Here is a 72089-nt window from a genome sequence, read left to right as displayed (position 1 = left end):
CAGTTTTCAGAACCTTGAAACCAAAAAAAGGATTTGCTGGGAAATGTGCCATCGAATCTAATGTGCACCTTAATTTTCACAACATGATTTGGTCAAAAAGAGAGAGGTGAGTATTAGTAAAGGTAAAGGGACCCCTGACTATTAGGTCCAGTCGTGACCAACTCTGGGGTTGCGGTGCTCATCTCACTTTATTGGCCGAGGGAGCCGGCGTACAGCTTCCGGGTCATGTGGCCAGCATGACTAAGCCGCTTCTGGCGAACCAGAGCAGCGCACAGAAGCGCCGTTTACCTTCCCGCTGAAGCGGTACCTATTTATCTACTTGCACTTTGACGTGCTTTTGAACTACTAGGTTGGCAGGAGCAGGGACTGAGCAACGGGAGCTCACCCCGTCATGGGGATTCGAACCGCTGACCTTCTGATTGGCAAGTCCTAGGCTTTGTGGTTTAACCCACAGCGCCACCCATAGTTCATTATCTCCTTGACATCTGAAGGGAGGGTGTTCCACAGGGAGGGTGCCACTACTGAGAAGGCCTTCTTCATTTGTTCATTTGTTATAAAGTGTCAACAGGAGAGAAGATTCACAATGAGATGAAGCAGTGAGAATACATGCAAACTCATGGCTTTAAGAGTAGTCAGCTCCCCACCCCACCCCACCCCCCGCCTTTGCTTTGCTTACCATCTAGCCTGTTGAAGAGTTTCGGAAAACCCAAAAGCTTGCACACTTATCTCGCAATATGTTGGCCTAACAAAGGTTTATTCTTTATCCAGAATGAAACTCATTTTTGAATGCTCCCCACCTCAATCTAAAAATAAAAATAAAAAATCACACTCTGCTGAACATCTTCTGAACACCTTTCAGATCTGACATACACAGAAGCCCAGTCAAGCAGATCAGCTTTTTAAAAAAGGCAATTTGAGTTGCAGATCTGTTTCTCCACAATAGACTGTTTACTAAGCCCAATCAATCTGGGTTGCAGTAATTTGCACTCCAGTTAATTGCATGCTTTATTTAAAAGCAAGACCCATTGATTCCAGCAGCACTCTTCCAATAATTAAGGCGCTCACTGCAGAAGAACAGTTCACTCTGGCCAGTGGAAATATGTTAGTTCCCACATGATCATGTAAAGCAGGGATGGGCATTCTGTGACCTTTCAGGCATTTTTGAACTACAATTCTCATCACCCAAGACTATTGCCCATGCTGGCTGGGGCTGACAGGAGATGAAAGTCCAACAACATCAGTCATGAGTCCCATGAAAGTGTAACAAAGGGAGTGGCACCATCCTGAGGAAGAATGAGAGAAGCTCAGAGAGCTGGAGCAGGAGAAGATCCTAATAGGATGGAGGAAGTGTTGGTGGACCCTTAAGAAATGTCAGAGTCCTTGGAAGGTGCTGTCAGCTTGGAGGATGGGGAGCTAGAATCGAGTTTCAAGAAAGGAACCATGCGTTTTCCACTGATGACACTGAGCAGCCCTAGTTATAGCCCTCCTCCCTTGCCGACAAAGGTCTATATAGTTAAAGCTTTGGTTTTCCCAGTAGTGATATATGGAAGTGAGAGCTGGACCATAAAGAAGGCTGATCACCAAAGAATTGATGCTTTTGAATTATGGTGCTGGAGGAGACTCTTGAGAGTCCCATGGACTGCAAGAAGATCAAACCGATCCATTCTGAAGGAAATCAGCCCTGAGTGCTCACTGGAAGGACAGATCGTGAAGCTGAGGCTCCAATACTTTGGCCACCTCATGAGAAGAGAAGACTCCCTGGAAAAGACCCTGATGTTGGGAAAGATGGAGGGCACAAGGAGAAGGGGATGACAGAGGATGAGATGGTTGGACAGTGTTCTCGAAGCTACCAGCATGAGTTTGACCAAACTGCAGGAGGCAGTGGAAGACAGGAGTGCCTTGCATGCTCCGGTCCATGGGGTCACAAAGAGTTGGACACGACTAAACAACTAAACAACAACAACAACCATGGAGCACCTCTCACTGTCAGTGAAGGGCCTCCAGAGAAGGAGGCTATTCAGAGTAAACTGGATGCTATGCTAGCACTGCCTCTACCTCCTAGCCTGGCCTCCTTGACTGAGGTATGTATGTTTTAATCCAGCTTTTAAAAACAGAATTGTCTTTTAGATTTTTCCTTGTTTTCTTTTATTCCAATGTTTGTGAATATATTAAAAGTTTCACAAGGCAATTCAATTTATTGAATATAGCCAAAGGCCTTCACAGGGAACCACAGAGGGCAAAAGCAAGGCTTTCCTCTAAAATCACACAACCTAAGTCTATAAAAGTCTTCAGTGTAAAATTTTAAAATTCCAATGCATTAACATTGCTGGAACAAAGCCACCAGAGCAAATTTGACTACCACATGTGTAGTATTTATCAGCTAAGAGTTCAACTATCACTTCCTGGGGCGATCGATCTGAGAACGAATAAGGAATAGGAGATGCAAAAAAGTTCTTCGGGCACTGTATACAAAGGGCAAATCAACAAATAGTGCATTATATCCTCAACCTGATTACATCCATAAATGCATTCCCATGCCATATGAACTATTCTCCCTTCTGAGTATGCTGTTGAAACCTAAGTTCAACAAAGGCTCTACATAAATGTTGAAAAGTCAGTGTTTTAAAGTAGTGAGACCTTGAATTTCAGGGTACCAAACAGAGTGACGGTCCGCAGTAATGGAAGCTCTGTCTTGGATGGTGTCATGGTCAAAGATCTAATTTCTAAACTCACATGAATTAAGGGATAAATACTTTTCCATTTGGAGATTATAAACCACCCAGAGTAGCTGGGGATACCCAGCCAGATGGGTGGGGTATAAATAATTAAAAAAAAAATATTAAACAACCCTAATTTTGTATTGACATTTTTGTCCCCAATCTCTTGTCTTTAGTTGCTCCAACCAGCAGAGCTTGGTGGGAATTGTCTACTCCTGTATCTAAGATAGTCTAGATCAGAGGTTTTCAACCTTTCTGAGTCCACAGCTCCCTTGACCAACTACATTTTTTCTGTGGCACCTCTGTGGGACTCAGGAGCCCAGTTATGTAATCCTTTCCCACAGAGCTGGCAGCCTCTCACCCTTTTTTCAAACACCCTTCCTTGTGGAGTGTTCCCTCAGCCTCCTCTCTTCCCCTCTCCCCTCTCCTTGGGAGCCCTCTGGGCAGCCACAGCTGCCGCCCCTAGTCTCTGTGTTGCCCCCCCCCTGCCCTCCAAAGAGGTGCCTCCTCACACTGCTCCACAGGGGCCTGGGAAGCACTCTCTGGCCAGCCCAAGAGGCACCATTCACCTGGGGAGCTTGTAGCCAGGGCCGCTGCAACAGACAGTTGTGCAAGCCTTTGGAAGGCAGAGACACAAGAGGACATCAGAGGTGGAAGGGAAGGAATCATAGAATCATAGAATCATAGAATCATAGAGTTGGAAGAGACCACAAGGGCCATCGAGTCCAACCTCTTGCCAAGCAGGAAACACCATCAGAGCACTCCTGACATATGGTTGTCAAGCCTCTGCTTAAAGACCTCCAAGGAAAGAAGGACAGAGGCCAGGATCGCCTGCGGGATCCCTAACCATCATTCAAAGCACCCCAGGGTGTCATGGCAGATTGGTTGAAAACCACTGCCATAGGTAATTAAAACCCAAAGGCCTGGCAAAAAAAAATTATTATTATTTTCATCTGGTGTATAAGGATGTATAACGCTGGGGCAAGGTGAGCCTCCCACCACAGAAAAGGACCATCCTTGTGTTTCTTCCCTCCAGACCTCCCATCGAGGAGGCACATGAAGAAGGGGGCCACAGGTGATGACTGCAGGATACAATTCAGTTCATATGGGGAAAGATGGTCAATAAGGTTAAGGGGTCCTGAGCTTCTGGCGGTTCCCTCGCTGCGAGAAGCCACGTTACAGGGAACCAGGCAGAGGGCCTTCTCGGTAGTGGCGCCCGCCCTGTGGAACACCCTCCCATCAGATGTCAAAGAGAAAAACAACTACCAGACTTTCAGAAGACATTTGAAGGCAGCCCTGTTTAGGGAAGCTTTTAATGTTTGATGGACAATTGTATTTTAATATTTTGTTGGAAGCCGCCCAGAGTGGCTGGGGAAACCCATTCAGATGGGCGGGGTATAAATAATAAATTCTTCTTCTTCTTCTTCTTCTTCTTCTTCTTCTTCTTCTTCTTCTTCTTCTTCTTCTTCTTCTTCTCCTCCTCCTCCTCCTCCTCCTCCTCCTCCTCCTCCTCCTCCTCCTCCTTAGTGTCCCTCCCCTATTTCTTTCTACACTGCTCAGTATTGATGTTGGGATCCACAAAGTTGCCTAGATTTGCAGTGCAATCCCATGCCCATTCACCTGCAAGCAAGTGCATTTGCATTTAATGGTGCTGAAGCCTGTGGCCTCCCATCATCATGGCTGATGATCAAGGATGATGGGAATTGTAGTTTAACAGTGTCAGGCTCAGCACAAGGTAAATTATATCATGGAACACATTTTCTCCCAGCTTGAGAAACTCAAAACATCTCTCTCTATGTGCGTGTGCATCCCATAATGATATGGATTTAATTTCCCAGACTTAGAAACACTTTAGAAGCTCTTCAGCCTGTCAGGTGTGATTTTCAACAGAGGCATTGGCTGTGTTTTATTGAATAATGATGCCCTTATAAGCTTTCCGCTCACATACATTCGAATCAGCTAATTTTTAGCCATAGATGCTGCAAGATTTAAATGGCAAGGCACGGTTTTATCTTCTGGCCATAAATATGCAAGGTCCTTCTTACTCTTGCTCATTTGCTGTTCTTCCACATGTGTATCCCCATTGCTCGCCTCCCTTCATTTCGTAGCTATTTGGCATTGTTCAAAGCACTTACCATTTTTATGGGACTTGTCTTAACTAGCACTGGAATCGGCCGAAGCCTGAAGCCTGCACTGAATTGGGTTAAGACAGCTCCTGATCTACCCAGGTCAGTTAAGCCCACCAGAAGCAACCAGGACTGTACAATGGCAGGGAGGGGGACAGCAGGGAGAGTTAGACAGCCTCTGCAAGGAGTAATGTGGTGCTGTTTGCAAGAGGACTTTCAAACAGCCCCACATTGCAATTTGACTGTACGAGACTTTCCACAACAGGGGGGATGCATTTGTAGAACAGGACTGAACCATGTGGTGAGCAAACATTTTAATCTTGCTCTCTGCAGTGCAGTAGGGAGGGATGGGAGGAGAGGTAGCGTCACCTCCCCCCCTCCCAACTGCATGTTTAATGTTTAAATCAGATCAGAGCCCAGATCTAGATTAGGTCAACCTCAGATTGCTCTAGGTTTGAGCAAATCTGCAGTCCCAAATCAAGCCCTGAATTGGATGGTGGGGGATGGTTTCCCAGCCATACTAAACCATATTTGACACCTGGGTGCTCAGGAAAATGCCCAGAAGTGTCATTTCCTTCTGGGGTGCATGAGATCTGTAGAGTCCTATGCCTTCCAATTCAATGAATTGGGCCAGACGGCAGAGAAAACAACATCCCATGCACCATGGCAGGATGTTATGTCATTGAGCCTGCTTATTACTGTTCAGTTCTTAAGCAAAGAACCTGAAAGGCTTTCTCTGGGCTTACAATATAAGGCTTACATTGTTAGTAAGGAGCAGGTTTCTCTCAGGCAAGTTTCCTTGAGAAGGGGAGGGACTAGTAGAGACGGATGGCAGGGGGAAGTCAGGCATGATTTCTGTTGTTGTTGTTGGGCATCAGTTGTAGTGGTTTTTTGGTTTTTGGTTTTTGGTTTTCAAGAGGAGAAAATACAGATTTTCTCTCTCTCTCTCTCTCTCTCTCTCTCTGCCTGAGAGATCTTGGGAAGCCCAAATTAGCTATGAATTGAGCCAGGGGGGATTTACTGATTGCTGTTCATTTGGAAAATGTCCTATCAATAGATCATATGTTTGTTTTTTGATTGGTTGGTTGATACATAAACAAGTCATTAGCTATGGGCTATCCAAGGCACCAACCTTTCCATATAAGGAAGTGTGTGTCTTCTCCCATGTCCCTGTGCTCTATAGGTGTTTGGAGAAGCTTTGGATGGTGCTAGCATGACTTCTGTCCTTGTGAAAAGCTAGGACATATAGAGTGAATCCTGCGAATAGTGAATAAAATTTTCAACACACCAGTTCATAGAATTAGATCAGATCAGACCAAGTAAGGAACCACTATATTTTCAATCTTTAGCAAATTCCCCAACAGCCACCAACACATGAATTTCATATCCAGGATCTATTGGTCTGTAAGTATAAGACAATGGAGATTGTGTCTTGCTGCATCACATGGTGAAATCACTGAATTGCAGGTGGAAGCTTCTCAGTAAGTACCATCAGATTCCAGCTACTCAAGTTGGCCATTGGCTTCCTCAAGAGCAAGAAAGGGTATAAGGGGATTCCTTTACCATCCGAGCCTGCTTGAGCTGTAAGGTCTACCTGAACTCAGGTGCATTCCTGCATCCTTGAATGGCTTTCATTCTTGACTTTTGGTTCACTTCTTAACTTACTCTCCTTATTTGTTCTTTGGGTCTCACTTTCTCTCCTGACATCTGGCTTGGAGCTTGGCTCCTGGTTCACAGCCCTTGGCTCACCATGGACTACTATCCAAAGTTCGGTCCTGATAAAAGGTAAAGGTAAAGGTACCCCTGCCCGTACGGGCCAGTCTTGACAGACTCTGGGGTTGTGCGCCCATCTCACTTAAGAGGCCAGGGGCCAGCGCTGTCCGGAGACACTTCCGGGTCACGTGGCCAGCGTGACATCGCTGCTCTGGCGAGCCAGAGTCGCACACAGAAACGCCGTTTACCTTCCCGCTGGTAAGCGGTCCCTATTTATCTACTTGCACCCGGAGGTGCTTTCGAACTGCTAGGTTGGCAGGCACTGGGACCGAGCAGCGGGAGCGCACCCCGCCGCAGGGATTCGAACCGCCGACCTTTCGATCGGCAAGTCCTAGGCGCTGAGGCTTTAACCCACAGTGCCACCTGCGTCCTGATAGTGCCCTTTATTTGTACCCAGTATTTATGCTCGCAACAGTCTTCATCCCAGCAATATATTTTCAAATGAACACAAAGCGCTTCCACTGGCTTCTTAGAGCAATTGCTGTTGAATTTGCCGAAATATTCAATTAGTTCCATCCCAAGAACTTCTAATCAATATGGCATTGTTGCTGTGGAGTAACATAATCACAGCAATTATTAGGATAATTCTATCCTCAAGTTGTTGACATTCACAGCTGGCAGCATATATTTAATTAATACTTGAAATATTATTCCAATACTTGTTATTCTGCTTTCCCATTTATTTTATCTCTGTGTTGTTTTCATGGCATACATAAAGAAATAAACAGGTCTGACCAGTATTGCTTTGGATTTCGTCAAAGCACACACCTGCATTGGTCACTCACACTGGTATCAGGGCTACAAAAAAGAGGCAAAGAAATGGAAGGAGGTGTAATCTGCTTCAGTCTACCTGTGCCTCAAATTCCAGACATTATCCTTGTTAAACTAGGAATTCAGGAGGAAAGGAAGACAGTTCTAAAACCATGGAATGGGAAAGAAACAGAACTGGAAGAGTGAGCTCATATTTAATTGAAGCTCTGGAATTAAAACATTTTCTAGGTCTGAAATGCGTTGACTTCAGGCTCAGATTAAGACCTAAACACATCCTTTTATGTGTGCCCTAGAATGCAACACCCTCTTCTTTCTCTTCCTTGTGAATTACATGCCCTTCCCTGTTTGTGGATGCATATTAATTTTGCAAACCCCCCCCTTCCATATAAGTTCAATGCTTTGTTTTTCAGAGGGGCTGTGCTGTTCAGATCTACAGCCAGAAGCTCTTAGGCCCTAATTAACATTGTAAACCTAACAAGCGAGCAATTATTAACTTGCTGTCTTGATTCTGACGTTGTGTGTCTTTGTGGATAGAAAACAGAGGCACTAAATTGGCACATCAGGACTTTAGAATGAGGGGTATGCTTTTTCCTGGAATGGAGAACCTGAAGGTCTCCAATTGTTGTATGTTGCGGAGCTCTTACTGTCATCAACCTCAGACTGCATGGTCTAGGTTTGTGGGAGCTATAGGCAAATGAAAACTGGGTGGTCCTTGTTCCTCACCACTGACTTTTATATGATCCCAATAGCCACAAGTTTCTTGTAACTACATCTGGGGATATCAGAGAATTCTGACAAAAACAGAATCAGGAGTTCATTCATCTGCCTCCTGTCTGGAATGAAAATCAATCCAGCAAATGCAACTGGCATTCACTGTTCTTGTTGATTTCAGTCCACAAACAATGTGTAAATGGTTACTTTCCCACACCTTTGTGCTGTGTTTCCTTTGCACTGAAATGAATGGGATGGAATTACGTTATTGCAGTGCAGTTTACGTACTGAATTACGTAAAGGGCAGGACGGGAAGGTTAATAACATAGCTTTTTGGTGGAAGATTAACCACAGAAGAATGGAAACATTTCCACATGCGGTGAACATAGGGCGGAATGGCAAGTAATTCCTGCTTGTATCCCATGATAATTATTTGGGTAATTGCATTGAAAATCCCTGAAAGGATATGGGGACAGGGACAGACCAGACACAGTTCTAGCAGGTCTGTAGAAAAATGCATTCCCCCCCCCCACAACTCTCTGTCCTTCTTTTCCTTTGCCCTTGTTCTCCCCTGAAGGGGCTCCCCTCCTTGCTGTCACCCTTGCTGGTAGCAGGCCTGCCCCCACAACAGCCCAAATTTAAATCCACCAACCCAGCTAAATGGTGCGATTCAGCTAGGGAGTGGAGTGGCAGGTGTTGCTAGGAGCACTGGCGGAGGAATGGGGGGAGCACACCGCCTCGGCACCATCGGGGAGGGGGTACCATTGCAGCCACCCCCCTGGACACGCACCGCACACCTCCTCACTGCACCAGGCACCACACCCCCGCAGATGGCACACCACACCCCCAGGGCGCACGCTGGCCATGCCCCCACCCGCTCTCCGCCCCCAGTGCCGGAGCATGTAGCTTCGCCACTGGCTGGAAGCTGCTGAATCCAGGCCTCAGGGCTTCTGTTCTGTGAGAATGCATGCAAGCTGAGGAGCCCCACTGGGAAGCCAGCAGCTGGTGGTCTTGGTCTGTTCCTGGGATCCCCCCTCTCTCACATAAGGGTACCATGCAATGAGACACCACCAGTCCTTTCCCATGCCAGCAACACTGTTTGGGATGGGATTCCAAACAGGACCAAAGACGGAGAGATGCTGGATTTTCAGACTCATGTGCAGGGCTTTTAGAGGCCCTAAGCACTTAAACTGTTTTAGTGCCCCCATATATATCTAATTCAAAATATAAACAATAAGAAACCATATATCATTCATCTTTATTATTACTATTTTTTTATTGCTGTGTTATTAGTATTGTATGCATATGTATGTGACCCCCCCCCCATTTATTGTGGGAGCCTTTTTTGTGGAACCTGGTTCAGTTGCACCATATGGTCCATGGTAAATCCATCAGTGGAAAATTTCTGTGTTGTTCCCCTTCCTTTGATGCACATGCCTATTTTCTTAATCCAGCCTTGCTCATGTGCCATGAAAACTTGGCCTGGGGTACTGTGAACCTCGACTTGAGGAAAGGAGGGCATGATTTGCTTCTCTGCCTCAGACAACAAAAGTGGTGTTCCAGGGGGCTCTGAGCAGGTCTTTTTGTTGTTGTTGTTGAAAATGGCTAAACCTCCACCATTTATCAGTTTTTAAAATAAACATTGTTGCACATTATTCCTTTAATCGTCTACAGATGCACATGAACACTTCAATAGGGATATTCCCTTTACGCTTTTTGAATTTCTCTCTCAATAGCCCAATTAGCTCAAATGGGACTGAAGCTCATTCCAGCTGTGGCTCCTAGGAGGATGTTAGCAAATGCAGGCTAGATTTCAAGATGGAAATTGACAAATGCATCATGCGAAATGTTAACACAATCTTCTTGTAAACTCCTTGAGTAAGAAGATTATCTCCCAGAAACTCGGAAGAAGCCAGCCTCCCTGACGGCTGATGCTAAGACATGTATGCTGTTAAAAAAGAAAAAGAAAACGAGAAAAAAGACTGCCTAGCTGGCAGGAAAAAAGAATGTTGTTGCCATGGTGTTCAGCACTGTCGTCATTCCATAAGCTTTCCCAGCTGTGTATTTGGGAACGTGTGAAGAGGAACACATATTGAGAAAGCCACTTCCGACATAAGGAGGAGGTGGAGTTACGGGCTCACGCCCCCACAACTGTGCGGGGCTGCCTTCAGCCCTGCACGACCTGGGGAATCCTTGGGCCGTGTCAGCCCCAGGGCCAGCCAATCGGCTGGCCTCGGGGGCATGGCCTGGGTCACTTAAGGTCGGCGTGGCCCCGGAATCTCCCCTTTTCGTCCTCACTGCAGCTGCGGTTTCCCACCCACCCTCTAGGTTTTCCCTCTGACCTTGCTATGGACCTCGGTTGGTTGTCGAAAGGGGCCTGGTAAGAATTTTTCCACTTGGCAAATTGGCACTGGCCATTTGGTTTTTTCACCTACCTCATAGCAAATCGTCACAACGTCCTTGGTTTGGTGGTTAGGCATTGGTAGGGGTATTATTATGCAGATGAGTTGGGGGGGAGAAGCGCCATCACCTCCCCCAAATATTTAAGGGTAGTCTGGTAAAGGATTCCGGGGGGCATTGCCTCATCCAAAACCTATGGAGGCCAGGGCCTAAAGTGCGCCCCTGAGCGGTGACCCCTCGGGGAGTGCCTAGGGATGTGCATCTCAGGGGCTCCCCCTGCTGGTGTTAACCCTTTCCGGTTTCATGCCGGATAGTCTGATAGGACCAATGCCTAAAGCCAATACCGCTCTTACCTGTAACCAATAAAGTTGTGTCCATTTTTTGCCCATTAACTTAAAATAACGGTGTCCTGTGTCTTCATTTATTCCAACTGGTGGGAGGAGGGAATCACCACGCAAAGGGCCATAACTCAGAGGAAGAGCATGTGTCTTGCATACAGAAGGTCCCAAGTTCAATCCTTGAAAATTTCCTGCCTCAAATCCCACAGAGCTGCTGCCACTCAGTGTAGACAATACTGAACTAAATGCACCAATTGTTTGGCTCAGTATAAGGTAGCTTCCAATAGTGAATAGGACTGGGCTGCTCACTCTGCCACACACTGCACACAGAGCCTGTGCAAATATTATTTCTATGTAGTGCCTTAACATCAGGGCTTTTTTTTCCAGCCAGAAGTCACTGAAACTCAGTTCTGGCACCTCTCAGAACTAGACATATTTGACTGGATCTGAGACCTTATTCATGCAAAGGATATGCTCTACCACTAATCCACTGACCTTCCCTATGGAAAACCAACATGTACAGCCTTTACTGAGAGTGTGTTAACACACATTGTAAACTACTGTAAATGTTCAAAAGACTACTCATGATGCTGGACCACTCACCTAGACGCCAACCACCTGAGCAATGGAACTCTTCAAAAGGAGGCATTTGAACTTGAGACCTACTTTTTCTTGCAATTGTTCCAAGCCTTCATATTTAAACCTAGGACCGTTCTGTACCGCTTTATTAATTTTCCATTAAATTCGTTTCCATCGGAATCTATTAGTCACTGTTAAGTCCGAGCTACTGCACTCCTATAGGCACATTAACCTCCACAAAATAATTAAGGGCTGGATTTTCAGCTGGAGACCTTCTGTGTCACCTCTCAGGAACCTAATATGTCTTTCAATGGCATGGAATATAATGAGATGTTCAAATATAGAAAATTGAGTTACTGCTTGTTTCAGTTATGACATTTATCCAGTCAGTGCCGTCCAACTTCTTGACTGCATTACTTATAATTTACTTTTGACCTTGGGTAGCCAAGATCAATCTTTAAGGGAGCTATCCTTTTAATCTGCTTTATTTTATTAGTCTTTAATGACTGCAGCACATTTTCAGATGTGCAAATTATATATTAGGTTTGTAACCCCCCAATTTTTTTTTGTCCTTCTCTGTGAAGTTACAAAGGAGGAGAATATGTTTGAAACTGAGCTCAAATGAATTTGCTTCAAACGGACAAAGAAAACCTCTTGTACAACCTATTAGGGGAATATTCTCCAAACAAGAAGAGCCTCACCAGTGGGCAAAAGTAGTGGTCTCAGACAGCAGATGCTGAAGGAACATAAGAGCGCAGCTAGTGGCCCAACTAATCCAATATCCTGCTCTCACAGTGGACAATGAGATGCCTGTGGGAATAGGGGCTGGGCCCTTTTAGAGCCCTCCTATATTTTGGGGGGAGGCCCCCCAATGTCCCAAACGCATGGAGCCAAAGCACGGAGACTAGCGTGGCATGGCTCTGGTGGCTGGCTCCTTCTCCTCCTGGAGAAGGAGGGGGAAGGAGGGCCAAAGCAGTCTCCTGCTGGTGGCAGCTTCAAGAGGAGGAGCTGCAGGCCATTGAGTCACATGGCCGCCACATTTGGCTCCACCCCGAGGCTCTTCCCAACGTCCTAACGTCATGTGCATCATGTTGGGACATCATGTGCAGGATGTCCTGACATGTGTTTGATGCCCTTGCAAGCTGGTGCCTCTTTTGGGGAAAGCTACAAGCAGGACCTGAGTACAACAGCACTCGCCCCTCCTGTGCTTCTCTGACTGCGGAGGTAGAACATGGCCATATGGATTAGTAGCCTTATCCATGAATTTAGGTAATGGTTTTCTGAGGAGATTTGGTGGCCATCACTGCCTCTTGTGGAAGCAAATGTCATAGTTTAACTATGCACCGTTCAAAGAAGTGCTTTCTTTGGAATCTTCCAACATTCAGCTTCCGACATTCAGTTCTAGTGTTATAAGAGGAGAAAAACTTCCCTCCACCTGCTTTCTCCACACCACACATAGGAAATGGGGTGGCAGGTCCCACTTCCTGGGTTGTTTCCTTCTGTATGCACCATGTGGCCTGTCCTGTGCCTTCTAAACTAGCCTGCTGTTGTCACATGCAACGATGCTGTCCAGTCATCACTGTTGAAGAAAGATTCTGCAACCAGACCAGCTGAATTCTCTACATGGAATGGGGCGTGCTGCCAACTTGCCCTTTGAGTTAGGTAACAAAATGGCCTGGGCCATTCCTTTCTCCAGCTGTGATTGAAATTCAAGAATATTTGTTGGATATAACATATATTATTTCATATTCCCAATGTAGGCCCCAAAGCAGCTCACTGCATAAATTGAAACAAATACAACTAATGGCGCACAATAAATATGAATCTTTTAAAAATGGCACTGAAATATCACTGAAAACGCTTAAAAGGACATACAAAAAGCCTTACCACGTCAGTCAGTTAGTGTTCAAAGACCTGTTGGAATAAAATTATTTGCCTGCTGGTGAGAGGAAAGCCAGAAGGGGACCACTCTGACCACCCATGGGAGGGAGTTCCACAATCTAGGAGCAGCCACCAGGAAGATCTTCTGTCATGACCTCACCCAATGTCCCTGTGAAGGTCCAAGAGAAATGCTCCTCAGAAGATTTCAAAGCCCAGTCCAGCTCACGTAAGGAGATACAATTCTTCTGATAGCCTGGACCCAAGCTGTATAGGCCTTTGAATTGTGCCCTATAATTTCCCTGTTACATATATATGGTGGATATGCAAGGAGGTGGTCATTTTTCCTTCCCATCCCATTTTGGAGGGCTACAATTGGTACTTAACTCTGAGGTTGCCCACTACATTTCTAAGGGTTATGTCCAAGCACTTCTGTAAGATTAGATAACCTTCTTACTGTCTGTACTTGTTTGCAGATGGGATGATTCTACCGTAACTAAGATGAAGTTTGGTGCTAATGTAAATCTGATCCCATTTTGCTAATCAAGCAGATTTCACTATACATCTGTTGGAAAGCAAGAGAATCACATTAGGAATTATTTCATTTCCAGTCATGCTTCTTAATGGGTGCTTAGTTTTGGCCAAGTCCTATTACATCTATCCTAATGAGAGGGAGAGCTAAACTCCTTCACATAAATGATGTCAAGCAATCACTGTAACAATATATACAATGAAAGTGCATTATTAAAATGAAATGTTTTATGCAACACGTAAAGTCTCTGTTACAGATCCAAGGTGTTTAGGTTTTGTGGGGCTGGGTTTTTTATTGCATACATTCAGCACCTCTGGGTACTGTTATGAGTTTGTGTGGGCCAGACCTTTTTAACCCCTGGACACAGCAAATGTTGAAATATAAGCCAGGCTAGCTCTCTGATAAGGTAACTGCCTGGGGTGATGGACCATTAAGAGATGGGACTCTATGCCAGACAGCAAATGGGTGGGGCCCCTCCTCCAACTCTCAAATACAGTCATACCTTGGTTTGCGAACAGCTTAGTTGTCAAACAAATCAGCTCCTGAATGCTGAAAACCCAGAAGTAAGTGTTCCAATTTCCAAACGTTTTTCAGAAGCCAAACATCCGACGTGGCTTCCGTTTGAGTGCAGGAAGCTCCTGCAGCCAATCGGAAGCCGTGCCTTGGTTTTCGAATGTTTCAGGAGTCAAACGAACTCCTAGAATGAATTAAGTTCAAGAGTCAAGGTACCACTGTACGTAGAAAGATAAAGCCTGAGCTTGAAGTGTGGAATTTTGTGAGCTAAAAGCAAAACAGCAAGCAGAAGGTCAGAGAGCAATGTTTGATATCTCTTTGAATTCAAGGCTGGGCTATGGGAGAAGCAAGACCCCTCCATCGTAGGCTCAGGTTGTATATATGTGTAAAGAAACCAATAAAGATACCACACAAACACAGACACTGGGTAAGTGCCTGGAACCCCTGTAATCTCACACTACTCAAAGATTGGATCATGAATAACATGGTTCATAAATAAAATGGATTTATGTGGCTTGGCATGTCAATTGCCAGGTTAGTAAAGAGTGAGATGGTGAGTTGCTACAAATTAATGTACAGGCTACCCACACTTACACTGACTGGACCAATAGCTTAAACCCTTCCAATGGTAGTGCCAGGAAGAGATGGAGGGTGGAGAGTTTATTGTATGTGGAGTGTGTGTGTGTGTGCTAGGGCAGCAGAAGGGCTACAATGGAAACCTAGATGTACTAGGAAGAAGCTTGAATGGAAATGGCATTGTGAGGATACAAAGACAGTGAGATTGGGGAAATAGAAAAGGTAGACATTGTGGTGAGAGATCAGACAGTAGCTGCCTGTCCTGAAGAAAACAGAATAGAAGGAAATGGTTCTCTGAGTTTCCCTATGAACTGCAAGGGCAAGGTAGAAGGTGTTTGGTGGGACTTTGATGACTGGTCTGTTCCATGGCAGAGAGGCATCCAACAAGCTTGCATTCTGTTAGCCAATCTGTTTCCTTAAAAAAAAGGGGGGAACTCCCTTGTGGCTTCCTACAAGGGCCATGACTAGCCCAAAACAAAATAACAAGCATGGCTGAGAGACAGGGAGATGAGACAAGGAGAAGAGATCTTGGGAAGAGTAGAGGAGATGCGTTGATTTTTTCAGCTTTCAAAAATGAGGGGTTCTAAAACGTTGCAACATGACTTGGGAATTCAAAATACTTCACCCCCTAAAATGACATGCCCTGATGTAGCAGCCTTCTGGGGTATCCATAAAAAGTGGAATTTTTTTGAGTCTGAGGGATGTCCATTTGCAGTGGTTCTCAACCTGTGGGTCCCCAGATGTTGTTGGACTACACCTCCCATCATTCCTGACCAGTGGTAATGGTGTCTAGGAATGATGGGAGTTGTAGTCCAACAACATCTGGGGACCCACAGGTTGAGAAACATTGATTTATAGGAAAGAGAGTTCACAATGTGTGGTGTGCCATAAGCAAAAGGTGATTATATTTAGGAGTTTATTGGACAAAGAGGAGATTAAATAGTAATTAACTCAAGTACTATGCAGAACAATATAGGTTTCCCACTGCAGAGTTTACAGGATAGTCATGACAGGTTTTTGGCCAATCAGAGGCAACAACCAATTCACAAAGGTGTCCCACTTGGGGAAAGGCAATGGTCCTTTCCCAGGAAATGCAAATTAAGATTCCATCTAATTACTTTTCTTGCTGAAAGGAAACCTTCAGGATATATTAATGGCAAAAAATGGAGATGTGCCTTCATTAGATATGGAGAAGTTTCTGGGAACAAATTAGGTTTCTGCATATTTTGTCACCAAAGCTATTGCTCAAACTAGCCTAGAGACATCAGCCAGCTTAAGCCAGTGTTTGCTGTCTCTGTTCCTTTGCAATGGCACCACACTCCTTCCACAGAGAAAAGCCAAATCGCCAGCTGATCTGAGCTTCCCAGTAATAAATAGGCTTTTGGTCTAATCCAACAGGGCTCTTCTCACATTCTTAGTCTTAGTCATATGTCTCACAGTTTATCAGGTGTATAACTGGTTCCATCCATCATATCTGAATACCATTTGGTATAATCCAATCCTTCCTTCCTTCAAAATATTTGCAGCCTATAATCCTAAAAGTTCATAGCACATTCCTTCTTTCTCAGAGCATTATTCCTCTCCTAGAAATCACCTTGCTTGTCTCGTTGGTTCTTTGTAGCAAATTGCAAAAGCTCTCTTAATTGGTGCTGCCAGTAAAGACAGAGCCATAAGATGTTTTCCAGAAACTTCATCTGAGTCTCTCTTGTGTCTGAAATGCTGCTCAGCTTCCTCATCACCTTGGCTGTTCTGCCGCCTATCTCTACTTTTAAACTAATGTATGAATTTGTTGGTTTTTGTTTAATCACTTGACAAGTATTATCAGTAATCAACTAAATTCTGCATCAGAAATAAATATGGGTGAACATAACATTGAAATGTATGGATTTACAAACCCCTATACGGGACTGCAAAGAGAACGCACTTAAGGAAATGTGCAACCTAGCAGTCAGTTTCTTAATGGAATCGATGTGTACATACCTGTTGATATTTTGGGTTAATTAATGATACTTTTCTCAACATTCTTCAGTAAAGTGGGGGAGGACTAATTCTGTGCTGACCTTTTCAAAACACCACCAGCCAGTATGATGAATAAAGCATACATTTAGGATCTAAGGTTGCTTTCAAAGTCAGAACCTGGATGTAAAACATGACAGAAATGACAGGTGAAGCTGTTCCTCTCTGCTGTTCTCTCTGGGTTGCAGAAAATGATTTCAGATGTTATGTGCTATTGATATTTCTTTTCGAAATCCAGAACTTAATTTAGTAGAGATAGGAATGAAAAAGAACCATAAAACAGGCACAGTGGAACCCATTTAAATGAATGGGAAGGGAAGGAAATGTCTAAGGAAACAAATGCTCTCCACAGCAGAGTGTTAAGGCAGCGGGGACTTAACTGTCTCTAAAATGTAAGTGACATTATCATTTATTCCAATCTTTATAGAACAAAGAATTCTGAAGAATAGACTTGCACAATATTCCAGCTAGAGTGGAAAGAATTGTACTTTACAAAGGAACACACCAGTTGTAATCCTATCAAATCATTCACCGGTTTGATTGTATGGACTGAACAGTTTTACTGTAGTGTCATTGTGATGAAGACCTGTGAGTCTACTGTGTTACTGTTACATTAATGGGTGAAAAGGAGAAGGAGGTTTTATTGTACAGTACAAGTTTGCAAGGATTCTAGCATTATAAACACAATGTAGCTGAAATCCAGAAGTCTCCCCCATTATCAGAGCATAGAGACCTTCTGTACTTGTTGACTCCCCAGAAAAGGTGTCAGAGAATGAAAACAAAAACAGGAGGAGAAATTGCCAGTGCTTATTCATTCATATCCGAAACTGAAATCAATTCAGTGAATGTGATTGGTTTCAGTCTGCAAATGATACTAATGATGCCCCCCTTCCCACACACATCACATTGCAACAAACAGTGTGGAATAATACAAATAATGTAGTTTTGGGGACAGGCAGACTGCAGCAGCATGGAAACAGTGCTGCATGTGATGGATAGAAGACATTGCCTTCTTACATCCCTGCTTTCCAGACATCTTTGAAGGACTGTGCTAATACAAAGTTATGCTGACCAAAAACACCTCATACCTTTCATTGGGAGGAACGCATGCTATCATGAGCCAACAACTGTAGCATGTAACCAAATGTATGACGAAGTAAGCTTTCATAAGCCATTTTCTAACTGGGGTATGTTCTGAATAGGATGTTAGGAGAATACGGTGAGCATGTGTTAAGTGTTGGTTTCTCCAGGATTATGAGGACTTTAATACTGCAGCCATTTGCTCAAGTTCTGAAGACCTTGTTCATTATCTCACTGGTATAGGCAGCTATGTGCAGATTCTATGGCCACATTCACACCAGTCTACTTCTTGTTACACCTTTGCCTTCCATCTCTCTCAGAAGATTGCTGCCAGGACCATACATTTAAAGCACTCATACTACTTGGACAGTCATGGCTTTCCCCAAAACATAATGGGAACGGTAGTGCTGAGAGTTGTTAGGGGACCCAATATTCCCTTCCCAGAGCTGAAGTTTCAAGAGTTCCCTGAAAAGAGGGGTTACTTATTAAACCTCTCTGGGAATTGTAGGTCTGAGAGGGAAACAAGGGATTCCCAACGACTCCCTGCCTCTTCAAATCTTTGGGGTAATGGTGCAATTGAGTGTGGAAGTGCCTCAAAGAAAGCCCTGTTTGGATGTAGTATTCTCATTGACCATGGGACGCTGGCTGATTGTTGTGGAAGAAGATGGAAATGGGTTACAAAGGGGAATAGATAGGCTGTCCTGGGTAGGACCCTGTGCAGGATCACTCCGCATTCCAATTTTCTTTGCAAGCTGTAGGTCCCACTTATAACATTCAGCTATGCAACATCTCCTGGCTGTGACATGCCTACTAGCAATGATGGTCAATTAATGGGAAACTTCAGAACTGAAAATCACTTCAGACTAATTTGGATGATTTGTCATCCAGAATAAGTCATGCCCACCCAAGTGTGTTTGTGTACAAAGTGTGGGTGTGCACAAAGTGAAAATGGTGTGCTTATTTGGACAGAGGTCAAGCCAAGCTTCTAGCCCTCCTGGTGGGGCTTCCTGGAGGCACCTGAGCAACAGGATTTCCAACTTGATGGACCCTTGAAAGTCTGCTGACATGAGAGATGTGTCCCTGGGTAACAAACCTGCCAAATTACAGACAAGTAGGATCAGGTGAATTTTCAGTAATGCTCTTATTAATCGGATGTGGGTGAGACAAAAAGGCATCCATATTCCTCCATGTGGTTTTTGCTTATATTTATTTATCCCTCCTCCAAACCACTGTGGTTGAAAGTTAGACATGTCGGTCTCCCACTCACCCCCACATTACCCTCATGTATTTTATGTTTCACTTGTGATGGAAAACGTCATGCTGGCATTTCCCTCTTGGTTAGCAAGTAAGACAATATTGTATGCACTTTAAGCAGTGTCACAAGGCACACTGTGTGGTCCCTGATCTGTCCTGTCATAGGAGCTCCATTTCACTCTTTTGATGCCCCACCCCCCATCACTGGATGTACAGTGGCATAACAATGTTGTTGCTGTTGCAATCATAGTGTGGGAAGGAACCTAAAAGATAATGCAGTCTAAACTCTCTGTCAATCCAGGGAATCCGTTCGACTAGTTACCTAGATGGGCAGCCACCCAATCTCTGCTTTAAAACCTTTGGTTGAATGAGAGTCCACCCTTTTCTGATTGCATAGTTGCCTCTTGTTTCATGCCAGAGCTCATCAAAGGCATGCTGGTAAGAGATTGTCAGGGCTGGAGCAAGCTGGAGCTATAGTAAAGATTTCCACAAATCTGACGAAACTGAATTCAATTTTGGATTTTCCCATTTCTCTTTAGAAATTAAAATTTGAGAGACACTCCACCCAAGTTAAAAAATTAATGCAACATCACCACTGTCAAATTCTAGAATTCTACACCTTTCCTCTCTAAAATCCTTAACCCAACAAGATGCATAATTTGAAATTCAAATGAATCCTAGTTTAAAGAATATGGGTTGCATCCAATGGCTGAGTCTTATTCCAAGTAGACCCATTGATTATTATTTTTTAATGACTTAGGCCCATTAACATCAATGGGTTTCCTCTGAGTAGAATTTTGTTGGAGATAGATATCTATTCAGCCATCTCCAGTGGGAAAGCAAGAGAAATAATTGCTCCCAATTTAATTTCATTGGAAATCTTCATTAGAAATCTTGAGGAGGGAATGTCCCCATTTGAGACTGCCTAGATTACAACCTTCTAGACATGTCCTTTTCATGGAGGATAAAGACCCAGTTTTTAAAATTCATAAATAAAGGAAGAAGGCAGAGAAAACAACTCCCCCCCCCCCGAACTACTTAGCTAAAAATATTTATCAGGGTGAGTTTAAAACATAGAAAGCAAGGTGGTAACCTGCACATTTGAATTGCCAAAATTGTTATAAAAGTTATAGTTACTCTTGAGAAATACTGATAGTAGGCAGTTAGGGGGGTACAAAGGAACTGTCTGCCTCCCCCACCCCACCCCACCTCACACACATTTCCCATAATTAGCAGTGCACACAAGTGTTAAAATTTGTAGCCATTTATAGAGAAAAGGACACACAGAGGCAGAGACGCTAATGTCTTTTGCCTTGGTTTATAACCCAATTTCCATCCTTCATTGCTCGCCTTTCGTAGCACTTAGTACCCCTGAAGAGCGTCCAAGTCTCAAGAATTTGCATTCATCAGCAGACCCTGTGCAAATCTTGCCTTTTTACTGCTATAAAATTCTGGCCTTTTTAAAAAATTCATTATTAGGATCTCTCTTTTTTTTTTAATGTAGCTAGCTGGTCATATGACATCATCTGGGCAAATACTCTTTTGGAAGCCCGATAAAGTTTCTCTCTCTCAGGGCTTTGTCCACCATCATAATGTATTTATTGATCATGTTTTTCATCTCCTCTGTGAATGGGTCAAATCCCTTCTGCCTGGCTCCTGACCGCTTGAAGTTCCCATCTCGGTTGTTCTCAACACAGAGCAAGCGGTCCTCCGTCACTGTGATGTTCAGGAATCTGACCATTTCTTTCAGATTAGGGAGCAGGGCCTGTTTCAAGTCTTCGTAGTGGATGACGAGGAGACGCTTGCCATATTTGAGCCAGTCCAACACATGGGAAGCCCACCAGGAAGCATAGCTGTTTACAAAATCGGGCCACTCTGCAAAGTGAAAGACAAAATAAAGGATATTGACTTATCTGTTTTCGAACCCAGCTGTTGCCAAATAGAAAAAGGATGGCAAAGGAAGGCTGCTTTAAAATGATATCAGAAGCAGATACCCCCTTTCTGTTAGTGCTATTTGTGTGTGGCAAAATTGAGGGGAAGGTTGCTTTAAAATTATTGAGGGAGAGGAGGCAAAGAGTCTTTTTTTCTTGGAAAGCTCTCTTCTGAAAAGTATTAGTTCACTTAGGCCTAATCTGCACATTTAATGCTTAATACATTATACCACTGGGACATGGGTGGCGCTGTGGGTTGAACCACAGAGCCTAGGGCTTGCCAATCAGAAGGTCAGCGGTTCGAATCCCTGTGATGGGGTGAGCTCCCGTTGCTCGGTCCCTGCTCCTGCCCACCTAGCAGTTCAAAAGCATGTCAAAATGCAAGTAGATAAATAGGTACCGCTCCGGCGGGAAGGTAAACGGCGTTTCCGTGCGCTGCTCTGGTTTTCCAGAAGCGGCTTCGTCATGCTGGCCACATGTCCTGGAAGCTGTATGCCGGCTCCCTCGGCCAATAAAGTGAGATGAGTGCTGCAACCCCAGAGTCGGTCACGACTGGACCTAATGGTCAGGGGTCCCTTTACCTTTATCTTTACATTATACCACTATCACACCACTTTAAACAGTCATGGCTTCCCCCAAAGAATGTTGGGAACTGTAGTTCATTAAGCTCTGCCCTTCACAGAACTACAATTCCTAGTGTTTCCTGGCAAGAAGGATTGGTTAAACCATTTGGGGAATTGCAGCTCTGTCTCCTAACAACTCTCAGCAGTTCCAAAGGATTCTTTTGGGGGAAGCCATGACTCTTAGAGGGATATTGTAACACTTTAGGTGTATGGCATAGCTGTCAACTTTTCCCTTTGCTTGCGAGGAATCCTATTCGGAATAAGGGAATTTCCCTTTAAAAAAGGGAAACGTTGACAGCTATGGTGTATGGTGCAGATGGAGCCCTGATCCTTACAAGTGGTGATGCCAGAGACAGAACAAGAAACTTTTCTGCTTGAAAAAAATGGTGGTAGATGTTCCTCCAGCATGAATAAATGTTCATTTGGGACCAGGGTATCTAAAGAACCACTTCACACCATGTATCATTGCCCAGCAACTATACCTCTCACTACTGAGCATCCCACATGTGCTGAGCTTGTACTAGAAACTGAGCTTTTAGTGCAGCAGCTCCAACTCTATGGAATCAATTGCTAGCTGAAATGAAACACGCACCTGAAATCATGGTGTTTAGATACCTACTGAAGATGCTTTGGTTTAAGAATTCTTTCCCTGAGAAACCTAGTCATTTATGGAGTATCAGTTATATACCTACATAAACTGTTTTATTGTTTTTTTTAGAATTAGCGTCCTTGAAATGATGTTCCTTCCAACTCTGTACAATTCAATGACTATGTTACTGTTTGTTTGTTTTAGAACTGGGTGTTTTTTTTCTCTTATATGCTACTTTGATGGCATTGTGGGTTAAAGCCTCAGCGCCTAGGACTTGCCGATGGAAAGGTCGGCGGTTCGAATCCCTGCGGCGGGGTGCGCTCCCGCTGCTCGGTCCCAGCGCCTGCCAACCTAGCAGTTCGAAAGCACCTCCGGGTGCAAGTAGATTAATAGGGACCGCTTACCAGCGGGAAGGTAAACGGCGTTTCCGTGTGCGGCTCTGGCTCGCCAGAGCAGCGATGTCACGCTGGCCACGTGACCCGGAAGTGTCTCCGGACAGCGCTGGCCCCTGGCCTCTTAAGTGAGATGGGCGCACAACCCCCGAGTCTGTCAAGACTGGCCCGTACGGGCAGGGGTACCTTTACCTTTACCTTTATTATTTTGACAAATAAAGAAAACAGGAGTGCAACATGTTTCCTTAAATCTCTCTCTGACATGAAGTCAGAAAGTAATGGCTTAGAGTTCACTTACCTTTGCTTTTCCAGTTGCGATCTGTGGCATACCCAAGATGGCCTGCACACTTCCGGTTGAATTCTGCCACCAGCGACTTGTATGGATTCCGTATCAATAAGATGGCCGAATCAAACATTTCAATTTCTTTTTGGCCACTCTCGTGAGTTTTGACACAAATAGTTCTCCTGCTTCTCCAGTGATCCTTTTCCCCTTTAAAACCTGTGTGTATGTATATAAAGTGTGTGTTTGTGTGGATAGATAAATAGATAGATAGAAACATATAGATAGATATGATCTAAACACAATAATATATATCTTAAACACTGTAAGCAGGCCAACCATTACAGTTTTGTCATGGCCCTACCAGCAATTCCCTCTTTGGTACACTTCCACTATTTCCTTGTTTGGGACCCTTCTCTCCCCAACTTGCCCATGAGCTCCTGTCTGTCTTTTTGTATCCTTGGTACACTCCCCTCCCCCCCCTTATCCCTCACCTTCTGGTAACCTCTACACACAGAGCCAGTGTGGTGTAGTGGTTAAGAGCAGTAGACTCATAATCTAGTGAACCGAGTTCGCTCCCCACTCCTCCACATGCAGCTGCTGGGTGACCTTGGGCTAGTCACACTTCTCTGAAGTCTCTCAGCCCCACTCACCTCACAGAGTGTTTGTTGTGGGGGAGGAAGGGAAAGGAGAACATTAGCTGCTTTGAGACTCCTTTGGGTAGTGATAAAGCGGGATACCAAATCCAAACTCCTCCTCCTCCTCCTCCTCCTCCTCCTCCTCTTCTTCTTCTTCTTCCTACCCACCCCTATCATGAATCCTACTACAACATTGCTCTGATCTAATGTGGCGCACACCCCTTTCCTCCCCCTGTTCAGTGAACCCACTTTTAGACAAAAACACTCAGGGCCCAAAGCTGGCAGTGTGCTTGTTCTTAAAAACAAACAAACAAACAAACAAACAAGACAGGCACAGCTCAATAGCCTACCTTTATTATATAGGGTTCCATCAAAATAGTAGCTCCCAGTGTAGAATCCTGTAGCGTGTTCTATCAAATGACGAGCCCAGGTGTTGCCAGCTCCAGGGAAGCTTGACAATGCCACAAAAGCTTTGGATTTGGTGGGGAGAAACATCCGGTCAGTGCAGCGGGTGTCTACAACCAGATGCAGATGGCATTTCATTGTTAGCAAAGTAATCTCCCCCCACCCAACAAATACACACACAACATGACAACAATTTACAACAATTATTTTTCACATGGTTGCACTTTGATAAATTCAAGATTTAAATTCTAAAAAAGCAAGCTATATATTCTAAGATCAACTCCTGTGTGACCATTAATATCTCATACCTGACCCCTCTTTTGTTTGATTCTTGCAGATGCAGATGCTAATTTAAGTATGCATATCAGCAACAATAACTTACCCTGAAAAAGCCACAATTCCCCCCCCCCCATGGGTGGGAAATCAATTAATTGCCCCATAAGTTGAGCATAATAGCAATAACCAAGCACAACCACATACTTTACTCCACTAAACACACACACACACACACACAAGGCTAGATAATATTTCAGTTTTTACATTCTACTGCTACATCCTTGAAATTTTAGAGTAAAGCTGGCAAAAATAAAAATGAACATCTGTAAATTAGAGACACCTTCCAAGAAACGTGGACCCCTTTCTTAACTATGTTGATGGCCCAAATCAGGACCTTGTTACATCAACAACTCAATATTCTCAGTGGAGGGGTTACATCAAGTAATATGTTTGAATGTTGAAAGTATGTGTATGTCTAGCGACAGTACACTTATCTGTACTGTTGGATAAGTGTTTTATAGTTGCATTTGTATTTGTTTAAAAAACAATAAAAACTGGGGGGGGGCGTGCATGTGTGTGTGTGTGTGTAATGCAAGACTCATAGTCAAAGAGAAGTGATGAGTCACTAAGGAAAAACACACAGAGAGACATAAGGCCAGGAAGGTAGGCATATCACTCCCTCCATGCTTTGATAGCTGCATTCAACTCCTGGTATTTTACAGCAAAACACAAATAAAAACCAGTTAAGCTTGATAAACAACAGACACACTAAGCCATGGGTAGGCAAACTAAGGCCCAGGGGCCGGATCTGGTCCAACTGCCTTCTAAATGTGGCCCATGGACAGTCTGGGAATCAGCGTGTATTTACATGAGTAGTATGTGTCCTATTATTTAAAATGCATCTCTGGGTTATTTGTGGGGCATAGGAATTTGTTCATTTCCCCCCTGAAAAAATATAGTCCGGCCCCCCACAAGGTCTGAGGGAAAGTGGACCAGCCCCCTGCTGAAATTTTTTCCTGCCCCCTGCCCCAAACAAATGCAGTTTCACAGAAGCAGGAATAGAAGTTGCACTAAAGGAGAGGGGAGAACAGCAGCTATTTAGGACCAAAAGGATTCTTATCACCCAGCATCCAAAGAAATCATTTTTTAATTACAGTTCTGACTTCACTCATTGGCTAAAGACAATGAAAGGTTGGAGTAGCAGGTTGGTTTCATCTCTGAAAAGTTTGGCTTCATATCTTTTATTCTAGGAAGACTAAAAACTTGCTCGTTTTTGAAAGAGAGAAAGAGAAAGAAAGAGAGAGAGAGAGAGAGAGAGAGATTTCAGAGTACCTTTTGTACTCATCTCTTGACATTCCTGGTCAGATTGGCTTGTCACTTTTTTAGTTTTACCTTCCACTACAGTAGATAACTATTGAATTAACATATTTGCCCTGCAAGCCTTTTTTAAAAAACAACCACAACAATATATGTGGCTTGGCTCTTTTGCATTAAGTATTTTCTCTGTGAGTTTATTTTATTTTATTTAACAAAGGATCAACTATCTGCTTGGGGTGTGTTGTGGTTAAGACTGCACAGCTTGATCTATTGAGGCTGGTGGTCTTGCTTTTGGAACAGGGGGTTGGATGGCATAATAATTTCATCCCCTCCAGCCCTAGAATTCCAGCTAAGCTTTTCTATCACCATAAAACAAAGGATTTTCTGCCTACCAGCAAGATAGATTTGGACACGCTTAATGTTTGTCTCTTAATTATCTACTTAAGACTTGTCTGTGCTAGCAGTTTCTCCAGGAAAAGATCCAAATCAGACATGTTTGAATATATACTCCCTGGCGCTTATTTCTCAATGCTGGTCTTGCCTATCTGTATTGCAATTTTTTTCTCCCTTAAGGGCAGATCAATATTGCAAGTGCAGTGGATATATTCTGCATTACCACAAGATGAGAGAGAAAGAGAGAGATGGATTTCCCTGTGCCATATCATCCCAGTCAAAATCAATGTCAGTTCATTGTGAATAGTTAAGGGAAGTGTAGAACAGCTTTAATACATTTCAGTAGTCTTATTGACTCTCTTTTGGTCTCCCTTGAAATTTTTCCAATATTTCTCCTCAGGATGAGCCCCTAAGGTTCATCTACACATATGTCTCCTGATTTCTGGTCATGGTTTAAAAGTACAGGCCTCCTCAGAGGATGATCCATGGATTTTGACGGCCTGGCTCCCAAACCAGCCCCCAGAACACCTCACTGCTCCAGAACCTCTGGAACAGCAACAGCCAGCACTTTCTGGCCTGAGGAGGTTGCCTCTAGCTCTAAGGACTCCAGCCCAGAAGATCTAGTAGAACCAGTCTCCCCCATGCTGTTGTTGAAGCAGACAATGAGCCCAGGTTGTATACAATGCTAGTCCTCCTCAGAGTAGAACCATTGAAATGAATACACATGACTTAGATCCATGACTTTAATGGATCTAAGCTCGATACAACCCCCTATAAAGAGGCTTCTCCTCTCTTGAAGGGAGACTGCTAAGGTCCAGTCTGGGCTTGTAGTTGTTTAATGTACACTTTACATCAGTTTGTGCATTTTTAGAGTCTTTTTTATTGGTTTTGTATATATAGAAAAACAGTTACAAAGAAAAAGACCACTACTCAACAAATACACACAAAAACAAAGGGATTTTGCCGATTTCATTGTGCAGGAGAAAATGTAATAATACAGATGAGTGTGTGTGTGTGCGTGTGCGTGTGTTTGTGGTGTCATTCACAAGTTCCATACAGAAAGAGAAGCAGTAAGTTGTGCTGCTGCAAGTGGTTTTCATTAATACAGGGTATAAGATCCTTCCATATTGCTTCAGATTTGTCTGTCTTTGATACACCATTGATGACTGTGGCCTTCCCTGTAAATTTCTCTAATATAACAATGTTCCAGATGTCAGTCCAGCATGAGGCAAGCTGAACTTTTGGTAATAATTTTGAATTTGGTCTCTGCATTTTTCTATACAATACTTAGTTGGAGAATGGCATTGAAAAATCTGGAGAAGAGCAAATTTCAAAAGATGAGTGCATTTCAGAGAGTTCGTGTGCCATTTCAGAAAGTGAGAATTGGGTAGGTTTACCTTTAAATGCAAACTGAATTGAATTTCTTCCCCATTCCTAAATGCTAGGTGGAATCTACACACATTTAAAAAAAACGCTGTGAAAATATTTTTTTCAATATTTTTTTTTTGAAAAATACATTGACTTTTGCATAGCTCACTGTCACCATCTAGTGCCCTATTTGCATATTGCACTTTACAACACATTTAAAATGTTTTATTTGCAGCTGCTTAGCTGAGTCCGTAGACTCAGGGCACTGCCAGACACACTATCCTAGGCAATGGTGGGCGGTTGCAAGGCTGCTCACCCTCATCCAATGTCCTGGAACAGCTTGCAGTGTTCACTGCTGATTTCTCCTGTTATGCATTCATAAAATTATGGCACTACTTAACCCAACAGCAAGTGTCTTGCCTCATTGCTTGGGGTGTAAGATGCACAGCACCTCCCTACACATAGTTATTGATATTATATATATTCAACCTCTCTCTTACCTTGGACAGGAGTTTGATAGACAAAGAGATAGTCCCCCCTCTTTGGCTCTTCAGCTGTGCTGCTGCCATTTTGCAACCTGCTACAGAATAAGCTGTCTGAGCTGTTGCGTAACGGGAAATGAATTGTTGGGAAGCCACAGCGGCACTGGGGTCCTCTGATGGCTGCCAAAGGGAATTCCTAGAAAATAAAATAAAAGGCTGGAATTTAAAAAAAGGCTAGCAAACATTAGAAAGCATCACCTGGAACTGAAACGATTTGTGAAGGGAAATCCTAAAGTTCAGTTTTCCTCTTCTGAATTGCCCTGTCTCAGATAAATATTTTCCTTTTCCAAACCATTTTTCTTCACATTTCCTATTATGGATGCTGTCAGAATTTAGAGGGTTGATCAGGCTGACTACTTAGCCAATGAATTGTGTGAGTTAGACTGGATTGATCAATGCATACATTGCACAGTAAGAAAACAGTGAGTTGTGTTCAAGTAGGTTCTACTCCAAATAGACCCACTGAAGGTAAGGAATCTAAGTTCGTCAGGTCTATTAACTTCAGTGGGTCTACTCTGAGTAGGACCAGCATTGGAGTTCCCAACACAAATCAATTCTGGCCAGATATGGTTTGGGTTGGCATGGGTTGGCACAGGTCAGCCCAGGAGTGGGGGGCCCAGAACAGATTTAGGGAGGAGGCTTTTGACAGCCCTTTTAAATAGCCTCAGATTCCACCCCTCCTCATAGCATCATCATAGCCTCCATTCTCTGCACGGTCACAAAAGCGCTGCATCTTAGCCACTTTGTGCCATGTGACAGAGTAGGCAACACAGACAATGAAATGAAATACACAATGCTTTTCGACATGAATCCCAGCTCTGTCTGATTCTGCAAAGGTGACAAAATGTCTTCTCTCAAATTCTGATCATGCTCAAAGGCCACACCACAATCAAGCCTAGGTAAAGGAAACCCCACCAGCAAAAGAGATGCAAACTCTGTACATGGAAAAATGAGGCCCAATTAAACCATGTTACATAACTCTTGATAAAACTAAAGATGTTCATGGGCACACACACACACACACACACACACCTCCATTAAACCTGTTCATCTTTACAGTGGGGGTGGGATAATTGTGGTAGGTCTTTCCCCAAGCAATGCATAAAAAGTCTCTGATCAAAGCAGCAGGACACCTAGATGTGTCCTATGCAAAATTTCCCTGTGTTGTTCTCATGCAGCGAACACAGGCTCTGTTGGACAAATGTAATGATCCACTCCTAATGAGGTAATTTATGGAGAGTCCCTAAGGCTCTCTTCCAGTGTTCTGGCGGCATGACGAGGCATTAAATAGTTGTCAACATAATTGGGTTCAAACCATCCCATTCTGACTTCCCCTTTAGGTTAAATGTGGCAGGGAGAAAAAATGGTGGCTCTTTTAAACTATTTTTGTGAATTCTACAAGGAGATTCAGTTTGTTTGGATTTAAAAATCTCTTTTCAAAAAAAAGAAAAGAAAAAGAAAAAGCAAGGAACAGGTGGTGATCGAAATTGTAGACACATTTACCAGGGAGGAAGACCCATTGCTCTCAGTGGGGCTTCCTTCCGAGTAAATTTGTAGGGGATAGGCTGCGAGTCATTCTCTAAAAAATAGAACTTGTTACAGGTGTGTGGTGTAGAGGGAGACTTTGTGTCATGTCCCCATATACAGTACGAACTGGTAGGGGACTATGAACCTTGGGGTCATGGTGGATAGCTTGATGAAGGTGCTGACTCAGTGTGTGGCAGCTCTGGTTGAGGAAAAAGACAGATTCTGTTTCAGGGTTCATTAGAACACGGATTGAAAAGAAAACTGCCAATATCATTATGCAGCTTTACAAATCTATGTTGACACAGCTCTTGAAATATTGTGATAGATTCTGGTCACCTCACCTCAGAAATAATGCTGCAGAGCTGTGAAAGCTTCAGAAAAGGGCAGCCAAAATGATCAAGGGGTGTGGGAGCTCCTGTCTGAAGAAAGTTTCACCATTTGGAGCTTTTTTTTAGTTTAGAAAAGAAAAGGCAAATAAGAATGGACAGGATATAGGTTGGAACAGATAAACCTCAGGTCCCTTCCAACTCTATGGTTCTATGAGGAAGTGGATAGAGAGAGGTGTGGTTTTTTTCTCGCTTTCACATAACATTAGAAGTTGGACTCATCCAAAGAAGGAGAGTGTTGGAAGATTCAGGACAGACAGAAGAAAGCCTTCTTCATGCAACACAGAGTTAAACTTGGGAATTTCTGTCCTGCAAGAGGGAATGGTGACCATTAGCTTGGATATGCCGCCTTGAGTCCTTGTCAGGGGAAAAGGTGGGGTAGAAGTAATGATGGTGGTGGTAGTAGCTTTTTTTTCAGTAGGAACTTACTGGAACTCAGTCCCAGCACCTTTCAGGTGTGTGTCATTGCCATTATAAGAGAGCAAGGGAGGCGTTCATTTTCTTAGAAAATTAGCACTGAGTATGGAGCTTGTTTCCTGGTTCTCTAGGGGCATTGGCAGTCTAGTATCCAATGTGTAGGGCAGGAACCTCTTCAGGCAGCTATTGCCTGTTGTTGTTGGTGTTTTAAAAAAAGGGGAGCACCTTAAATAATTTGTTGTGGGTGTGTATTCTGAAGATAACCATATTTCAATTTGCATTTGAATCCAGGAGGTGTAGCTCAGGCATGTTCAAGCATTCCTAGCTGTGGCTGGTCCACAATGCGGCACTGCTACAGAAAAGGCCTTGATCCCTAGAAGGCACTATCACCTAGAGAAGAGCCTCTGAAGATGCAAAAAGACTAGGCAGGTCCATAGGGCATTAGGGCATTTATTAGATAGGTGCTTTATACTTACAGCCCAGGTCATAAGCGTAAAAAGTTGTAGTGGTCAACAGAGCACCTTGAATGGTGGAAGTCAAGCGTCATGCCCCCTGTATTCTAGTATGCTCCTGAGGAGGATTCAGTTTAGGGTGAATCACAGGACACTTCACTCAGGCAGAAACCCACAGCAATCCCTTCTACCCCTTGGCAGCCTGGGGATGCAACTCATACATGAGAGCTTAACCTGCTCCACAGTCACAGAGAAACATGTGACTACAGAACCAGATGCAGGTCATTTAAGGATTGTAGACAGGGATGCAGGCCACCTTTTGAAGATTCAGGTGAGACTTTCTTTGCTGAGACAACATATTTCTGTAGCTCAGCTAGCAGAGCCCACTTGGAGCTAACCATGGTCCTGATTGCTGCACACCAGCACTGCCATGAACTGAACTGAATTCCCTTAACAATAATTGTCCTATCTGGACTTATTTTGAGTGGATCTGACTTACTTCCACCTGAATTAGGCAGTTAGGCCGTCACGGCATTTAAATGCAAGGAAAAATAAATCCAAATGAGTATACAGATTGAGATTTCAGTCACCAAATTAGAGAATAAAACATCTCAGACACCAATTTAGAGAATGAAACATAACAAAAGCATACTTTCTCTGCCTGGAATGTCATTGACTTTAATTTGTTGGCATTTGCAATAATCAAAAGAAGCTTGCTCACTCAACTTACTGTAATGTTTTCTTTTTTTAAGCATATTAAACTGTCACATCTCTGCACATTTTACCCAATGATTTGAGAATTTTTGATGATAATGCTGCTTTATTTACAATATTATGATTTGAGCAGCCTGGCTTTGCTTTGGAAAATGCAGAGCAATTTTCAGCTCCGGAGAGGATTTCTAACAGCTCATTTTCAAAAAACAAATAACACCAAGCATCATCTTCTGATTTATAAGTAAAGGCATTGAAGGAGAATGTTGGAGAAATTATGATCAAATGGGAACATTTGTGGGAACTAGGATAACATCTGAAGCATACCATGTTGGCTATCTCTGCTCTATTTTATTGGCTGTCAGAATACAGCCCTCTGTTCAAAGGATTCCTCTAGTTGAAGGGCTCTCCTGCCCACATCTGAATTAAATAGGAGTCTCAAGAAAGGAGAAAAGAGGGGCAGGGCTTGAAAACTAAAACTCTGGATGACCCCACTCATTGGTTTCATCAACACAAGGGACGAAACTGCGCCCTGAGGAACCCTGCATTGAAGGCTCCATGGGGCCGAAGAACACTCCCCAAGCATTCCCCTTTGGGAACGGCCTTCCAAGTAGGACCCGAACTACTGCAAAATGGTGTCACCCACCCCTAATTTAGAGAGCCACTCCAGAAGGACGCCACAGTCGATGATACTGAAAGACACTGAGAGGTCAGGGAGAATTAACAAGGACACTTTCCCCCTTCTCTCTTCCAACAGAAGTCATCAGACAGGGGAACCAAAACATTTTCAGTGCCAGGCCTAAACCTTGATTTAAATGGATCTACAAAATCAGTTTCCTCCAAAAGTGCCTGGCTCTGGTACTGCAACCACCTGCTCAAGAAACTTGCCCAAGAAGGGAAGATTAGCAACTGGCTGGTAGTTGCATAGATTTTCCAAATATTGGGAGGGTTTCTTGAGGAGTGGTTTCAACACTGCCTCCTTCAAGCAGGCAGCGACCACTGTCTCTCGCAGGGAGGTATTAATCACCTCCCTGGCCCAGCCAGCTGTCCCCTCCCTGTTAGTTTTTAGCAGCCAAGGGGAGCAAGGGTCCAGAGCACAAGTGGTCACTCTGACCAATCTAAGAACCTTGCCCACTTCCTCGAGCCTTACTAACTGAAACACATCAAACACAACAGGACTAGGCAGCGCTCTGAAAACCTCTCAAGATTCATCTGCTGTAACCATGGAGTCAATGTCCCGGCAGATGCAAGTGATTTCTTTCCCTCAAAATGCTTTGAAAACTATTGGCTAGCCATGTCAAAGATTGAAAATTGTGTTTCCAAAATGGGTAAACACTCAACAGAGTTCCATCTATAGCAGCGTTTTCCATTTTTACCCACGGTGCGCACTCATTTTCTACAATGAGAGAAACCATCTGCCCAAGCTGGCAAGCACCATAATAGTATTCAAAGCTTGGGATTTCCCCCCTCCCACATTCTCCAATAAGCATCTATACAATACCCCCCCAAGCACTGGACAGGTTGATATAAAAATGGAACAGCTCAGCTTCCATTGCCAAAGAGCTAAGTGGCCTGCGGGAATGCAATGGTTGGGAAAGATCCATCACTTTCAGCCTCTTCTCTGCACTCACAAGGTCTAGAAACTTGTACTGGAAATATAAGCTGAAATACCTCTGGATGCTGAAACTTTTGAAAGCTGCCAGAATTCAAAGTTGTTAGGTGTCACTGAGGAAAAGCAGCACAGAAATCTGATTTGCTTTGAAATGTGCATCATCAGCTATGGTTCTAAAATGCAATTATACACGCATTTCCCACCCCAGAACCTCAGAGCGCTCTCTCTCCCTCTCTCTTTTCCTAGTATCAGGCTCCAGAGGCACTAGGAAACTGATCAAAATCAGATGAAGGGAGAAGAAAAGAAAGGGAACTGTCCTTACTTTCTTGGAGCAAAATTCGGAGCACATCTCCACTGTCAAATTGGCGTGTATCAAAGAGACCGGCAAGGTGTTTGTTAAATTCTCTGGTGCTCTGAAACACCCTCGATAGATAATATTCTGCCCTGCAGGGATAAGAAATAGTTATCTCTCAAGAAACAACAACTGTAGCAGCCTCTTCCTATCACAGGGAAGAATATTAGTTTCAGAATATATATTCTCATTCACTATTTGGATGCAATAATTGGCATTGAGATGGAAAGTGAGAAAATTTGCTCTGCTGAAATGAACACACAGCTTCTAGCGGAGTCCTGGCTGTTAAAGTGTGCCTTAGCACAGAAGAGTTGAAATTAAATCCCCCCTCCCCCAAGGAGGCCTCTGCTATTGTTTTCATGCCTTGGTTTTCTTTTGAAGATTCCCTCCCACCCCTCCTGACTTTCCCCTGCAAGGCTTTGAAAGCTCTGATAAAAATCTACAAAGCTTTTCATGAGCTGCACCAGGAACAAAATGGAATTTCAATGAGTTGTTGAAACACCTTCAGGGAGCCCCATTCCGGGGCTGTGCGGGTGTGTTTGGTTACTACTCCATCCACAGCACCTTCTCATATTCATTCTTTTCCAAGCCAAGAGATTATATGCAACCTTCAGGAGCTAAAATAGATTTCTGCTGCGGCAGCCAAAGAGACAGGAACATGTGGGCCGAATTGTGGATTCATGGGGTTGTAAAGAACTGGAAGCAACTCAGAGGTCATCTGACCAAACCAACCCTGCCTTTTAAATTTAAATGCCACATTCATATAGTTTGCATGGTTACGTTATATTAATTTTGCTATTCATGAACGGCAGCCTCAGAGCCCTGGATGTGCCAAAATAAACTCAGAAATAACATAAATAATAATGAGGTCCCTCACAGAGCAACTGTATATTCCTGTAAGGGATGTAATAAGGCATAACTTAGCATTCATAGATCATAGAACTGTAGAGCTGGAAGGGACCACAAGAGTCATCTAGTCCAGCCCCCTACATTGAAGAATCTTTTGCCCAACATGGGGCTCAAACCCCTGACCCTGAGATTAAGAGTCTCATACTCTACCGACTGAGGTATCAGATGACCATAATCCCACACTGTGTTTGTCGCATGCAGCATTGCTTCCAGTCTGCTACAGCTCCTATTCTGCCCAAAACTATGTTATTTACCTGGCTGCCCACTGTAGCAAATTTATGTAATTGATGCAGTTTGCAAAAGTAATTATGTAACTTACATAAATTGCATGGTCAATACATCATTCGGCCCCATTCATTTCAGTGCAAAGGAAACACAGTGATAATCTGTCACATATTGTATGAAGACCGAAAGCAACAGCAACCAAGAATACTGATCATATTTGTTAGATGGACTATGCACAGCACATAGTTTAACTATGGGACTCTCTCCCACAGGAGGCAGTGATGGTCACTGACATGGGTGGCTTTAAAAGAGGATTAAAGAAACTCATGGATGATAGAGGTATCAATGGCTACTAGCCCAAAATGGATATGTTCTGTCTCCACAGCAATGCTTCTGAATACAAGTTGCTGGAAACCACAGGAGGGGAGAGTGTTCTTGTGCTTGAATCCTGCTTGCTGGTTTCCTACAGGCAATTGTTCAGCTACTGTGATGGCAAGATGGTCCATTGATCTGATCCAGAGGGCAGTGGTGTAGCGTGGGTTGCTAGCACCTGGGGCCACACAGAGAGGGTGGGAGGAAGAGAGGGAGGGAGGAAGGAAAGAAAATGGACAGAGAATGCATGCGCATTCAACTGCCTAATGGTGTCCAGGTGATCCAGGAGATCGCAGCTGCAGAGATAAAAAAGAAGAGTCGTTCCATTGCCTGGAGAGGTCACTTCCTGGTTTGCATGGAGAAATCGTCTTCAATGGAGCCCAACGACAGAAGCACGCAGCTGTACTAAGGCAGCACCAGGTGTTGAAATTTTGCACCCCCTAAACAATTTTGTATCCGGGGCAACCTCACCTGTACCCCCCATGCTACACCACTGCCAGAGGGCTCTTCTTGTGTTCTTATGGATAGATTCGTGTTTCTGACATGGTCCCAAACCAGGTCCCAAGATATATGGGCTTTATATGCAGTGCTTTCGGGACCACTGACACATGCTCCCATCAGGCTGCCCCATTTACCAGCCTATCAGTTGCATTTTGGGACATCTTCAAGGGCAGCCCCATATTACAGTAGTCCAAAGGAGAAGTTGCCAGAACATGGACAACTTAGGCTTGAGCAGTTAAAATGGATTAAGCAGTGCTGTCACCCTAGCACAACAAATTAGCTTCTTCTTTTTTTAAAAGAAATAGTCTTTTGTGGTTAGGAAAATAATGGGGCAATGCATTGGGATTAACAAATGAGTAACAGGGAAATGTGGAAACACCCTGCAAGCAAATAGGGACGACTACTGGACACATAACAAATCACACAAACAAATCAGAATGAATGCTCCATAAAGGCTGGATGCAATTTTATCTCCCATGTCAGCTTTGGGCAAATAAAAAAGGATGAATGTTCAATAAACAAGCCATATGGAGTCTCACAGATCTGATGTCTTAGGCCCTGACCACATTCTGAACCATGCCTTGACCCCCCCAATTCTCCACCCTTGTCCCTGGGCCTCAAGAACAAAGGTGGTTGCTGACCACCCCCAAACTGATATGCATTGGGTCACCAGAGAGCTTTATTTCTGGGGGTTTTCATGGGAGAAAAGGTACAGCCTTCCTTCCACCTCTCCTCCCTCAGGAGGAGGAATAAATCAGATGAGACTCAGCCGTGATCTAGCAAGTGACCAGGTAAAGAAGAGGATGACAGTGAGGATTGAAATCTCAATCCATCCTGGGCGCTTGCTCAGATAATCATTGGCAGCGCCTTGGTCAAAATCTCCATCTCTTAACTGAAACAGTTAAAAAGATTTGGTTTCAGAGGAGAAAGTGGGGGAGTTCTAGTCCGCAATTAAAGAAATCTTAGTCAAGCGATTGTATGCATTTAAATTGATTAATTCAATTAAGTTGTTGATTAGATCTGCATAGGAGTGAAACAGTCGTCCAGATGGGGGAGGGAAGAAGCATTATTTGCTTGTTCTTAGGTGATGTCTGCATGTGCACAGTAAATACTATTCTGGAAAAGGGGTTCCCTGCTGTACAAGAGAGAAAGAATAATATAATCAAAGAATTGTAGAGCTGGAAGGGACCTGGAGGGTCATCTAGTCCAACCCCTGTAATGTAGGAATCTCAATTGAAGCATCTATGACAGATGGCAATCCAACCTCTGCTTAAAAGCTTCCAATGAAGGAGAGTCTACCATCTTCCAAGTAAGTCCATTCCGCAGCCAAACAGCTCTTATCACCAGAAAGCTCTTCTTGATGTTTAGTCGGGAATCTCCTTGATTGTAACCTGAATCAGGTTCTACCATCCAGAGCAGCAGAATACAAGCTTGCTCCATCTTCCATGTGACAGTCCTTGAGATATATGAAGATGGCTTTCATATCTCCTCCCAATCTCCTCTTTTCCAGGCTAAATATACCCAACTTCCTCAACCGTTTCTCATAAGGCTTGGTTTCCAGACCCTTCATCATACTGATCACCCTCCTCTCAACACATTCTAGCTTCTCAACATCCTTCTTAAATTGTGGCATGCAGAACTGGACACAGTTCTGGTCTTGCCAAGGCAGAACAGAATGAGACTATGACTTCCCTTGACATGTACACTGTAATTCTGTTACAGTCTAGAATTGCATGAGCTATTTGGCTGGGTGGAGGGCTGCTGCATCACACCATTGATTCATGTTAAGCTTGTGGCCTACTAAGACCCCCAGATCCCTTTTCACATGTACTACTGGCAGGCCAGCTATGCCCCATTTTAGATTCGTGCAGCTGGTCATTCCTGCCAAAGGGAGGGGAGGGGCTTATCAAGGGTGGGCATTCAGAGGTGGTATTGTCATCTTCCAATGTGAGAAGAAAAGAGAGTTTTGAATTATGGTTTCACTCTGAGTGAGAATTCCGAGGGATATTATGCCAGCCTCTGAAGCGTGGTGAATTTTGATATGTTGATATTTTGTTATTTATCTTCTATTGTCATCACTTGCGCCTGATGCTTCTGCTGTCTGATGGAATATATGGTTATATTAAGCACCTGCTGAATGAACATTGTACATTGCAGTTGAAATATTGATTGGGTGGTTTAGCTGGCTAGGGTATTACAATATGTATCATTGCTGCTCCTTGAGCTGGTGGATTTACTGGGTTTTGCCAGCCAGGTATTGGGCCTCCTTTTCCTTGCCTGCAGAAGAGGAGTGGAATACAGGCACCCCTATAATAGGGATAATGGAGAGAGAAGTCTATGATGGTAAAGGTAGGGTGAGCTAGGTAAGAGGAAGGGGTGAGATTTCTTATATCTATTCCATCTTCTCATCTCAACAATTTCTAGATAGTGCTTGTCACCAGCCACCCAGCATGGTGGCATTTATTTTTTAATCCATCTTGGTCCATAAGAAGACAACACTCATTCATAGAACAATACTCCCCCCAAAAAATATATATATACTTGAAATGGTTTATTTAAATATCTAACCAGATAGCACTGAGTTCAGCAATGATGCAAATTCCAGGATTTGTGTGAGTCTCTGCAGAGTGCATAATAGTATTTTTTTTAAAAAAATAAATTAATAAACAACCTGTTTTTTAAAAGCAATGAAACACCATCTTTGGTGGTAGGAGTTAAAATTCTAATGTTCCTTTCCCACAGATAGCATCCATGGGGAGTTGTAAGTTTGAGAAGAGTCTATATGACTCAGTGGCTGAGATGTGCTGTATAAATCGAAGGCGTTTTTATTCCCAATTGCATCTCACATGAAGTCTGAAGGAATGTAAGAAAAGAGATGAAAGGAACCTTTCAAAAATTGGTTGAATTCTAAGTTCTCATCCAAGAAGCAATGTCCATGCTGGGTGGCAGCTGGGACAGGAACCAGTCATAGTCAGGATGAGATCCATTCTAGTCTGGGAGCTTCTCAGGATGTGCCAATGACCAATTCGAGCTGGAAGACTTACTTGGAATGCTTAACCACCCAGACAAAACGATCCCATACGGATTGTGAAGCTAGGGTTGGGGAAGAAGTTAAATTCAGTTCACATTTAAAGGTGAGTTTATCTAATTTGCACTTTCCAATGTAGCTCAATTGGCAGAGCATGTGGCATTTAAGCCCATGGTTGTGGGTTTAAGCCCCAAGTTGAGCTGCAGAGCTGCATTACCAAATTTGGAGGAGTGCAGATTATGAAGGACAGGGGTGTGAGAGGTGTGGGATGATTTGAGAAGTGCAAATCAGGTGGTTTCACATTAAAATGCAAGCAAGATTGATTTTCTCCCCAAACCCTTTGGAATTCCTTTGTCCTATTTGGTGATGGTATCCATATAATCAAAGGCAAAGGACATGTAAAAAGGTAAAAGTATTGGGAAATGATTTATAATGAATTGGAAAAAAATGTTTAAAACTACTTTCCCCCCAAAAACCCCAGAGTCGTTTTTTGTTGGGAATAACACAGACTGAGATCCCTAGGTGTCAGAAAAGGTTATTTATGTATGCAACAACTGCAGCCCCTGTTTTGTTAGCCCCCAAATGGAAAGTGAGCGATGTCCCAACTAAAGAGGATTGGCAACTTAAATTGACAGAATATGCAGAACTTGCAGATTTAACACATAGAATAAGAGAACAAGAAGAACATACATTGAAAGAAGATTGGAAAACATTTATTGAATATATGGAAAATAACTGTATATACAGCTGAAAATGCTGGCAGCACTAAGATAAATTGAACAAATAATTTTTGATGGATGTAAAAATGGAAAACTGATTTGAACAGTTATAGCAAAATATGGTGTATGATATGTACAATGAACCATGGAAGGAGAAGAAGGGAAGTCACTGGATATATTTAAGTTTGTAAAATGTTTATTTGGAAATGTAAAATTGAAAACTTAGTGAAATTATTCTTTAAAAAAGAAGATGGAGAGTGTCATGAGAACTAGGGATGGCTTCTGACCCCCTCAATGTGAATCAGCACCCCCCATTGTTCCCTCTACCCCCGTTATGGTCTTTCCATTCAGCTCCACTGATTTGCTTTGCTTCACTCTTGCTGCTTATAAAGAGTCCCTGTAACCATGGGAACCAAAGAAATGAAGCGCTGGATTACTGACACTCCAGCAAGATTTCGATCTACAAACAAAGTCCACCTCTTGCATTTGAGGCAGAGGCAGGAATACGGGAATGAAAGCTCACAAGAAGGCATGCCAGCAAAACGGCCCACTCCTGCTTTGATCTTAAGCTGAGAACCAATTCCTTCACCAGTGGGAAGAGGTGGAAAAATACAGAGGTGCCCAAAAAAATCACCATGAACTTATCATGAACCAGTTTTGCAAGGGCAGTGACACTTTGCAAATGAGCGGTCAGTCAGATTGCAGTTCGACATCTCCCGGAATTCCTTTCAAATGCATATGAGCTGGGGCCTCTACATTCAGAAAGAATGCCCCTTTTGTTACCAAACGCAAAGGACTGGGGCCAGCAGCAGAGAGTGCCTGTTTCTATCTCAGCATCCAACTGTGATTTTGAGGATGCTCATTTCTGCCCATCGTATCATCGTACTTTAAGGGCAAGTCATAGACTATGGACACAGGCCTAGTTCTCAGACAGAACTGCATAGGTGTCAACTGTTGCTTTTGAACCAGAGACTAGAAATGTTTTCTGGTCTGTCCCAGGTAGATTGTTGTCCTGTTTCACTATCCTGACATTGTCCCTGTTTTTGTTTTCCCATGGTGTCATCTTAAAAAGATAGTTTGAAATCTTAATACTATTCCTAGATGTCATAAGAACCAGCTGGATCAAGCCAATGGTGCATCGTCCAGCACTGGGTTCTCATGATGGCCAACCTGGTTCCTGTTGGAAACCCACAAGCGGGACCTGAGCACAAGAGCACTCTCTGCTCTGCAGGTAGAACATAGCCATCATGGATGGTAGCCAATGATAGCCTTATTTTCCTCCATGATTTTGTCTAATCCTCTTTTAAAGCCACCCAAACACCAAGTCCCTCTGAACTTGGGGCATTCTACCACAGTTAAAGCAAAGGGGATTCTCTGCAGAGCAACTATCTGGCCCCACCTGGCTCTGCCAGTGGAGAATTTGCTCATATAGGTACACGGCACACAGATAGCAAAACAACCCTGGGGAAGAAAACGGCTGTATCTCCCCTTTCATATCACTGCTTGTGTGCTCAGAGAGGGTAGGGAAATGAGCAGTGATGGTAAGAGATGGAAACACAGGGCCAGGGGTTTCCAGAGACTGGCTGTGGACATGTAAGAGTGTGGATCTTGAACAGCGCTGAATTCTTCCTTCCTCTAATGCTGGACCGGCCACCAGACTCATGAAAAATGTCAGCTCTCTGGTGGAAGGAGGCCTGTGGAGCATGGAACAAATATAATGGGAATCTCTCCCATGAGTGGAGGCTGATTCATTATGGCAAGTGGGGCAATGCCTTAGCCAGCCTCCACCTGCCTGCCTTTTTACTTGCAGCCAGACCAGTGGGTGCCAGTGTCTGTCACCCTCCTCCTCCTTCTTGTAGGACTTGGCAGGGAGGAGGATGGAGCTAAACTAGAATTTCTCAGCTCTGCCTGTCATTGGATCTGTCTCCCCCTGCTGTTGGTCTCCCTGCCTTCTGGGCACCAGTCACTACTGCCTGCGATGGAAGGAGAATCCCCATGTCATCCCTGATCCATGCTGTTATTGTAATGGAAGACACGAGGGGAGCAGGCATTCTGCTGCCCACCCCTGCTGGTAGCAAATACTCACTTAAGAGCCTTACATCACTTACGTCGTTTTGGTCCAGCCCATGGCTGCTCCTCCACACGATAAACAGATAGCCTGTTGATGCCTCCACAGATGGTTCCTTTCTCTCCTTTGCATTCATTGTTGCACTCCTCCTGCTTTGCCAAAGTCGTGGGCAACTTGTTTCCACAATAGCATTCGGCTCCATACTCCAAGCCAGCATAGGTGTAAGCCCTAGATGGGACAAAATGAACCCCCTCGCTGTAAAATCCAGCAGTTTTGTAGCAAACTTCAACTCAGCACATCATGGCATTTAATTTATATCAAAGCTGTACATAGTGTATGCAGTGCTGTCCTTAAAGACGAGGTGCTCTGGATAGCTCAGTTGGTTAGAACTTGGTGCTGATAACACCAAGGTTGCAGGTTTGATCCCTGTGTGGGACAGCTGCATATTCCTGAATTGCAGGGAGGGGAATGGACTAGATGTTCCTCGGGGCACTTTCCAACTCTACAATTCTATGATTTTATGGTTTGGAAGCTTCAACTGGCACAGAATGTGGCTGAAAATGTCCTGATTGGTTCAGCCAGCTGGAACTTTGTAGCATTTGTTTCAAAGAGTCTGCATACTATGGAGGATAGTTCAGTGTTATAGTGATGACCTCTAAAGCCCTGCAAGACTTAAGACCCAGTTATCTGAATGAATACCTCTACCAGGATTGTCCTGCTGAGGCTTGAAGACAAAATATGAGCTCTGCTCATCAGACCAGTGAGCCCATCTAGTGCAGCATTCTGTTCTCAGTCACCAACCAGAGAAGTCCATGGGCACAACAATGCTCTCCCCACCTGCTTTTCAGAGGCACATTGGCTAGCACCCATCTCTGAGTGATGCTCATGGCTGAAAAACTCAAGAAAGAGTCTTGGTCACAGCAGAAGCAGCACCACCTCCCCTTCCACCTCCCAGCTGCAGAAAGCCTTTCTCTTTAGGACAGGGCTTAGTTTTGGTGCCAGCTAAAAACTTGCCATTTCCTCCAGGCTACTGACAGAGAGGGGTGTTGATTTTGGAGGCCAGGAGTGTCAATACTGAGAAGGAAATTTTATCCTCTTTTAATGTTTTGCTGATCTATTTTTGTGTTTTGATGTTTGATTTTGTGGCACTGCATAACCTGCCCTGGGATCACTTGTCCATGAAAGGTGGGAGGAACAACAATGAAACAAACCAACAGATGAATAAACGAAATGAAATAATATATGTACCGTAAGTTCCTTTCTTAAGCGAATGGAATTTGAAGTTCCCTTGAATTCTGGTAAATAGATGTAAACGCACGAAAGACACAAATATATTTACATAGAGAAAGATGTACATATATTTTACCTCTCAGAGCATGCTTCCTGGCAGTGAGAAATAGTCATTTTTCTCAAGTCATAAAACACAGCACCTTTCAGAGTCCTCTCCCTGGAATCATCACCGAAGCATCCAATGTAAGTGCCTTGAGTAGATGAAAATAGCACAGTGTTTGAAATAATATTGTAGACTGGAACATTTGATTGCAAATGCAAGGGTTTCCCCCACCCTCACTGCCAGATATGTATATCCTGTCCCAGCTCCTGTGGACTTAGTTCCCCGAGAAGATGGAATGACTTTTAGACCACTCCATGGTGCTGGAATCTAATCCACCGCTCTGTTTTCACAGATGTTGACCAGATGCCCAAATGGGACACCTACAAGCAGAACCTGAGTGTGACCGGGACCTGTGAATCCCAGTAACTAGGATTCAAGGGCATATGGCATCTGACAGTGGTGGTAGAACATAGCAGTCATGGCTACTGGCCATTTAATTGGTCTAATTCAGTGGTTCTCAACCTGTGGGTCCCCAGATGTTGTTGGACTACAACTCCCATCATCTCTGAGCTCTGGCCTTGCTAGCTAGGAGTGATGGGAGTTGTAGTCCAACAACATCTGGGAACCCACAGGTTGGGGAAGGCTGGTCTAGTCCCTTCTAAAATTGGTCTAATCCCCTTTAAATGCCATCTAAGTTGGTGGCCATCATCACATCTTGTTGTAGCTAATTACATAGTGCTTCGTGAAGTCTTTTTGTCTCTGCTGAATTGGATGTCCACTAGCATTATGAGAGAGGGGGGGAAAACTCTTCAATCCACTTTCTCCACATCGTGCCTAATTTTTATGCACCTTTGTCTTCTCTTGCTCATCTTTGTCTTTAAACTTTTTTAAAGGGGGGGGGGGTGCTGGAGCCATGAAGCTAAGAGTAATTGAAGGGTTGGATTGAGGAGTAGTAACTTTTGTCCTGTTCAGACAACATATTCCAGATGACTGAATGTGTTATTTGGGATGGTGTAAACCATTCATTTTTTTTGCTCCCTAGCCAAATGTGCTCATTCACATTCTAAGCAGGATCTACTCACTAAGAAATAACACAAAGATAGGTTCTCTCCTTATGGTTGGGGGACCAGATTTGCACAGGTGTCCCAAATATACAATTCAGTCAATATATTGAATGATGGGGTTCCACAGATTGATTCAGAATAAGCAGATAATTGTATGGTTCCAGGTTTGTGCGCACACATGCGTGAACATGCACGCGCACACACATTATATATATACGAGGAAAAAGCAGAACTCTGGAAATAAGATGTTGAGACAAGGAGCAATTTGCAAATGTGCAATTAGGAAGTTCGTACAGCATGAACAGATGCCCACAATAACCCAGTTAGGAGGTGCAGGCAAGAGGAAGCTATAGACAGCTTCTCTATGTTTCTTTGGGTTGTGTTTCACAGGACTAATTTTTCCCCTTTGCAGATAAACTGAGCCTCCCCCAGTATCCCCCTCAAGGAGCTACAATTCCCAGAGTTCTCTGGGATGAGGGATTGCAGCCCTGTAAAGGAAACAAAGGTCACCTGACAACTTTCAGCACCTTTAACAAGCTACGCTTCCTAGAATGATCTCAGGGGGAGCCATGACTGTTCCAAGTGGTACGATACTGCTTTAAATGTATACTGCTGTTGGGGCCTGAGACTGTGGAGAAAACGCACCAACTTGCATCAAAGATTGAGGGGGCCTGGTCATGTATGCGATTTCACACCTCTTACACAGGCCGGGCATGCTGTGTAATGTCATACACGTGTCACACGATGTTACATGTTGTTTTGGGAGGAGCCAGGGGACAGAGTCATAAGCACAGGGCACAGCGGCTCCTTCTCCTCTCTCTCTCGGCAGCCTTTAATGACAGGAAGAGGAGGAGCCTGCCATGGAAGCCATGCTCAGCTCTGTGCTTGGCCTCCTCCACCCCCTGATGGTAGGAAACATTGTGAGGGCCTGCCCCCCAAAAAAACATTATTGGAGGGGCAAAAACACTCAGCCCCACTAGATTTGACACCTCTACAGCAGTCTCATCTGATATGAAAGGGTGAATGAGGCATTGCCCACCAATCTCAGTCTGCCCCGCACCTGCCTGGCAGTTTTAATAGCAACCAGTCACAAGGTGGCTCTGCTTGGCGATTGACCATGCTGGCTAGGGTTGAAGGGAGTTGGAGTTCTAGCAGGGCAAAAGGATCACCACTGATGATTTAGATCAAGCATAGGCAAACTTGGCCCTCCAGATGTTTTGGGACTACAACTCCCATCATCCCTAGCTAATAGGACCAGTGGTCAGGGATGATGGGAATTGTAGTCCCAAAATATCTGGAGGGCTGAGTTTGCCTATGCCTGATTTAGATCATGCATTTCCCAATTTCCACTTCTCTATTATTCACTGGTGGTTAGTCAGTTACTGCACTCACTAACCTCTGCTTGTCCTAAGCCAATCTCCACCTTCCTACCTTCTTACTTGCAAACATGACAAGGGGTACCACTGCCCTCCAGCCTCCTCTGCCTTAATCCCAGTGTTGCCTTCATAGAACTCAGCAGGGAGGAGGCTGGGGGCAAAACTGGAGTTAGAGGTCTCTGCCTGTCATTGGCTTTTGCTTCACCTCTTATTAGTGGCATAGCGTAGGTTGCCAGTGGCTGGGGCCATGCAGAGGCGGGGTTGGAGGGAAAGAAACAGACAGAGTACACATGCACATTCAACTGCCTAACACTGTCTGTGTTAACCAGGAGATCGCAGCCGCAGAAATAAGAAGAGCCATTCAGCTGTCTGGAGAGGTCACTTGCTGGTTTGCATGGAGAAACCATTTTAAATAGAGCCCAGCAACAGAAGCACACAGCTGTACTAAGGCAGCACCAGGTGTGGAAATTTTGTACCCCCTAACAACCACCCTTCTATCTCCTATTAACATCTTTATGCGCCCCCTCGCCCAGCTTGTCCGGAGTTTTGGGCTGGGTTGCCATCAGTATGCTGATGACACCCAACTCTATTTGTTGATGGATCGCCATCCTGACTTGGCCCCAGACACACTGGCGAGATGTCTGGAAGCTGTGGCTGGATGGTTACGTGGGAGCCGGTTGAAGTTAAATCCTTCGAAGACAGAGGTCCTCTGGCTGGGGCGGGACGATATGGGATTGAGGGAGCAATTCCCATCTCTTGCGGGGGTGCAATTAGTGCCAGCACCGTCCGTTAAGAGTTTGGGTGTAATCTTCGATACCTCCCTCTCTATGGAGGCGCAGATTACAGCTATAACAAAGGCGGCATTTTTTCATCTCCGCCAAGCTAAGCAGTTGGCCCCTTATCTCTCTTGCCCTGACCTAGCCACTGTGATCCTTGCGACGGTCACCTCCAGACTGGATTATTGTAACTCGCTCTACGTGGGGCTGCCCTTGAGACTGACCCAGAAACTCCAGCGGGTGCAGAATGCCGTGGCGAGACTCCTTATGGGGTCTTTGCTGCGAGATCACATTCATCCGGTACTATACCAGCTGCACTGGCTCCCGGTGGAGTACAGAATCAGGTTTAAGGTGCTGGTTTTAACCTTTAAAGCCCTATACAGCCTAGGACCCTTGTACCTACGGGACCGCCTCTCCTGGTATGCCCCACAGAGAAACCTACGGTCTGCAAATAATAACATCCTCAAGGTCCCAGGCCTCAGAGAGGTTAGGCTGGCCTCAACTAGAGCCAGGGCCTTCTCGGCTGCGGCTCCAATCTGGTGGAACGCTCTGTCACAAGAGACTAGGGCCCTGCGGGACCTGACATCTTTCTGCAGGGCCTGCAAGACAGAGTTGTTCCACCAGGCCTTTGGTCAGGGCGCAGCCTGACTCCCTCCTCTGGCAACCTGCACAGAATTTTGCTTAATCGGTTGCCATTAATTTGATTTTAATTAATTTTTATAATGAAATATTTTTAGAATGTGTGATTATTTGATTGTTTGATTATTTGATTATTGTTAGCCACCCTGAGCCCGGCTTCGGCTGGGGAGGGCGGGATATAAATAAAATTTTTTATTATTATTATTATTTATTATTTGGGTGCCCTGACTTTTGCCCCACCAGTCCAAATGAGCATCAGCCACCACTGACATCTTTAGAAAGCCACTTACCTTTGCTTTCGGGTGTGTGTTTCAGCCTCTTCATTCCCACAGACTGCATTGGTTCTTGCTCGTTTACAAACCGGAGAAACCATCTCCTTCGTAATTGCCTCAGTTCAGAGTTTCTAGACATCAGCCACCGCGGCCCATACTTCTGGTCCGGTGTTGGTCCATGGAATGTATCCATGTTCACTAGAAGTTTAGGAGTCAAATGAGTGTTTTGCACAGGTCTCGTATCTGCGCTCCCAGCACCTACCAAAGAGTCCACAACTGGCAGGGCCTGGTTTCCAGAGGCCCCACGGAAACCTTGCTGGAGGACAAAGCGGGATCGCTGCAGTAGCAGGAGGCTACCAGCCATCAGATAAGCTGCAGTGAGGAAGAAAAGCAGAAACTGGGTCCTCCGAAGAAACTTCTGTGGTCTGAAAAAAGGTTTGGCCATACCCTTGCTGTGAACCTGGGCTCCTCACGCCTTTAGCACACCGCTAGGCTTCTCACTCATTCCTCCCACAGGTCCATCTCATTATCTTGGAACCTTTCCTCTCTCAAAAATGTTTTCTTCCACTATCACGGTTGGATGGAGATCCATATTCCTCTGTATTCAGGATGCTTTGGTGCTTTAAGGATCCTTGAACTACTGTTGCTGACCATCACAAGTAAAACGTCACATTTCACAGCCCTTGTTGCAGCACTTCACATTTCAGAGTCCCCCAGATCTGCAATATTAAAGCAAAATCTGTTCAGTTCCGAAGCGCAGTGATTTGTTCTCATGGCGTGCGCCCTTCCTCTGAGTGAAACACTCCCCCATCTGTTGTTTATCATTCTATACTTTAAAGACAATAATCCCGCAAGAATGGCTGATTGGGGGTTGCAAAGCAGCAGATCACAGATCTTCAGCTGCATCAACACACTGTTTCTCTTTTGCTTCAAATTAAAAGGGAGGTTCTAATTTGGAAAGTTTGGGGAATAGACGAAATGTACACTCCTAGAAACACACCTGGGACTCTTTAATTGCAGTTGCCAGGGATCAACCCAAGGCCCTGAAGCAGATGTAGCCAGTGGGGTGCCCTCCAGGTGTTGAACTTCAACTCCTACCAGTCCCAGAAAGCATGGCTAATGGCCAGGAATGAGGGGAACAGCTACTTCTCAAGGGCACCATATTGGCTATCCCCGCTGTGAACATGTGAAAGCATGTTCTCTACCATTGGCAAACTAGTCCAGTTCCCTGCCTGTTGCAGGATGCAACAACACACTGTGATTAAATACGCCTAGCAAAGGAGAACCCACTGCGGGCTGGTGTGGAGGACTCCCTGGTCCTGAATGGGGTAACTGTGCCCCTGAAGGACCAGGTGTGCAGCCTGGGAGTCATTTTGGACTCACAGCTGTCCATGGAGGCGCAGGTCAATTCTGTATCCAGGGCAGCTGTCTACCAACTCCACCTGGTACCCAGGCTGAGACCCTACCTGCCCGCGGACTGTCTCGCCAGAGTGGTGCATGTTCTAGTTATCTCCCGCTTGGACTACTGCAATGCGCTCTACGTGGGGCTACCTTTGAAGGTGACCCGGAAACTACAACTAATCCAGAATGTGGCAGCTAGACTGGTGACTGGGGGCGGCCGCCGAGACCACATAACACTGGTCTTGAAAGACCTACATTGGCTCCCAGTACGTTTTTGAGCACAATTCAAAGTGATGGCGTTGACCTTTAAAGCCCTAAACGACCTCGGCCCAGTATACCTGAAGGAGCGTCTCCACCCCCATCGTTCTGCCCGGACGCTGAGATCCAGCACCGAGGGCCTTCTGGCGGTTCCCTCATTGCGAGAAGCAAAGCTACAGGAAACCAGGCAGAGGGCCTTCTTGGTAGTGGTGCCCGCCCTGTGGAACGCCCTCCCAGCAGATGTTAAAGCGATAAAAAACTACCTGACATTCAGAAGACATCTTAAAGCAGCCCTGTTCAGGGAAGTTTTTAATGTGTGATTTTAGTGTATTTTTGGTTTCTGTGGAAGCTGCCCATCTGGGAAACCCAGCCAGATGGGCGGGGTACAAATAATCTATTATTATTATTATTATTCTGAGGCTGTCAGCTCCACTGTCACTCAAGTTTTACCACTGGAGGCTTCTCCTAATATTTAGCCAAAATCTGCTTGCCTCCTATTTCTATCCAAAGTTCTTAGGTCCTACATTGGTAAGGGCCACAAAGGGCATATGCTGGTAGTGGTTTGAGGCTGGACCAGGGAAGGCTTGGATCTGAAGGATGCAGTGCCTTCCCAGACCTCAAACATGCCTGCAAACCAGGCAGGGAAACATGCCAGCTCTGGAGCTGGCATAGTTCCATCCCATTAATTTCTCTCCCACTGGGAATAATGGGAAGAAAAAAAAACAAGGAGGGAGGAAGGCTCACTTCCACCCTGTTGGTGCAAGCAGATTGGAGGAGGCAGTTTAATCATCATTAATCCCCTCACACACACAAATGCACATCCTCAGGGCTGCATCCTAAATCTCCCTTCCAAAATAGCTGAGAAGACAACACTGAAGTGAATTACGGTAATGTAAATGGCGGACCGAGCGTTACATGGTACCTTAGTGGTCATGTGCATGCATTTCTATTAGGGATGGCATAGAATTCCAGTAAAAATGCAAAAAGGAGTAGAAATTGAAGCAGTTTGTGTGCTCAGGAACGGAAACCAGTCAAGCAAATATGATTACTATTCACTGGCAACGTTGCTTTGAAGTCTGCAAACAATGCATGATTACTGACTGTTTTTTACATTGTTTTGACATTTCCTTTACATTGAATTGTTACATAAGTTGCTTGAGTAGCTACATTAAGTTGGGAGACTTAGCTTAAATAGTGGGCAGCAAAATTAATAACGTAGCATTTGGCAGAAACTGAACTCCAGTGAAACAGAAAACAGGACTGGTTGTGATGAATACAGGTGGGAATGGAAATCACGGGCTTCTTACACCCCCAATTTCTATGCATGCACATTGGAGGGAAGATGAACTTGCTGCTACCTGCAAGTTGCCTGATGTGTCAGGGATGAGTTCATTGACATTGTGGAGACGAGAGAAAGCTGAACCCTGAAAAATGACAATGCTAGCATCTTACACTAGCAGCAGTTGAATATGTCATTTTCAAATAGCAAAGGGAAAAGGTGGGGGGGTCAAAATCTGGACAGTAATTTCCTGAAGACAGGAAATCAATGAAAACAGCTGGAGAATATGTAGACTTAACAAGCACCTTTTAGAGCAGGTGGGGGGAATCTGGAGGACCAAGGGTGCCCCACATCTTATCTTTTATCTTTTTTAGGAGGGACGGTGTAATGTTTTGTCCTTAAGCCTAAGAGCAGCTCTGCTTGGTCAGTTGATGATGGAAAAGTGGGTGATAAGAGGAAAACATCACTACTTAAACCAGGGGTGGCTAATCTGTTGCCCCCCTGATGTTGGTGATCTTTGATTCCCATCAGTCCTAGGCAGCATGGCCAGTGGTCAGGGATGAGGGGACCTTCAATCCAACAACATCAGGAGGGTCAGAGGTCAGCCCCTAAAGGAAAGTGGAAGGCTTGCTATTCTAGGATACTGCTTGAGGTTTGAGCAAACAGCTCTTTGCATATATTTGAGCAGGTGGAAATTTTTTAACAGGCGTCCATGCAGTGTAATTAGAAACACGCCACCACCACCCCTCAAGCCTGAGGTTTGTCAGACATCTCTAGTCAGCACTAAGACCTCACTGGGCTCTTTGTTATCGTGAGTCACATAGTGGCAGGATTGTTCTTGAAAGAGAAAAACACATTTTGTGCTCCTGGTAACCTTTAACCTCTTCTATAACAAACGAAAGCTGTCTCCTGGCCAAGCGTCTGCTCTGGTGTTTCCAAGGAGCACTGCTTGTGCAAAAGCAGAGCAAAGCAAAGAGAAAACCAGACTGTTCTTGTTTCATTTGCATGATGGTCATTTCCTTGGCTGGACAAGTTGCTTTGGAGACTGAGTTTTTTCAATTGCTGTCCAGCCTTGACCACCCCAGCAATTGCTGTCTCTAAGTACTTTGCCTGAAGACATGGGGCAAGGGGGTCCTTGCTGCTGGAACCGTAGAGCTGTAGAGTTGGAAGGGACCCCAAGTGTCATCTAGTCCAACCCCCCTGCAATGCAGAAGTGGAGTTTCCACTTCTCTTGGTATGGGCTCATCCTTGACACATCAGGCAACTTGCAGGCAGCAGCAGCTGCTGCAAAGACCAAAATCTCCAATGAAGTAACAGACAGGTCTGCTTCACCAGCTGTTTTTGGAGTACAGTTCCCAGTATCCCTGACCACTGGTCCTGCTAGCTAGGGATAATGGGAGTTGTAGTTCAAAAACAGATGGAGCCCCAAGTCTGGGAAACCCTGATATAATGTGTGTTATAAAATAGATGTAGGGAACCACTAGCTCTCCGCATGTTGCCAAACTACAACTCCTATCAGCCCAGAAAGCTTGACTGGTGGGCAGTGGTGCTTTTTTCTGGTAATACTCACCATTATGCACTACCGGCACCTCCCTGCCTAGCAGAGGATCTAATGCATGGACCCAGAATATCTCCTAAAATGGTAATCTTTGTCATTAAAACAAATGAAAACCTTTAGGCTAATATATTAAAACATTATCAACAATTTATTTGGGAGAGAGGGGTGTAACAACCCTATGGACCCATTTAATTTTGCTTTTCTACTTTGTCAGCTCTCTTTGAGAACAAATGTATTCAAGCTTGGAAATAATTTCAGGACCTAACCAAAATAGATTTTGGCTTCCAGCCTGCCTTCTGGATATAGACATCCATTTTTCCCCTGCAGCTTTATTAGGGGAGGAAAGTCAGTATTAATATAATAACTTGTACATGCAGATCACTCAGCGTGAAGCCAAAGCAAACTGGGGAAAACATGCTCACATACAAATCCGAGTATTTTGTTTATCTAGATGCTTTGGCTTACCCTTTCTTCAGAAGGATGTGTAGCCGTCACAACATGATAAAGCTATGATTGTTTAGCTGTGGCTCCTGCACTGCTGGGGGTGTGATCCCTCCCACCATTACAATTCTGTGATTCTATGATCATCACCATAATTGTGAAGGACTACCAGGGACAGTCCCACTTCGCTCTGTACATCCCTCCATATGGATGCAGGATTAGAGCCCTGGCTAGCAGGTCTTCCTGGTGGATAAATGCTGAGAGGGAAGCTTGCAGCCAGACAAGACCTGCCATTTCTCCTTCCCGCAGTGGGGCCTGATAAAACAGATGAGAAACTGCAGGGCAGAGACACAGCAGTTGGCAGTGAAGCTTCAGAGTTTCTTATACCTGAGGAGGAAGGGAAGCAAAGCAAAGAGGCATTGAGAGCCTGGCTGGAGTTCTAGCTGAGATGAAGCCCAGAAGGTGGCAGGGAATGGGAAGGCTTCACCCTTCCTGACCCAATAGAGAGCCACTACCAGCCAGAGGAGACGGTGCTTGACTTGATGGACAACTGCCAATGTTAAAATGATATCAGGTGGAAAGACAGGAAATTACAAGGGTGCAATAACCCTGAGTCAAATCAAGATGCTCGGGGTTTGTGTTGTAGAGGTAATGCTCCACTTTGTGAAGGCATACCTCGCACCAGACATGCAACAGTATGTCAAGGAGCGTTGTGCCTGCTTTCCCTGACCTTTTGCCTTCTTGGCTAGAAAACAGGGTTTTCCCCCTGACATTTTGTCCTTTCACAATTTGTTTGCTAGACATATTGCTTGGCTGGAGCATGGCGGGGAACACAGACGTAATCAAGTATTGGGGGGAACATTCGAGGGAAGCACCTGATGACACGTGTATTTGCTAATGCTGGAAATGTGCTTAGATGAAAATAGGTTAAGTTCAGGGTGGTTTCACTACTGTTTCCAATTGTTGACTTCTGCTAATAAAAGGAGCCTCTGTAGAGCTAGCCAGCAGCTTGCTTGGAGCATGCTTGCCAGCTTGCTCCTGCACAGCTCACCTGCATTACCAACTCCTGTCTCATGCCTTCACTTCAGTGTGTGTGTGTGTTTACATTTCTGAGTTAAAGCACTATAGGAACAAGGCACCCTGAGCCAGAGAGGCAATGCTGTATCCCAAAAGTCTCAGATCCCAGGCCTATTGCCTAGGGGCCCCCAAAAAAGAGGTAGGAGAAAAACTGCTGCAGACATCCTTTGTTCTAAAAGTGAAACCAAACTGACTACAGTGGTAACCTCGGTTTACGAACTTAATTCGTTCTTGAGGTCCGTTCTTAAACTGAAGCTGTTCTTAAACCAAAGCGCTTTCCCAAAGAGGCCTCCTGCTGCCGGTGCTCTTCCACCATTTGGCCTCCGTTCATAGACCAAGATAAAGTTAGCTAACTGGAACACTACTTCCGGTTTTGCGGAGTTCTTATGCCAAATAGTTCGTAAACGGGGCTGTTCTTAAACCGAGGTACCACTGTATAAGGGGAACACTCTGGAGTAGCTTATGGGAAATGTGAGGAAGGCAGAGTTTGCTTTGAAGAACAGACCTAGCTTTTAAGAATTTACCTGGGCTTCCCAATCACAGTGCTTTGGGTGAGGACTGTTGAGTGAAATAGTTTTTGTCTCATGCAATTGTTGCTCCATTGCAAATTCTGTCTCTCTGGAACAGGGTGGTTCCTTCCTCCTACCTCTCACCCTTTCCAATAATTTCCTGTTTATATTAAGCACCCAATCCTATTTTAAACGACAAGAAGAAAACAAAAGAATTAAAGACTCTCTATTTGTCTGTGCTTTGGCAGATTTCTGACCCAGGGGCACCTCTCTCATGTCAGCAGTTTTCATACTGACTGCCCACCAAACAATGGGAGAGGCCAAGTGATCTGCCCTGGAAGGGTCAAGTCTATAGCCTTGTTGAAGAAAGCATTGCAATTGTCACTCTGGAATTTGGCAGGCTCCATCCCTCAGAAGCGTCAACCATGCATGCAAATTGCATCCAGTTCCGATAGAAAATGGAAAAGTTTAGACTTTTTAAAAAATGTATAAAAATAAAAGTTCAAGGTGCCTGCACACTCACACAAAACCCTGAAAGCTATCTGCCAGTAATTTTGGCATGTTCCATCCATTCTGGAGGAGCTCCTGTGCCTGCAAATTTCACCCACTTCTGTCAAGAGGAAACTAAGGTAGATGTTTTTAGATTCCCCCTCATAGTGAACGGTGGGATACAGATATTTGTTTTTCGCTAAGGTGATTTTGGACCTGATTCATGAGTTAAGTCAGACAGATCACAGATTTGGAACAAATCAGTCTGCTTCTCAAAAGCTATGGCTACAGATCTAAACCAAATCTTGAGGGTGGTGTGTACTGCTGCTTTAACAAAAACAAAAAAACAAAAAAACCCCTCTGCCTGACTGTGGAGATTTTCTGCTAGTTGGAATAAGATCAAGGGTAGCCAGAAGTTTAACCATAATCCACTAATAGATTTCTGGGGGATTTGTAGTAGATCATCAATATTTCCTGACTCCCAATTGTCTAATAATTGGAATATCTAAAAACACAGGGTTGTATCCAATGTTCTTAGGCCTAATTTCATGTGGGTGACAAGGAGGGCACATGTTCACACAAAGTGTCATCGTTATTGCCCTGCTGCAAAGAGGTATTGTAGGGTGCCTGAACATCATGACGACAATCTGAGAAAAAGACATGATTATACTTAGGTATTAGATATGCTAGCACATGTCGATGTGTGTCCATGTGCATCTCTGCAAACAATAATAAGAACATAAGAAGAGCCCTGCAGGATCAGACCAAAGGCCCACCTAGCACAGCAACCTGTTCTCACCATGGCCAACTAGAAACCCCTATGGGAAGCCCACAAGTAGGACCTATGTGCAACAGCAATTCTCCCCACTTGTGATTCCCAGCAACTAGAACATAGAACATAGACGTCGTGCTAGTAACCACTGATATCCTCCTCCTCCATTAATTAGTCTACCACTCTTTTAATGCCATGAATTATTCTAATGCTCTTCTAATGCCATCAGTGTAGGTGGGCATTACTATATCTTGTGGGCATTACTAACCCTTTGTTCTCCTGGTGGAAATACTTCACATAACCCTATCAGGGTTTCTCATAAAGCCTGTTTGGGTCTTCAAATCGACAGCAGCAAAGAGATGTCTTCCAACATTTCAGATACTACAAAAGTCCATGTGTGGCTGTATGCATGCATTTATTAAAGTCTAATTATATATTTATCTTGCCTGTTCACAGTGAAGGCACTTAAGGTGAATGATGTCAACATACGTTAAAAAGAGAGGAAGCGAGTGCAGTGTTATCACATAAGGAGCTGCTGCCTGATCCTGATGGCAAGCTGTGCGCAAGTTGATGCCTTGGTTCGCATTTCTATGGATGCACACTAATCTACTGCCAAGCTACATTCACCTCCCGCCTAGAGATGGAACATGAAGATGGCAATGTTTACATTCCTTTGAGTCCATTTGTAGGCAGAACATCCACTTTGCACACAGAAGGTCTTGGGTTCATTTCACGGCATCTCCAGGAGAGACTCCCTATCCGAAACCTTGGGAAGTCACTGCCAGTCAATGTGGATAATACTGAGACAGATGGACCAATGGTCTAGCTCAGTATAAGGAAGCTTCCTGTGTATCTCAAATAAACTATTGTAGCACTGGAGAAGGTGCAGAAAGGGCAACCAAAGCAAGTGTCCAAAAATAAATTGTACATTTCTTGCCCCGCCCAATTTTTCCTGCAGCCCCACCCACCAATGGCAAAAGGGAATGTGGCCCTTGGACAAATAGAGAGGTTCTCCACCTCTGTCCTATTCCATTCCCCCAACCTAAATTCCTTGCCACTCCAGCAAAAAGTGTTATTAGACCTACATAGGAGAAAAAGACAAGAGTTTTGATTTTGGGTTGTTTTTTCCCCCTTTTCCAGGTCTAATAACAGAGTGGGAGGAAAGATCCTAGAGTAATATACTTTTCCTCACTGCTCTGATCAAAACTGGAGCCTCCTGTGGTGCCTTCAAAGTTGAAAGAAAGGACCAGAGTTCTCATCATGGATAGAATCATAGCATTGGAAGAGATCTTAGAGAACATGTAGTCAAACCCCTTTCCTCAGTGCAAGTTCCATAATGCAGGTTGCATCTATGACATCCCTGATAGGTTGCATCTATGACATCCCTGATAGGTTACCTTGCATTCAGTGAAGGGAAGCCCACTACCCCTTGGGGCATTCTGTTCCAGTGTTGAGCTGAAAAAGAAAGCTACTTTGAAGAATTTCCTTTGACTATTCCCCACTATTTCTTTTCTCTGTGGCAGTTGTCATTTGCCCCCAATCATGACTTGGAGCAAGGCGAAAAGTCTCAGACACTACAGACAATACAAAATATTGGCCAGCTTGCTGGTACAGTATTTGCTGCTGCTTGGAGTGGTCACCAAAGGAGTGGGGAGACTTCGGGTACTCAAAAGAACCTGTGCTACTTCTGACTTTGGTACTGGTGAGCCCCTTCCCCTCACCCCAAACAAACTGTTAGAAAAAAATTCTCCTCCACCTAGATAAATTTGTGATACGGTGTCCTTCAGTTCCTCTGTCCACAGATCAGATGGAGAATATCAAGAGGCCAGCTGTGCATGGTTTAGGTCTGTTCTGTTATTCTTGTTCTGGGAAACTTTTCTTCTGTTTCAACTTTTAAATGCATGCTGAAAACTTTCCTGTTTCACTAGGACTTATGCAGGCAATTAAAACACATCTTTCTGCAATGGTCTGTTTCAACTTTTTTAATATGATCTTTACGGTACGGTTTTATATCTTTTTTGTTGTAAACAGCTTTGATTTCTTTTTATGAAATAGCAGTCTATAAATAAATAGCATTTTGCTGACATTGGCAATTACCACAAATTATCATCTTATTAATTATGTTTGTTTGTTGCTTACTGTATGAAATGCCTCAATGTGACTTACAACTCTAAAAATATATCCATGCAAATACTCAATAAAAACACCAGTAAGAATAAAACAATGCTACTTCTTAAAAGTTATTATCCTGCCATATTATAAGAAGGATAAATCCTACCCAAACCCATCGAGATTCCCCCCCACACACATGATGTTTATCTACCAACATGCAAAAACAGTACGTGGATTACATTAAAAAGAAACACCATTCAAAAGTAATATTGAGAATATCCTAAGCACAGTGAAATCAAAATGATTTGTTGTTGTTTTAAGTAGTGTTTTATCCATGAGTAGGGATGGGGGATAAATTCAATTCAGTTTGCATTTTAAAGCCAAATTTATCAAATTTCCACCTTCTGAAACAGTATGAAAACCGAAACATATCCATCCTATGAGATTCACACTTTTCTGAATGCTGTGATGCAGTTTTCCAACCTAACAATGTTTACGAAAACACATATCTTAGGGGGGAAGGATACTAGTAGAAATAGCATACATGAATTCATATTAAGGAAAACTGCTTGCCAAAATGTGTACATTAATCAAAACTGTACACCCAAAAAAGTGTGTGTTAGAAGAAATTCACACTATAATGCTAAAAAAAACCACCATGATGATTTAAACAAGCAAAAGGATCACAAATTGCTGCAGAAATGTGGGGAACTGACTTTCAGATTGGAAAAATGATAGAAGTGAAACTGACGGATCCTTTTATCCCTTACAGATCAACAGTGTAGAGCATGGAATTGGAGAGCCAGTGAAAGACACAAAAGCGAGTCTGAACACACTGTTGCCAACATTCCGCATTAGCATTAGCGCTGCTCAGATAGACTGCTCCTATGAAAGCTTGCATGTAAAAGTTGTTTGCCGCTGCCCAGTGTCATATTACCAATAGGAACATGGGGAGCTGCCTTCTACCACATCAGACCATTGGTCCACTTAGCTGTGTGTTGTCTACGCTGACTGACAGTGGCTCTCCAGAGTTTCAGGTAGGGCCTGCTGGATTAGATGAAAGGCCTGTTGTTATGTACTGAGGACTCTGAGTTTATTTCACATGTCTAGCCCAGCAACCTATTTCCCTCTGTGGTCAATCACATGCTTCTGGGAAGGCTTTGAACAGTGTATAAAGGAAAAGGACTCTCCTTTTTATTTGTTCCTCAGAATCTGGTGCTCTTAAGGTACACAGCCCCTGAATATGGGAGTTCTATTCTTAACTGTCAGAGTTAATCAGAACTGAGCTCTGTTAGGTGATGTAAACAGTTCGTCTAGTCCACCTTGAGGTCCATGGTGGTCTACCAAATGCTTTCTGGAAGCCCTCCTGTTCTGTTGCCTATTAGTTGCGAAGGCTATGCGGAATGTCTATATCCTGAAGTGATATGCCACTGAGTACCATTGATGGTGGGTATCAGCACTGTTCTGAATTTGCTCCTTGTGGCATCCAGTGCTGAAGTTGGTAATTGTAGCTACCAACTTCCTCCCTGATCTCGGACAAGGTTTCACAAGCTTCTCAGTTCACTGACTCCCTTTATGAGCTTGTAAAGTGGTAAATGACCACAGCCCAAATTCTTAGGAATGTAAATTGAATAAAGCCAAGTAATATCGCCAATCACCACCACCAGGAAGGAAAATAAGGAATGCTGTTGTATTTCGGAATCACGGGCAAGGGAGAGACACTCTGTACATGCCTGTGCCTTTTATATCCTATTTCTAGTTCCTACATTTTTCACACCATATCTCATAAGCTTCATTTCCACTCTGGGCCCTTTTCCAGCCTCTTTCAGCACTTAGGACTTTTATTCACACACACCTCTGAACAATCTTGTCAGCCCCCAAGAGGTCAGTATCAACCACTTTGAGAAACCCTGATCTAAGAACATAAATAAGAGCCTTCTGGATCAAGCCAATGGCCCATCTAGTCCAGAATCCTATTCTCACAGTGGCCAACCACATGTCTCTACTGGGAAGCCCCCAAGCAAGACCTGGCTGCATGAACACTCTTGTCTTCTGTGGTTTCAAGCAACTAATATTCAGAAGCATACAGTGGAGGCACAGCATAGCCTTTATGGCTAGTAGATCTAGAGAACCTGTTTCGCTGTGCTCCAGAACAGGTGTTTCTTCCAATCTGCCCTATTCAAAGCAGATCTGGCCATTTCTGGTAACTGTTGTGCTAAGTCCTGGCCTGGAGGGATTGCAACTGCAGCAAGGCCCACAACAGATAACATAGTAGCAAAGGGCTATCAGGTCTTAGTCATTCTGAGCAAGATGCTTGAAGCAGCAGTGCAGGAGAAATGGAAGGAACACTGGGGGTGAGGGAGAGTGCCTGGGTGCCTATGGAAGTGGCAGAGGGCAGGAGATGGATCGTGGTGCCTTCAGAGACTGGAATGTTCATATGAGGCTGTAGACAGCTTCAGGGAGAAATAGGGCAACAAGTTCTTTTTCCACCCAGATACTTAAGCCTTTTAAAAGCTCCATGTTCAAGGACCTGTCAAACCATCTTTCCCAGCAGGGAGAGCAGTACTAATGACAGGAGAGCACTTCAGCTCAGGTATCAAAACGAACCAAGGGTGTCCATGGTCTGCTCACTAAATCTGAGGTTAAACATCCGTTTGCTAGGCTCTTCTGGGAAAGCCAAAGTTTAATTGCAAAGATCATTTTGAGGAAGGAAACACAATCCTCTTTCAAGACCAATGTTGCTACTCAGGGGAAATAAGGATGTCTGAAAAACGAGAGGGGGGAGCGAATCCCTTTGAGTTGAAGAAACTGGAGACTTAAAAACTGCTTCCTTCCTTCTTTAGCGGAATGAACTGAGATGAAATAATATGCCTGTTTTTGTGAACCTTGCCATCAACACTTTTTTTTCCCTAGGTCAGTGGTAAAACTGCCAAATTATAGGGTAAAATGAAAACACTGTTATGAGAGAGAGAGAGAGCTAGCCACAGAGGAGGGGAGTTGTGCTATGGCAAATGTATACATACAGTGCAAAAAGGATTATGACTTCTGTCTTTATTTTATTTTTAAAGGAGGTTAAGGGAAGGGTGAGAAAGAGGAAATCTGATAAAACTTAAGATCTTGAAAAATCCAAGGGGAAGAAATCCTATTTGCAAATGTGTTCCTCACTTTGATCTCCAAGAACTGTAGGTCAAGCTGCTTTCTTTGTCATCATTTCTGCAAACCAATATGGTTCTGGCATGACAGCCAGAAGTAAGTTTTTCTCTAAGGGGCAACGTGTTAGATGACGCTCTGCATAATGGTAGTTTCAGAAAGGCTTCTTTTTTCAGCAAGGAATAATATCATCCCAAACGTATATTTCAAGAGGCCCTATGGTTAAGGGTTTGGGAGACACTACAGAGCTGCAATAGCAACCAAGCAAAAATGGAGATAGATGTTATTTATAAAGTGCTGCAAAAATGTATGTGCTTGCATTTGGGGTAGGGGGGGTTCAGAGAAACACTGGCCTCTACTTGTGCTCTTCAGAACATAGGGGTAACAGTCTCTCTTGCACACACACACATATATGATCTCCCTTTTCAAGTATACCAAATCCAGGCTTCACAGTGCCTCAGCCTCCTAGCACAATCTTCACACACACACACACACCCGCATGCTTGAGACAGCACGGATAATTTTCATCAACCCCACAGATACTGCCTCCGTAATGCATGCAATTGCTAATGTCTCAGGAACAACGGTGGAAGAAGGAAAAGAAAGAAAGAAAGTTGTTCAGTTCTGACTTAGGCAGTGATGGATGGATATTTGCAAACACTTTTCAACGTGCCAATAAGAAGGGAAGGAACACTCACCTCACATACATAGTTGCACATGTAATCAGAACTCCAATTTGAGAGAGGCAAAGTCCTCCGCAAATCCAGTGAAATATTACCAGAAAACTGTATTGCAGCTCTGTGAAGCAGATCAATCCGTCTCCTAGCGCCCTGCTCCGTTAATCCTCCTTCTACCACCCAGATTTCAGTATACAGAAGCTGTAATCCTCCTGCATCCTCCTTCTCGCAGCTCTGCTCGTCTCTAAGCTCAGCACTTGAATACCTCCAGCTGTTTATATCAGTAACTAACCGAGCCCTAAGAGAGCAGACCCACTTCGCACATGCTCACTGCGGACCGGGCTTCGCCACTGCACAAGCCGGAGCTCTCCAGGGTCCTAAGTGACTCACCCAGCCACCGTTCAGTACAGCAGCACAGGATGCAAAATATCACTTGTGTTGACTTTGGTACTTGGGGAAATAAGAGCACTGCCTTGTCTGTTTTGATTGCAAGCTACAGGAAAGAGAAGGACACACACACACGGTAGGAAATGGCATCCATATCAGCAGCTTGGATCTGTGTGATGGCATATAAAGGTTTTCCCCCTCCCCAAACATCCCCAGGAAGCTGTTAACATTTCTACCGCTTATGACCACAATTTCTCCACAATCGTTCTGCCTCTCTTCGTGGGTTTTTGCAAAGCTGCTGAAGATGACAGTTGCATAAGCAATGCCTTAATGCTATTACTATGCTGAATGTAAATCAAATCATATAAATCTGCATGAATTTTATTTGTTGTTGTTATTTTTTATTTTATTTTTATCATTGTAATACAGCTTCATCTGGTTCAAACAGCTACAGCCATATCTAGATTGGAATGAGTTGGCCACTATATTCCATACTTTGGTAACCTTCAGACTGGATTGCTGCAATGTGCTCTGTGAGGGGCTGCCCTTGGTCCAGGTCTTGAAGTTTGAGCTGGTGCTGAATGCTGCTGAGGAGGGCAGTGGCTGGCAGAATGTGACAACTCTGCTAAAAACTCTGCGATGACTGTCCATAGTCTACTGGGTTCAGGTTCAAAGGCTGGAATGACTTGGGCCCAGGATACCTTAAGGATCACCTGAACTCTTATATCCCAGCTTGATCATTTAGACCATCCGGAGGAGCACTGCTTGGTGTCCCCTGTGTTACCAAGGCCCCAAAGACCTCAACTAGAAGTCAAGCATTTAGTGTCACTGGTCCCACTGGTCACTGTGGAAAACCCTTATATAAGCCAATTATATAAATAAATATATATCCAATTTTTTAGATTGCTTTTATGTATGTTGTTGTTTGGTATATGGTGATATTGTAGATCACCTCAGCATGCCTCATGGGAAATGAGTCATAAATGAAATAAAAGCTAATAATTTAGTCTTAGCTATCTGTGTGTTCTTGCAAACACCTGCTTCCACCATTTGGTCTAAGATTGTAAACAACTGCTTAGAAAATTTACCAAGAGACATGGAGAGATTTTGGATGTGATAGAGCGTGTTCTCCCTAACAGAGAGCACATGTTGCGGTTGGGGAAACAAACCACCCTCTCGTGACTAGGCAAATTTGGTGAGGAACCCAAGCCTTTAAGTGGTTAAATTGGATTGCTGGGGAATTTTGATTGTAGCCAAATTGGAGGAGGGGTTAGAGTCTTTAAATACAGGGGCCAGACGTGGGACGTCCTCTTGGCCGTTTTGCATCGGATAGCAAGTCTCGCTCAACAGAGATGCAGTATATTGATGCAATCGGGATGTTATTTTCTTTTTTAAAATAAAATAAAATGGTGCTGATTTTTCTTTAATTAGTTTCTTTTAACTGACTATATATAATTTTAAAAGAACAGTTAAAAATGTAACAGTCCATTCATGATGTCTATACTCTGCTTCCCAGGTTGAAGGCAGTGATGCTTTAGAAAACTGCTTGCTGGAAACTGCAGAAGGAGAGAGTGCTCTCTTCTGCCCATGTTCTGCTTTGGGGCTTCTCATGGGGTCATCTTGTTGGCCTTCATCAGAACAGTCTGCTGGACTGTATGAGCCATTGACTTGATCCAGCAGACTCTTCTTATGTTCTTATATACTCAGCCTGGTGGAGATGGAAAATATACCTGGAAGTGAGTCGCAGTCAGGAGGGTGGATCTGCCTGATAACTTGGGGACAGAATGTGATGGACATCCACCCTAGTTTTATTCTATTCCTAGCATAAATATTGCATCCATATCCTTCATCATAGAACTCAAGGCAGTATTTACAGCAGGGGTTGCAAATATGGTGCCTCTGGACACGAGTGTACCTGGCAGAACCTCCTATTGTGCCCACAAAAGGTCTCAGAAAATAACTCCTCAAAACCCCACAAGACATGAGAGACTTTGTTCTCCTTGCTCAGTTCCTCTTTGCACTGTCTTGACCTCTCCTACGTTAAACATGTCCTGCTTAAAACATGTCCACATTGCAGTGGATGCCAGATTTGGACATCCACCCTCCCACCCATTTTGGACAGTTCTGTGAGCAAGTGTGGGGTCTCCCTCACATCCCGTTCATAGGGTGGACTGATGATGGGCACCCTCATACTATTCTGTAGCCCTATATCTTATTCTGCTCTTTTGGATGTGGAAGCCATTTGCATCATTTCACACACAGATCATAGCTGTCAACGTTTCCGTTTTTTTAAGGGAAATTCCCTTATTCCGAATAGGATTCCTCACAAGAAAAGGGAAAAGTTGACAACTATGACACAGATGCACCACGGCAGCCATTTTGTACTGTCCCACACCCCTACAGCAGCCATTTTAAATTATGCCATACAGCCACATTTCGTTACTGACACCCATGGTGCTTTCTCAAATCTCCAGATATGTCTATGTGCCACAAAAGTTTGGTGACCTCTAGTTTACGGGGTCCCAGGCAGTTTTCCATCCAGGTTAAGAATCAAATCCAGCCCTGCTTAGCTTCAACATGGTGGGTGTACCATGCACCCTCAGACTTTGCCCTATTATCTTTAAGGTGCATGTAGAAAGTTTATACCGAGCCAGACCAATGGGCCATTTTTCTCAAGAGCTCAGTACTGTTTACATTGATTGGTAACAGCTATTCGGAGTTTCAGACATGGGCCATTCGCAACCCACATGGAAATACAAAGGGTTGTGCTTTCTCTCTCTCTCCATATTTTAAAACATCCTGCTCATATTCTATCCCTAACAGCATCTAATGTAGGTGTGGTAGTAACTTGAGAGAGAACCTCCACAGTGGCTGCACCCAGATTTTGGCACTCCCTGTGTTGAAAGGCAGGAGGATAAAATGACGGTGACTTTTAAAATCCACTAATCCCTGCCAAAATGACCTGGCTTCTCTGTTTCAGAGCAGCTGTTCCAACCATGTCTCTCAAGCATCTCTCAGATGAATAAGCAGCTAAGATATCCCATGACGGATTCTTGTCTACCAGGGTTAGAGACTTCTGCCAGTTTACACCTTTTCCTTCTACAGATGGGGGGGGGGAGTGTTAATAGTCAATCTCCACAGGTGTGCCTTGCTTACATGTTGAGTACATCAAACCTACCACAGTCACACTAGTGTATCCTCTTACATTCCCACAGCACCCCTTTTTATTTTATTTTGCAGGGATAAAAAAGACGCCTTACGAATTTTGACATCAATTTATCAGCAGCTAAGGAGCATGTTTCAGATCCGGAACTCACTATGAACATCTCCCTCGTTCTCTTATAATGGCAATGGCTGTTGGCTTAAATATATATATATCTGACAGATCAGAGGGAGCCAAGAGTAGAAAAAGAGAGAGAGGAAACCCCACCAACATTAGAATATACAGTCGTACTTTGAAGTTGAATGGAATCTGTTCCGGAAGTCTGTTTGACTTCCAAAATGTTTGGAAACTGAAGCTCCAGCAGTCAATAGGAAGCTGCAGAAGCCCCATTAAACATTTAGCTTCCAAAAATAGTCACAAACCGGAACACTCACTTCCGGGTTTGCGGAGTTCAGGAGCCAAAAGGTTCAAGAACCAAGCTGTTCGACAACCTAGGTACAACTGTATATAATAAAAGAAGGACAATTTTGTTCAACAACTTAAGTGGGTTCCAAAGATGAAGGTGCTATTAGGTAGCCTTGGTGGCTAGCAGAGGCACCAAGTCATTCTGAAGATTGGGGGGGGGGGGTCCGGTGCAAGCCGTGTGTGTGTCATCATGCCCATTAAGGTGGGCTTTATAATTACCAAATGGCTATAGCCGACAGAAGAGGGAGGAAACAACAGCACTAGCATCTAAGAAAAGCCTTTGCCCATCTCCCTTTAGGCAGAGCATAGTTAAGATGGTTACAGCATTAAATCAGGGTTGGGTTCCCTGCCCTCCTTCCCCCCCGCCCCCCCATGCTGTGCTGACTCAGTCATTCATTATTGGGAACTGACAGCAGCAATTAGCAAGCGGCCGACATGGAGAGCAACGGCGATCACACTGATCCAGACTCCAAATTAGAGCAATGACAGTGTGCTTTGTTCCTTCATGGGTCAGCTCTTGTCGTTAGCATTCCCCACCTCCCTGGCATCAGAAGGAGAAATAGTAAAGACACTGCAATTAGTCTATCTCGGTCAATTTCAACTCCATTAGCATAATGTTTCAGGGCAGAAGACAGTCAAGCCAATTAAGAGTGACCACCACCACTCCAGTGGGAGGGGGGAGTTTTCCTCTAAAGGACGCAACCAACAAAATTAAGAGAACTGTCAGGCTGCCTCAGCCAAAGATGAGAGGAGTGGAACTGTAGATTATTCGCAACAGAAACATGAAAGATTTGGAAATCATGTGGCGGTCCATTGCTTCATTGCGACAAAAAGCTGAAAGAGGTGATTGAGTACAGTGGTACCTCGGGTTAAGAACTTAATTTGTTCTGGAGGTCTGTTCTTAACCTGAAACTGTTCTAGACCTGAGACACCTCTTTAGCTAATGGGGCCTCCTGCTGCCGCTGCGTCGCCGCTGCACGATTTCTGTTCTTATCCTGAGGCAAAGTTCTTAACCTGAGGTACTATTTCTGGGTTAGCGGAGTCTGTAACCTGAAGCATCTGTAACCTGAAGCATCTGTAACCCGAGGTACCACTGTAATTGTGTACCAAGACCCAATCACTCTCTATATGGTGAAATAACCATACAAGACAACAGAATATAGGTTTTGGGCTCAAATAGGCCATGACTTTATTAGATAAAGATGTGAACCGTTTGGCATAGGCACTGGGTGAAGCCATCTAATTAACTCCAACATGTCTGCTGGGAGTGAAAGGTAAAGGGACCCTGATCATTAGGTCCAGTCGTGGACGACTCAGGGGTTGCGGTGCTCATCTCGCTTTACTGGCCGAGGGAGCCGGCATACAGCTTCCGGGTCATGTGGCCAGCATGACTAAGCCACTTCTGGCAAACCAGAGCAGCATACGGAAACACCGTTTACCTTCCCGCCAGAGTGGTACCTATTTATCTACTTGCACTTTGATGTTCTTTTGAACTGCTAGGTTGGCAGAAGCAGGGACCGAGCAACGGGAGCTCACCCCATCATGGGGATTCGAAATCCCCGGGAGTGTATCTAAGGGTAAACCACAACATGAGGGGCCCTATGACTTGCATCAAATAGAAGTCCCCACTGGAGGAGTTCTAAGGCCCTAACCCCATCAGGGCATCAGACAGAAACAACTCCTCACGAATCCCTTTAACCTGACCATTTAAGATAAGCGGGCTTCCATGGAAAAACATGAGCCAACCTGAAGCAAAATATCAGAATGGCAAGATAATAACCCACTTTGGATGTACATATCTTGCGTTTTTGAAACTCGGGCATCATTTTGTGTGTAAAGTGTTTGTTCTGTGTGCTTTAAATAAGTTGCAGAACACACAATATGCTATGTGTAGCGGGTAAATTATTTTGCAACATGATGCACCTGAATGTCATCTAAAAATAAGCATGATCTGTTAAAAAGCCCTTACCTACATATTAACATCTATCTATAGTCTGAAGCAGGGGTGTTCATGGGATTTGGCCAAAACCTGAAGTCTGAAGCAAATTGGTCTGATTCAGTGGATGGCGGCAGACAGACCCACCTCCTGGAATCTCCTCAAGGAACAGCACTGATAACATGGGTAAAAAGAGGAGTAGAAACGCCAAAAGACCGACGATGCTCTTGAGCGACAATTTATCAACTCCCAAAGGAAAAAGGGAGCTTGTTTGTTTTGGAAAGGATTTTTGATTCCCAGGCGGGGCCAGTGACAGGGCACGTTTTTCCAAGCCCAGATGCGAATATATTCTCACCTCTGAAAAGAAGCTTAAAAGAAGGAGAGATACAAAATGATTCTGAAAGAACAACTGTTCCTTTTACAGTCATTAGTTTGGGAAGCTTCATTGAAAAGCAAGGCATTTTTGAAATGTCACGGCCAGTTACCAAGCAACAACTGCAATATCCCTGCTGCATTCACAAGAACACACTTTGAAATTTTGGAGCTGGCATGAACAGAAGGGAGCTGCAGGAAGAAAAGCGTTGTACCACCCTCCAAAAAGAGTTGGAATGGCAAAGAATAACAAATGAAGAAAACCCTGACATGTGTCCTCCTTCCAATAGCTCTCTGCACTTCTCTTTAGTTCCTTTCGAATTGCAACTGTTCTTAATTTTGAGTTTTTAAGGCTTCTCCAGATACAATTGCCCTTCTTCTCCTACTCCTTTTTATTATAGTTCTTTGTATTTGTCAGGGACTCTTCCAAAACAGAGTTGGACAAATAATCTGCTGCTGATTCATTTCACTTTGACACTTTAAATTCATTCTGTCACATTTCTGAATTAATCTGCAATTAAAAAGAAAGAAAATTGCATTTAAATGCATGGTGTATCTGATCAAAACACACATGTTAACATGATTTTTTTATGCCCCCTTTTTAAAACCATTAACTCCATTAGAACATTTGGAAAGTGTGGAATATGAAGGATAGTTAAATTCCAAACCACACATCAGTTAGCACACTTGAGAGCTAGTGTGATGTAGTGGTTAGGGTTGGACCAGGGTTCAAATTCCCACAAAGCCATGAAGCTGACTGGGTGTCCTTGGGCCAGTCACTGCCTCTCAACCTAACTGACCACACAAGGGTGTTGTGGGGTTTAAATGGCAATGGGGAGATGCAATGAGGTCAAGTGGTGGACCTGTAAAAGGGTAAAAGAGTATTGGGAAATAATTTATAATGAATTGGGAAAAAATGTTTAAAAGTACCTTTCCCCCCCTCAAAAAAATCAGAGTCCTTTTTGTTGGGGATAATTCAGATGGGAATTCCCAGGTGTCAAAAAGAGTCATTTATGTTTGCCACTACGGTGGCCCGTGTTTTGTGAAGAAGAAGAAGAAGAAGAAGAAGAGGAGGAGGAAGAGGAGGAGGAGGAGGAGGAGGAGGAGGAGGAGTAGTTTGGACTTGATATCCCGTTTTATCATTACCCTAAGGATTCTCAAAGTGGCTAACAATCTCCTTCCTCCCCCACAACAAACACTCTGTGAGGTGAGTGAGGCTGAGAGACTTCAGAGAAGTGTGACTGGCCCAAGGTTACCCAGCAGCTGCATGTGGAGGAGTGGAGACGCAAACCCGGTTCACCAGATTACGAGTCCACCACTCTTAACCACTACACCACGCTGGCTCAAAAATGGAAAACAAGCGAGGTCCCAACCAAAGAAGAATGGCAACTTAAACTGATGGAATAGAGCTTGCAGATCTAACGTATAGAATAAGAGAGCAAGAAGAACATTCGCTTAAAGAAGATTGGAAAATGTTTGTTGAATAAATGGGAGAAAATTGTGTACACTTGAAAACGTTGGCAGCATTGAGATAAATTCAACAGTGTAAATAAGTTTTGATGGAAGTAACAATGGAATACTGAATGTGTCTTTCTACTCAGATTTTGCGATATTGGGGCAAGGCTAGTCAGCACGGCCAGGGTGCCTGTTGTTGTGTCAAAAGTGTTCCATTAATGACAGCAACAAAATCTTTCAGTTCAACATGCTGTGTTTTAATGGTGTTCCATGTTAACTCACTCTCCAAAATGCCAGGGATGTACAGCTGTTGAGGGCCACACTCTTAACAGACACCATCATCATCATCATCATTTTATTATTTGTACCCTGCCCATCTGACTGAGTTGCCCGAATCGTTCTGGGTGGCTTCCAACAAAAGCAACTGCATATTTTTATTACTCAAAAAAAAAAAAAAATCATCCTATTTTCCCCATAATAACTCTAAAATTACAAGTGTTCTTAAAATCCTGCCAATGTATTGTTCAACAAGCCTACTTGTTATAACTGTAAACTGCAGAACCTATGCAATGCAGCCAACACACCTGGCTTAGTATTGGGCCACAGCTGTGACTCCATAATACATGGCCTGTTCTCTTCAAAAGGATTTATATCTCACACTAAATACCCATTTCCTGGTATTGTACAGCATTGTTCTCAGTGTTCGCATGAAGGAAGTTACACGGATCATAGTGGGACCACCTCCCTAGCAAACACGCCTAAAAGTGAGCAGTGGAGGCTTGTCACCTAGATGCTAAATTTATTCTTCTTTGTTTTGCTGAAACAGTCCGTGCTGTGACGGGGATCCAGATGAGGCAAGGCAAGGGGACAGTTTTCCAACATCAAAAAGATACCAGTAACACTAGTCAGAACGTCTGTTTACATGGCAACTCAATTAAAAATAGGAACAATCTTTCAATATGCACCACAATCCCTTCAACTGCAAAGGTAGCATCTGAGGCACAGGAGATTAAAAACAGATATTTCACATCTATTAAACATCCATCACCATTGTTTCTTCAGCTAAATTGTGAGAGCAGGCATGCCACCATTCCTTTGCTTTCACATTAATTTTCAGGACATTGAAGGTGAGAAAATATGCTTGCAACAAGCCCAGCAAAGGAGAGAGGGTAGTTAACAGGAAGCTGGCCAGGCCGGGAAATGAATGAGAACAACCTACATCATTTTATTTTATTTAAAAAAAACACAATTAACACCTTTTCCTGGTATACCAGAGAACCGTTTGATTTCCCTCCTTCCTTGGTCTTGAATTCAGTGGAGGATACCGTCCTATAATTTTGAAGGAGAAAGTTCTTCCGTGAACTTCTGTCAGTGCAGAATTATGCAGCACGGTTTGCTGAAAGGAAATGAGACCCATCAGCCTTTTCTCAGTTCTTGTGAGAGCAGACCTTCCATGTGTCCCTATTTTCCAGGGACAGTCTAGGATTTACAGAAGCTGTCCCAGTTTCTGATTTGATCCCAGAATGTCCCACTTTCCTTAGGACATCTCTATTTTCATCGGAGAAATGTTGGCGGGTAGATAAAGATATCCCTGTTTTCATCAGAGGGTATGGAATTATGTGACCCTGGAGCCAGGGAGTTAAGTAATCTTTCGAAGACATCTGAATGCAGCCCTGTATAGGGAATTTTCAAAAACTATGATTTTATATATTTTGGAAGCCGCCTAGAGTGGCTGGGGCAACCCAGTCAGATGCTCAGGGTAATAATAATAATAATAATAGGAATATAAAGGTAAAGGGACCCCTGACCATTAGGTCCAGTTGTGACCGACTCTGGGGTTGCGGCGCTCATCTCGCTTTATTGGCCGAGGGAGCCGGCGTACAGCTTCTGGGTCATGTGGCCAGCATGACTAAGCCGCTTCTGGTGAACCAGAGCAGAGCACGGAAACGCCGTTTACCTTCCTGCTGGAGCGGTACCTATTTATCTACTTGCACTTTGACTTGCTTTCAAACTGTTAGGTTGGCAGGAGCAGGGACCGAGCAACAGGAGCTCACCCTGTCGCAGGGATTCGAACCACCGACCTTCTGATCGGCAAGTCCTAGGCTGTGTGGTTTAACCCACAGCGCCACCTGCCTCCCTTAATAATAGGAATAGGACGTCCCTATTTTCACTGGCAAAATGTTGGAGGCTATGAGAGAGCAGGGGAATAATCAATACAGGGCACAGGTGTTGGGTGAAATCAGGCCCAGCCTTTACTGACTGCAACAGAAAATGGCATAGCTGTCTTGGGCCAAAGATTGGGAGGTTAGTGTTGTGTTGTGCATGTGAAATCACACATGCATTGTCAGGAGAAGGCACAATGTCTAGAGAAGGCCTTGCCCAGCTCCGCACAGCTTCAGTGGCCACCGTGCCTCCTCTCTCGTGCTCAGACAGAACCTACTTTGATGCTGAACCATGCTCGTTTTGGCAGTTTGGCCTCCTCCGCCCTCAATATTAGGAGGGCTGAGCCCCCTGCCAAGGAATATCGAGGGGACTTGTGACGCCTTTGCCTCCTAGAGTCAGCACACCTGGAAAGTGGGGTTGGCAGAAGGCAAGGATAATTTTGGCATTCCGCTTAGCCCTTTCTGGTGGAATGGCGCTTCGTTGGGTTAGGGAAGCTCCTAGCCCTATTCCATGGGAATGGTCTAGCACTGAACCCTGGCATGGTGCAAGCCATGCTGCTAGGGGTGGATGAGGGGAAAACCCAACCAGCAGGCCAATTGTGGTTGAGAATGAAAAGGAATTTATTTCTGGCCCTGTCAACCAGTGACCTTGATGACCCAGAGAGGCTCTAACACTGAGGGTAGGTGGGTGGGAAGCTCACAAGGCAAACTGGACCCAAACACTTGCAGCTGAAATGTTTTAAAGGCCTTGATCCCTCCCTCTTCTCATAAGATCTCATGGGTGGATCCCTATCCCATGAGATTTTGCAAGAACATTATTGGAGAGACATGTATGAGGGGGGAAATGTTTATGTTAGTCAAAACTGCATGTAAAATAAATGTGCTTATCAGGATAAATTTGCACTGAAATGCCTAGGAATGTTCATTATAAAAAAAATTAATTGTGATCTGCTGCAGAAATGTGGAGAACTGAATTTATAACTGGATGACTGAGCGACTAAAATTGACGATATAACCATTCCAAGCATGGGCATATTCTTTATAATAATAATAAATTTTATTTATATCCCGCCCTCCCCAGCCGAAGCCGGGCTCAGGGCAGCTAACAACAATAAAACAGTACAAAAGAGAGACAGCTCCTCCCTTTACCCAGCGTCTTTCCCCCCAGGATCAAGTTAATCAGAAGTGCCAAATGTTTGGTAATCAGCAATGTCAAGAGGAATCAAATTTATGAATCGGTGAGTCTTCAGAAGGAGAAGAAGAACCAGGCTTTTAGTGTTCTGGCACCTGCCCTTTGGAATACCCGCCCCACGAATATCAGAGTAGCACCATCTCTGTTGTCTTTTTGGCACCTGCTGAAGACTGTCCTCTTCCAACAAGCCTTTTAAAGTAGTTATCTTTCCCAGTCTGCATCTGTATTGGAATTGTTTTAAAGATGTTTTGATTTTTAAAGATGATTTGTGAATTGTGAATTGAATTAATTAGATCAGTGATCTGCAAATGTTTTCGGGCCACTGCCTCCTTGGTTCCACAAATTCATCTCCAGTATCCACTGCCCAGTAAAAGAATATTCATAGCAGTTTGCATGACCCACTAAGGAAGATAGCAATGGCATTCAAAACAGTAACAATTAATTGCACGTTTATTCAAAACACATTCTGGTACTCCT

At 44.1% G+C, this 72089-nt stretch overlaps 1 protein-coding gene across 1 annotated transcript; it reads right to left on the bottom strand.

The window, feature by feature from the left end:
• Positions 1–19200: 19200 nt before the first annotated feature.
• WSCD1 (WSC domain containing 1) lies at positions 19201–61006 on the bottom strand. Its single transcript, XM_079955634.1, has 9 exons — positions 60502–61006; positions 46776–47476; positions 42664–42778; positions 41338–41525; positions 33446–33567; positions 27977–28154; positions 24068–24232; positions 23098–23298; positions 19201–21139 (listed from the first exon to the last, which is right to left on the bottom strand). Exons 2-9 carry the CDS (start codon positions 47200–47202, stop codon positions 20787–20789), a joined length of 1749 nt encoding a protein of 582 aa, XP_079811760.1. The 5' UTR covers positions 47203–47476; positions 60502–61006; the 3' UTR covers positions 19201–20786.
• Positions 61007–72089: the final 11083 nt, after the last annotated feature.

This window comes from Podarcis cretensis (assembly GCF_951804945.1).
Source record: "Podarcis cretensis genome assembly, chromosome: 15".
NCBI lineage: Eukaryota > Metazoa > Chordata > Lepidosauria > Squamata > Lacertidae > Podarcis > Podarcis cretensis.
The sequence above is the reverse complement of the archived record's forward strand: the minus strand, read 5'-3'. Positions and strand labels throughout refer to the sequence as shown.

Coding starts and splice junctions, on each gene's coding strand:
- WSCD1 (XM_079955634.1), bottom strand. CDS start 47,202: ATGGCCAAACCTTTTTTCAGACCACAGAAGTTTCTTCGGAGGACCCAG. Junction 33,568..41,337: donor ATGGGCTGGACCAAAACGAC/GTAAGTGATGTA, acceptor TTATCCCTGCAG/GGCAGAATATTATCTATCGA. Junction 28,155..33,445: donor CCGAATTTTGCTCCAAGAAA/GTAAGGACAGTT, acceptor TTTATTTTCTAG/GAATTCCCTTTGGCAGCCAT.